The 71,404-nt window shown below is 40.9% G+C and overlaps 2 protein-coding genes and 1 long non-coding RNA gene across 7 annotated transcripts; 2 read left to right on the forward strand and 1 right to left on the reverse strand.

The window, feature by feature from the left end:
* The first annotated feature begins 6,117 nt into the window (after window positions 1-6,117).
* SMCO1 (single-pass membrane protein with coiled-coil domains 1) lies at window positions 6,118-11,116 on the forward strand. Its single transcript, XM_045812605.2, has 3 exons — window positions 6,118-6,292; window positions 9,392-9,541; window positions 9,966-11,116. The coding sequence occupies exons 1-3, from the start codon at window positions 6,252-6,254 to the stop codon at window positions 10,408-10,410; spliced, it is 636 nt and encodes a 211-aa protein (XP_045668561.1). The 5' UTR covers window positions 6,118-6,251; the 3' UTR covers window positions 10,411-11,116.
* LOC148110229 (uncharacterized) lies at window positions 10,882-14,323 on the reverse strand. Its single transcript, XR_015724178.1, has 3 exons — window positions 14,031-14,323; window positions 11,544-11,776; window positions 10,882-11,079 (listed from the first exon to the last, which is right to left on the reverse strand). It is a non-coding gene; the product is annotated as an uncharacterized LOC148110229 (long non-coding RNA).
* Window positions 14,324-14,480: 157 nt separating this feature from the next.
* Window positions 14,481-55,239, forward strand: RNF168 (ring finger protein 168). Of its 5 annotated transcripts, none has more exons than XM_045812606.2 (7): window positions 14,482-14,781; window positions 15,130-15,466; window positions 30,251-30,327; window positions 35,497-35,676; window positions 37,972-38,093; window positions 46,797-46,878; window positions 49,219-55,239. In XM_045812606.2, exons 2-7 carry the CDS (start codon window positions 15,166-15,168, stop codon window positions 50,167-50,169), a joined length of 1,713 nt encoding a protein of 570 aa, XP_045668562.1. In that variant the 5' UTR covers window positions 14,482-14,781; window positions 15,130-15,165; the 3' UTR covers window positions 50,170-55,239. The 5 variants fall into 5 exon arrangements, with proteins under 5 accessions (XP_045668566.1, XP_045668562.1, XP_045668563.1 ...); XM_045812607.2 differs by having other exon boundaries at window positions 14,482-14,722; XM_045812609.2 differs by having other exon boundaries at window positions 14,483-14,644.
* Window positions 55,240-71,404: the final 16,165 nt, after the last annotated feature.

Consider the following 71,404-nt stretch of genomic DNA (forward strand, 5'->3'; position numbering starts at 1 on the left):
AGCTCATGGAACTAAGAAGTTGTAAAACAAGAATTTGTGTCAATCTGATCAGAGCTCAAGGATAGTTTGGTCTGAAGGACACTAAAACCAGGTTTTATTTATTTTATTCATTCACTTGTTTATTTATTTATTTTGAATATTTTATTTATTTGAGAGAGAGAGAGTACAAGCAGGGGGAGCTGCAGGAAGAGGCAGAAGCAGGCTCTTGCTGAGCAGAAAGCCTGGGGCGGGGCTTGATCCCAGGACCCTGGGATCATGACCTGAGCAGAAGGCAGATGCCCAACCGACTGAGCCACCCAGGCGCCCCTAAACCAGATTTTGGAAACTCGAGTCTAGAAACGAAGGAGAAGGAAACAAACACAAGCAGGTTGTAAGCAAATGGAGTGATTGCCTAGCATCAGCTCTGTGGTCTGGATCTTGTTTTTATATGGTGACTGGGCCAGGTGCAAAGTTGAGTCTGGAGATGGAACTGATAAAATGTATACAATTCTCTTTATAGAATACAAGCTCAGACGTTATGCATGAATCCTTCCGTAGTCTGTATAAATTCACAAATGAACGAACTCTTTTCTCTGATGTTTTAGTGTAGGTAACTTAATCTCTAGCAAAAACTCCTGGATCTTTTCCCTGAGTTAGAAGCCTCTGAAAATAACATTACTCTATTAGTATCTGTCCTTTGAGTTCAGCACTGATAGTACTCAAAGTATCCAGTTGTTAGTACTTGATTCAGCTCTATAATAAACAGCCAAAACCTGCTGCTGCTTTAGAGGGTTGTTTTCAGATGTTTGTTTTAGCAGAGAAGAGTACTATTTATTTCTTGGCACCGCTGTTCAGCTTTTGAGCACAGCATTCTTTCAAAGGTCTATACCCTGCAACAGAGAGCAGGCAGGAATCCAGGCTACAGCTTTGTTATAAAAAGGTTTGCGGGAGAAAAAATTTGAAAAAGACACAACTGATTGAAAAAAGAAGGAAGGAAGGAAGGAAGGAAGGAAGGAAGGAAGGAAGGAAGGAAGGAAGGAAGGAAGGAAGGAAGGAAGTTAGGGAGGGAGGGAGGGAGGAAGGGAGGGAGGAAGGGAGGAAGGAAAGGAGAAACAGCTGATAAATATGCAAAGAACCCTTAAAACTCAACAGTAAGAAATAAACAAGCTGATTTTAAAAGGGCAAAACACCTGGACAGACCCTTCCCCAAAGAAGATACACAGATGGCAAGTAAGCCATGATGTTCAACATCACTTGTCATTGGGGAAATGCAAATTAAAAAGATAAGATACAACTGCACACATCTTCAATGGCCAAAATCCAAAACAGTGACAACACCAAATGCTGGCAAGGATGCAAAGCAACAAAAACTCTCATTGACTGCTGGTAGAAATGCAAAATGGTACAGCCACTTTGCAAGACAGTTTGGCAGTTTCTTACAACCATAAACATACTCTTACCATGCAATCCAGCAATCATGCTTCTTGGTACTTACTCAAATAAACTGAAAACCTACGCCCCCCCCCCCCAAAACCTGCACATGGATGTTTATAGCAGTTTCATTAATAATCGCCAAAATTTGGAAATACTCAAGATTCTTCCAGTAGGTATGTGAATAAAGAAACTGTGGCACATCCAGACAATGAAATATTATTCGGCACTAAAAAGAACTGAGTTATCAAGCCATGGAAAGACATGGAGGAAACTTAACACATAGTAGGAGTGAAAGAAGCCAATCTGAAAAGGCTACATACTGTAGGATTCCAGTGATATGACATTCTGAAAAAGGCAGAACTATGGAGGCCGTAAAATGATCAGTGGTTACCAGGGGCTGTGGGGTGGTGGGGGGCAGGAAGGAGAGGTGAATAGGCAGCACATAGAGGATTTTTAGGACAGTGAACTATCCTGTATGCTACTACAATGGTGGATACATGCTATTATACATTTGTCAAAACCCATTGAGTGGACCACACCAAGAGTGAACCCTAATGTAAACCATGCACTTTGGGTGATAATGATGAGTCAGTGTAGGCCCATCAGAAGTAGCTACTGTAACCGCTGTGATGTGGGAGGTCTACAGTGGGGAACTTGTGCCTGTCTGAGGGCGGGGGATACTTTCGGTACTTTCGGCTCTTCTGGCTGTGAACATAAAGCTGCTTTAAAAAATCAAGTTCAGGGGCGCCTGGGTGGCTCAGTCATTAAGCATCTGCCTTCAGCTCAGGTCATGATCCCAGGGTCCTGGGATCAAGCCCCGCATCGGGCTCCCTGCTCTGCTGGGAGCCTGCTTCTTCCTCTCCCACTCCCCCTGCTTGTGTTCCCTCTTTCACTGGATGTCTCTCTCTCTCTCTCTCTCTCTAATGAATAAATAAAATCTTAAAAAAAAATCAAGTTCACTAGTTAAAAAATAACTTGGAAAGCAATGACAGGGGACCGGGAGGGTCTGGAAGATGGTTCTGGCAAATGAGATCAGGAAATTACAAAAATTTGGACAAAAGGCAATCAGGCAATCAAGGATGGAGTGACCGGCAGCTATTGTTTAGGTCTACATGGACAAGAGGTAGTCAGTGGGGGGCGCCTGCGTGGCTCAGTCAGTTTAGCGTCTGCCTTCAGCTCCGGTCATGATCTCAGGGTCCTGGAATTGGGCTCCCTGCTCCTCAGGGAGTCTGCTTCTCCCTCTCCCTCTGGCCCTCCTCATCCCCTATCTGTGCTCTCTCTCTCGCTCTCTCTCTCAGATAAATAAAACTAATTTTTTTTAAGAGGTAGTCAGTGAAAGTGGGGAGAAGGGAACAAATACTGGATCTGGATAGGCAGGCAGCACCCTGCAGGAAACAGCACTGGTGGGGGGCGGGGGGCATTGGGAGGCTCTGACTCCACAGCAGAACTTTTTACTTTTTGCCTTGGGGGTGAGGTTCCACAATGCCTTATTCTGAGTGAGCAGGAGACAGAGATACCAGTTTAAATCAGAGTCTCCGCCACTCTCCCTTCTCTGTTTTGCTTCCTTGTCAAGATTCTAGCCACTAACCTACCCATAAGAAAACGAATGAAGGGCTTCCAAAAAGCCTCAGCAAAGAGGAACCTGATATGAAAAGTATCCTTCACTGAACTGTTCATTCCTTAATAGAAGCCCAAGAGGCACCTGGGGGGCTCAGTCGGTTAAGTGTCTGCCTTCAGCTCAGGTCAGGATCTCAAGGTCCTGGGATCAGGCCCCCGCATCATCGGGCTCCCTTCAGGGAGCCTGCTTCTCCCTCTCTCGCTCCCCCTGCTTCCGCTCTTTCTTTGTAGAGTAAATAAATAAAATCTTTTTTTTTTTTAAAGATTTTATTTATTTGACAGAGACAGAGACAGCCAGCGAGAGAGGGAACACAAGCAGGGGGAGTGGGAGAGGAAGAAGCAGGCTCATAGCAGAGGAGCCCGATGTGGGGCTCGATCCCAGAACGCCGGGATCACGCCCTGAGCCGAAGGCAGACGCCTAACCGCTGTGCCACCCAGGCGCCCCAATAAATAAAATCTTAAAAAAAAAAAAAAAAAAGAACGGAAGCCCAACTATGAAAGGCTTATCAACGAGGTGAAGTTCCTTCTTACAATAAGTACATGAGCAATGGAATTATTATTCTATGGGAGGTTAATTTGGTGACAGGTTTCTGGTTTGGGTTTTTTTTTTCCCCTTACCCCTTTACAATCTCCCTATGTCCCCCCACTCCCTACTGATGAGGGAGCAGAAGGCTGGTTGAAGATAGGGGACACCCCGCAACCTCCCCCCACCTCCTGGGTGGGACCTAGTGACATTCTTCAGGAATCTCCCAACTGTCTTAATGTTAATACCCTGCTAGAGGGGAAAACCACCTTAACCTGACAAAGGCAAGGTCTCCAGGTATCTTGTAGGTCGGTCCTCTTTAGCATATAAAAGTTGTTTTGATAACCCCCCTTTCTCCTTACCTCCCCCAACCCCATAGTATATAATCAGTCCTCCCTCACAACCCTGGTGCAGCAGCTCTTTCTGCCCACGGTCCTCTCCCCGTGCTGCAATAAAACCACCGTTTTGCACCAAAGATGTCTCTACAATTCTTTCTTGGTTGTTGGCTGCGGACCTTACCCCATCGAACCTCACCTATATTCCAAAACCACATCACCCACCCCTGGCAACCACTTTTCTACTTTCCGAGTTTGACTTTTTATTTAGATTCCACATGTAAGTGATACTCTGCAGTATTTGTTTTTCTCTGTTGGGCTTATTTCACGTACCATAATGCCATGAAAGTCTGCCCATGTTGACAGGAAAGTAGGATTTCCTTCTTTCTGGACAGTTAGGTTGTTTCCATATCTTGGCCATTGTGAGTAATGCTGCAAGGAACGTCAGAGTGCAGACACCTCTTCAACATCCTCTTTTAAAAAAAATATAGTCCCTGAAGTGGGATTGCTGGATCATATGATTTCCAGTTCTAAGTTTTTGAGGAACTTTCATACTACTTTCCATTGTGACAGGTTCTTTTCATCTCTCTGCTCTGCTGTCCTGGCTTGCTCTCTGAGGCTGGTTCCCCTCACCGTCATAAAAGGGTGACTGTTGCAGTACCAGGCGTTACATGAAGATTCAACAATATGAGGAATGAAGACAGACCATTTCTACTATGTGTTTTTTGTCACCAGAAAAACTTTCTTCCCTGTTACAAAAGGACAAAAATACAATTCCACTCATATGAGGACCTAGAGGACTTAAATTCATAGGGATGAAAAAGTGAAATGGTGGTTTCAGGGAGTGAGGAGAGGGCAGAATGTGGAGTTGGCATTTAATGGGTATAGAGTTTCAGCTGGGGAAGATGAGAATGTTCTGGAGAAGGCTGGTGGTGGTGGTTGGTTGGGCGACAGGGTAAATGTGCTTAATGCCATAGAACCCTCCACTTAAAAATGGTAAAAAGTGGTTAAATTTTTTTGGTGTTTTTTTGTCTTATTTATTCAGGGGCGCCTGGGTGGCTCAGTGGTTAAGCATCTGCCTTCAGCTCAGGTCATGATCCTGGGGTCCTGGGATGGAGCCCCGCGGCAGGCTCTCTGCTCAGCAGGGAGCTTGCTTCTCCCTCTCCCTTTGCAGCTCCCCCTGCTTGTGTGCTCTCTCTCTCTCTGGCAAATACATACATACATACATACATACTAAAATATTAAATGTTGTTATTTTTCTTTTCCTCACATGAATTTTTTGCATAAGGCATATCATTGTATCCTGACTACATCATGAACCTTGCTTTTGTGATTGTGCTCACATTACTCCAGTTTGTAATATCTTTCTCTGTCTTCTCTGATAATCAAAGACCTACATTTCCTTTAAACCTAAGCCCAAATTCTACCTTCAGTGTTAGCATTTCTCAATTATCTAAGCCTTTAGTGACTTACTCTCTCATCTGTGATTTTTATGGTCTGTACCTATTTGGTGCACAACATTTTATATACATTTTCTTTTTAAGTCTATGTCCTGTCTTCCCAATTAGGGTTTAAACACATTGAATTCAGGGATCCTGTTTTATGTCTGTTTTTATTTTCTTATTTATGTATTTATGCATGTATGTACGTATGTATGTATTTTGAGAGAGAGAGAGAGACAGCATGACAGAGAGAGGGAAAATCTTAAGCAGGCTCCACACCCAGTGCGGGGCTCAATCTCACAAGTTCATGACCTGAGCTGAAATCAAGAGCTGGACATTTAACTGACTGAGCCACCCAAGCGCCCCTGTCTGTTTTTATTTTCAATACCTAATCTAATACTAGAAACTCTCAATAAATATTTATTAGTTTCTAAGGGTGATTAGATTTTTAGCATTGATAAAATACATCATAAAAGGTCTGGGAATGTCTTTAAACCTAATTTAGATTATAATAGAATAATTAAGTTGTTAAAATTCGAGAGTAATATTTCCATCAAATTTAATCCATTTATATGTATATATTTGTATATCCATATATACATTTATTGAAATACACCTAGAGCCGCGATCACATCTGATTGTTTTGCTATGTTGATGTACTATGGCTTATTTTACAAAAGCAAATATTATAGTGCGTTCTAGGACACCTGTGCTCACACGATCAGTTCTTTGAAACTATATTTGGATGTACAAGCTATTAAAAGCTTCTTGGACTGAGTGACCTTTCAGGCAAAATTTAGATCAAATACTCATACTGCTGCTGCCTGTTGCTGAGAGGAAGACAGCAGAAAACCCTGGATTCGAACCTCCATTAGGTTTTTGTTTTCCTTGTTTTGTTTCCTTTCATTTTGCCTTAAGAAGATGAACAATGAAACCACATCCTTGAAGGAGGCAATGAAAAGGTTGCTAAGGGCTACAGGGAGGGAGCAAGCATTGTCTGCTTTTCTGGGAAGATGGGTAAGAGAAGAATAAAGAATAAAAATAGGCAAAGAACTATAGACAAGCTAATTAGAATTCTGTCTCTGTTTAAAGCGGTTTAAGTCTTCCAGGTTAAAAATATATATAAATTAATAATAAAAAATTACTCCCAGGTGAATTCCATTCAATTAATGCATGTGCTATATTCTAAGTATACAAAATAAGTAAAATATGGTTTCTGTCCTCAAGGAGCTCAAAGCCGAGAGGGATAACAGCAGTATTCAAAAAGACTTAGAATTTAATGTGATTGCCCTGATGATGATGATATTCCTAAAGGGCCATGAGAACATGAAGAAAGGATTTTATACTAGGAAAAGGAACCCTTCAGAGAGACATATTTAAGCTGAATCTTAAAGTGTGAGTAAAAGGTTATGTGAAAGAAAAATATGGGAAGGAATTCTGGGGTGGGGAAAAGTACCTGGAAGCCACAGAAGCCTGGAATCAGTCAGAGGCTAGATGTCTCACATGATTAGTGACTAAGATACGAGAGAACTGGCAGAAGATGGGAGCAAAGGGTTAAGGGCTTTATGTTTATCCTCCTAAGGATATCCAATTTGGCTCTAACTGTATCAATGGACAACATAGATAACCAGTTGAGTTACATGATCAGAATTATGTTTTAGAAGCATATTTCTAGGGACGTGTGGGTGGCTCGGTCGGTTCAGCGTCTGCCTTCGGCTCAGGTCATGATCCTAGGGTCCTACGATTGAGTCCCGCATTGGGCTCCTTTCTCAGTGGGGAGCCTGCTTCTCCCTCTGCCTGCAGCTCTCCTTGCTTGTGCTCTCTCTCTCTGACAAATAAATAAATTAAAAAAAAAATCTTTAAAAAAGAAAGACGCATATTTCTAGAGGATGAATTAGAGGTAGCAGAAATTGAAAGAAAGGATTCAGTTAGGCTACTGTAATCCTAGGTTAAAGTGAAAGATAGTTATTAACTGGTTTAGTGGTGATGGAGAGGAAGGGGTAGTTTAGAGGCAATAATGGAGAGGAAGGGGAAAAAAAAGGTAAAAATTATTCTGAGATTTCTAGTTCAAGCAATTGAATAGATGGTGATATCACTAAGCTGGGCAATTGTAATAGAAAACAGATTTGGATTTGCAGACATGTGGTTTAGGATTTATTTGGAATGGTGGGGGAATCCTTTTTGATGAGACGCTTCCAAAGAACTGTTAACAATTGTGAACTTCTATACTGACCGACCAGCTAGAGTTCCTCTCTTAGACTTCAAGCTAGAGATGACCTTTAAGTAATACAGTCTTAAAGGGGTCAAAGTTAATACAAACAGCATGCCAGATGACACTGTTTGACATGCAGACAGAAACTGCCGGCATATTAGGCCCTGCAGGCTTACACTCCTATAAACATTATACATTTCATAGCGGGCCTTATCTATATGTAAATAAAATATCCAAGGGGCCCCTGGGTAGCGCAGCCCTTAGGCGTCCGCCTTCGGCTCAGGGCGTGATCCCAGCGTTCTCGGATCAAGCCCCGCATCAGGCTCCTCCCCTGGGAGCCTGCTTCTTCCTCTCCCACTCCTCCTGCTTGTGTTCCCTCTCTCGCTGGCTGTGTATCTCTGTGAAATAAATAAAAAATCTTTAAAAAAAAATATCCAAAACAGTGAGAAAATGCCACCATAGTAATTTCTGATGATGGGGGAGGGGAATAGTTAGCAGGTTCAGTTTAGGACAGTTGAGTTTGACATCTCCCTCCAGGTGGAGATGCCCAAAACATAGTTAAACGTTACAGGTCTAGAGCTCAGGAGAAATGTGGTACCTGAAGCTGAATTAGCCTTGAGATAAAGTGAGGACCAAGAAGAAAAGATGGTCAAGAACAGAACCTGGGCAACTATAAGAGGATTCAGGTCACTGGGGACATAGAAGCTCAGGGAAGTGGTATGTGTATTTGTGTTCACTTCCTTCACGGAAAACAATTGTGGGGGCCTTCAGGCAAGTGAGCTGTGTGGTTGTTTCCAGTTCTCTGATTCAGTTTGACATAATTCTGGTGCCACAGCGCCCCCTGGTGAGTAAGGCTGTTCAGAGCTACCCAAAATGCCCTTGTTGGGTTGCACAGCTCAGCAACTCACTCGTATCACGGATGAGACGTGTTTAATTACTTCTGTCTAAGGCCTTTGCTAGGTATTAGGGGACAGATAAAGATGTCCCAGAAATAGTCTCTGATTCCCTCCCTCCAACAGCTTACAATTTCATTCATGAAATGCTAACTCTAAAAATTAGTGGAGGCAGTCCTTGTGAAAATTAAGTCAGCAAGGTGATCTCTAGGCAGAAAGGTTAGGGGATTCAAGCAAGCAGTGGAAAGTGAACTTATCCTTGAAGGTTGGATAGGATTTGGGCAGTCAGAATAGAGTAGAGAAAGGCACCTTATTAAATAGTGGTCCCAGCACTAGGAAGCTATGACATTAAGTCTCAATCTTTTGGAGGCTCAATTCCTTTATCTGTAAAGTTTACTAATTTTTTAGTAATCTCTACACCCATGTAGGGCTTGAACTCATGACCCTGAGATCAAGAGTCCCATGCTCTTCTGACTGAGCCAGCCAGGCACCCCTCAATTTCTTTACCTGTAAAATGATAAAAATCACTGCTTCACTTCTTATACTTATTGTGAGAATCAAAGTAATGCTTGTATTTAAAGTACTTTTTAAAAAAAAATAGGCTCCATGCCCAATGTGGGGCTTGAACTCAAGACCCTGAGATTGAGAGTTGCAGGCTCCACTGACTCAGCCAGCCAGGTGCCCCTAAAACACTTTCGAAAGTATAAAGTACGATACAAAATCAAGACATGGCAGATACTTCAAATAATCAGACAATTAAAAAGTTTGGCAATATAAGGAATTGGGAACTGGGGTGATGGCTGGAGAGAACAGCAAATAGCAACATCTGTTCATAATCTTAAATTTAAATAGCTACCCAAATTAATAGCGGTTATAAACAATGTATTAGAGCCTTATCTTAAGGCAAAACCTTTGTCCCTTGTCCTAAAGTCCCCCTTGATTCTTTTATCCTATAGAGTAGACCACAGACTCCAAGCCTTAGAAGCACAGTTTAAAGAACTGGACTTCACCAAGGATAGTCTGACCCAGAGATTTGAACAGCATAGCAAGGCTTTGGCAAGCCAGGCAGCCCAAGATGAGCTGTGGACGGCAGTCCTGGCACCCAAGTGAGTATCCAATGAGAAATCAGTGGAATTTTGTGACTTTGCGAGAGCTTGCAGTGGTCATTCTAAACTTGAATTTCAATGGATTGTGAAGAAATCATCTTTTTTAAGGTTAATTCATTCAAAAACGATTAATTTGGCACCTGTTTATACGCCGGCACTGCCATATACATCTCATCACAGTGTCTCTTGTTTGCCAATGTCTTACTAACACAGAGATGGGTGACGTAACTCCTCTGCTGTGGAGGAATTTGTGGTGTGAGTGGCCTGAGAACTAAGCTATCCCGTGTAGTGCAGGCCCTATTTCTAAAATATTTTCTAAAATCAACAGCTGGTTCTTCTAGTGGGTTTGTACCCTAGTAGAATTCATTCTATGTTTGCACATAAGGAGTTCTATGGATTAAGAAGCTCTCTACATCTTTTGTAGATTCACTCCAATGGAACTGAATATTTTATACAGCTACGTCATTGAAGTACTCATCTGCTTGCACACTCGTGTGCTTGAGAAGCTGCCAGACCTGGTGAGAGGGCTTCCCACCTTAGCCTCTGTCCTGAGACGGAAAGTCAAGAACCAGCGCATTAGGGTTGTGTGGGAGTCTGTTCTGGAGGAGTGTGGACTGCAAGAAGGAGATATCACAGCACTTTGTACCTTCTTTATTGCACACAGTAGCAAGGCAGAATACTATGGTGCTAAAGTGAGGAGGATGTGTATCAGGGACGTCCCTTTCCTGATCACTAACATGGTAAAGAATCAGGCTCTGCAGGATGGTTTGCTGAGGGCTGTTCAGGTCATTGAGAAGGGGAAAGCAGTGAGGGCCCCCGAAGAGCAAAAGTCATCCCTGAAAGAGCTGATACCATCAGTCAGAAACTAACTTTGACGACCAAGAGATTCTACTTCTGGTAGTTTATCTTGCAAATGGGGAAAAAAGATGTATGTGCAATTTATTACAGGCTTATTTTTACAGCAAAAGTGAGGGGAACTTTAAATAAAATATGATAAATTGATAGAATGGATACTTTCTGTGTAGCAATATAAGAAAATGAAAAAGCTTGACGGGGCTATCACCAAGATGTATTGTTTTAAAACATTTCCTATATATTGTTAAGTGGAAATAAAGGGCAAAAACAAATACACACACACACACACACACAAGCTAAAAAATATATCCATAAACTTCATAAGCTTCTTCCGAAGAGATACATTAGAAAGTAAGAACATTGGTTGTCTAAGAAAAAAAACAAAGAGGCTAGGGGTCAAAGGTAGGAGGAATTCTTTTTACTGTTAATCCGTTTTTTACATTTTTAATTTTGAACCATGTGAATGTACTATATACTAAAAGACAAAAAAAAAAAAAAACCCAATAAAAACACCAAATATAGGGGCGCCTGGGTGGCTCAGTTGTTAAGCATCTGCCTTCGGCTCAGGGCGTGATCCTGGCATTCTGGGATCGAGCCCCACATCGGGCTCCTCCGCTGGGAGCCTGCTTCTTCCTCTCCCACTCCCCTGCTTGTGTTCCCTCTCTCGCTGGCTGTCTCTGTCTCTGTCAAATGAATAAATAAAATCTTAAAAAAAAAAAACACCTAATATATATTATATGTTGTGCATTTTCTCTCTGGTACACTACCATAGTTATTTTACACTGGAAAGGGAACTCTTATACATTGACTATGTATTAAAATATTTATTGGGGCACCTGGCTGGCTCAGTTGATAGAGCATGTGATTCTTGATCTCGGAGCTGTAGGTTGGATATAGAAATTTCTATTGTATATAGAAATAACTTAAAAATCTTTTAAAAATTTTAAAAAATTTGTTGAATACCAAATGCCATGTACTAGGTGCTAGGAATAACAGAAACATTTAAAAATGTGGACCCTGTCTGCCAGGTAAAGGTTAAGTGCTTATGCTTTATTTCGGAGGTACAAATTCAGATTAACCAAAAAGAGGTAACACTCTGGAAGGAGTTAGGCAGAGGATTCAAAGTTAATACAATATGATGTGTTACCTTGCTGGCCCTTCTTTGAAAATGAGCCATGAGACACAGCAGCGTGCTTGGTAGATAAATGCACTCGGTCTTGGAGCATCTGGCTCGTGCAGTTGGTAGAGCATTCAACGCTTGATCTCAAGGTTGTAAGTTTGAGTCCCACGTTGGGTGTAGAGATTACTTAAAAATAAAATCTTGAAAAAAAAAAGCACTGTCTTGTCCTTCTCCAGACACACTGTTTGGGAAAACCATGCCTAGAAAGAAAGATGGAAAGGAAATTTCTCTGTCATGCTTACTTAGTCTACTGTTTTCAGTTGGCCAAAGTCTGTTCCATAGGGAGTGACCACCCCCCCAACATACTTCCAGGATGCATTATTTAAGCCCTGCAAGCAGCCGTGGGAAGCCAGTGCCTGCCTTGTTCAGTGCAGTGTTTTATTGGAGTCCAGAAGTGAAAGGAAGGGTCAGAGATTCTAGAAATGCAACTGGTCAGCTTCCGGCAGAGCAAGGGACTGTGGGTGCCAAAAGTAAACAAGGCCAAGGAAATCTGAGTAAACACATAAAATGCATCCATTACATAGACCTATCTACCTGAACATAGAAATCAAAATGCAAGAGTTAAATAATAAGACTACAATAAAAACCACTATCACTAGGCAATACATGATGGGGTGAGTTCAGAGGAAGGTTATCACTGTGTGACTGAGGAATACTTCCTGGAGGAAGCACAATGAATTGATCCTTCAAGTAGGCAAAACAACAAAGTAACTCATTAGGATGAATTAAGATTTTAAATTATGGCCTGAAAGCACAAGATTTGGTTGTCAGCCACGAGATCATAGTTGAATGCTTAATAGCGCCTGGGTGGCTCAGTTGGTTAAGGATCTGCCTTCAGCTCAGATCATGTTCCTAGGGTCCTAGGATAGAGTACCGACCGCATCAGGATCCTTGTTCAGTGGGGAGTCTGCTTCTCCCTCTCCCTGCCACTTTCTCTGCTGTGCTCTCTCTCTCTGACAAATAAATAAAAACCTTAAAAAAAAAAAAACCCACAAAACTCTTAACAGTGTAAGGATATACCTCAGTATCATAAAAACCATTTATGAAAAATCCACAGTGAGTATCATTCCCAATGGGGAAAAATTGAGAGCATTTCCCCTAAGGTCAGGGATAGGGCGGGGATGTCCACTATCATCACTGTTGTTCAACATAGTACTAGACGTCCTGGTCTCAGCAATCAGACAGCAAAAAGAAATAAAAGGCATCCGAATTGGCAAAGAAGTCAAACTCTCACTCTTTGCGGATGACATGGTGGAAAACCCAAAAGACTCCACCCCGAAATTGCTAGAAATCATACAGGAATTCAGTAAAGTGGCAGGATATAAAATCAATGCACGGAAATCAGTTGCATTCCACTAGAGGGTATCATGCTAAGCAAAATTAGTCAATCAGAGAGAGAATTATCAAATGATCTCTCTGATATGTGGAATTTAAGAAACAAGGCAGAGGATCATAGGGGAAGAGAGAAAAAAGTGAAATAAGACAAAACCAGAGAGGGAGACAAACCATAAGAGACTCTTAAATCTTAGGAAACAAACTGAGGGTTGCTGGAGGGGAGGGGGGTTGGGGGATGGGGTGGATCAGTGATGGACATTGGGGAGAGTATGTGTTGTAATGAGCACTCGGTGTGATATAAGACTGATGAATCACATACCTGTACCCCTGAAACAAATAATAATAATTTAAAAAAAGAATAAGATGGTAAAAAATTTTAAAAACATAAAGAAGAAATGAATGGATGGAAATTAAGATGGACACACTAATCCTTCAGCGAATCTTAACTTTAAACTGAACAAATGTTTCTCTTCCTCTTTCTTGAGGCCTCCCCCTCCCTTTCACTTGTTTTTCTGTAGAATCTTTTGTTCCAAGAACTGGGTACGGATGTTGACACTTAGTAACAAGACTTGGACGACCCATGGCCGTGCTAGTCATGAGACCACCTCGAAAACATAAGAAACGTGGGGGCAGCACGTACCAGATTCCTGTCTAAGCTGCCTAGATCCTGTAATTTCCTATGAAACTCCTCAGCCTTTTTCCCTGGCGGGGCTCGCAGTCTTGGAGGCATCAGCCTGCTGCAGCCTCCTTTGCCTGGCAGAGCAAGGAACTATCTTCCTTCTTCATACCCAAGCTCTTAGTCTTCGCCTTACCTATTTCGGCCCCAGAGCACAAGAGGTCAGTTTTGGACAGCACTTAGAAGGGAAGGCAATCCTAAAACCACCTATCTCTGAGCCTCAGACTTCAGAAGGGGTGGGTTGGAAAAGGCTGTGGCAGCGCGTGTTAAATTGTAGCAAGTTTGCGGATTCTCTGACCACATCCTTTCTTGGACATCAACCTAGGAAATGCTTTCCTAAGAACTCTAGAAAGCGACCTAAGAGGTTTGGTACAAGATAGCAGAAACTAAAAAGTAGTCTGAGGAGTAGAATTTTAAGAAGAGGGAAGGATTTTTAGGGGCACCTGGGTGGTGCAGTCGTTAAGCGTCTGCCAGCGTTCCCAGCTGTGCCAGCGTTCTGGGATGAGTCCCACATCAGGCTCCTCCGCTGTGAGCCTGCTTCTTCCTCTCCCACTCCCCCTGCTTGTGTTCCCTCTCTCGCTGGCTGTCTCTCTCTGTCAAATAAATAAATAAAATCTAAAAAAAAAAAAAAGGAAGAGGGAAGGATTTTTAAAATTTCTGGTCTTTAATTTGTCTTGAGGCTTCCCTTTTTCTGCCAGATACAAACCACACGACACTCAAGCGTTGCCGCAGCGGAAGGTACTGCAACTCAAGGGAAGGGCCTTTTGCCGCGCCCGGAGAGGGGCGGGGCCGGAGTGGCCCCGCTCATAGGACCGGAAGTCCCACCCCTCTGAACATCAGCTGTGTCGGCCTTTGGGCGGTTCTCTGGGTGGGAGGGGCCGTTTGGGTGGGCAGTTGTGACGTCACTAGTCCTTGTCGGGTTGCTACGGCACCACTGCTAAGATTAGGTATTTTGGGCTGACCGAAGAAAGGGGACTGTGGGCTCAGAGCTTCGGGAAACGGCCAAGGTGCACGAAAGCTGGAACGCGGGGGTTCGCGTGCTGCCGCCACGACAACGGTAAAACGGAAGTCCTGCTCCAGCTCAGCCCGGCGTCCGGGCGGAAACAGCGTTCTTCGCGGAGCTGAGGCCCCGAAGGTTCGGGCCTGGGCTGCCTGGGGCTTGGCTGCCGGGAGCTAAGGAAGCACCCTCAGCTGGTAAGAGGGAGGAGGGGAACTTGGCGCGAACCTCCTCTCGCGCGCGGGAGAGCTGAAGCGCACTGCCAGCCTTGCCGCAACGGCTGTGCTAATGTCTCGGAGCAGCCGAGGTCTCCCGACGGAAAGGTTCGTTTCCTTACCCGACATTTGTCTTAAACATGGACAAATACGCCGCCTTCCAGAGTAGTCCTGTTTCCCTAGATGGCAGAGCGCCTTTTTGCTTCAAGAAGTTATGTGATGCTCCCAGTCCTTGAATTCTGAAACGCTGCTGGGCATAATATTTAAACACAGAGGTGTTAATTTCCTTTCTCCGTAGTTGGGCCGGAAATAAGATTCTTTCTCTTTCAGGTATTGATGTTGAGTATGCCTTTTTAGCATATTAAAATGGCTGTACCCAAAAGCGCCATCCCCTCCTTGTCAGAATGCCAGTGCCGCATCTGTGTGGAAATCCTAATCGAGCCCGTAACACTGCCTTGTAACCACACGCTCTGTAAACCATGCTTCCAATCGACTGTCGAAAAGGCAAGTTTATGCTGTCCCTTCTGTCGCCGCCGGGTCTCTTCGTGGACCCGGTACCATACCCGAAGAAATTCTCTTGTCAACATGGAACTGTGGGAGATAATCCAAAAACACTATCCAAAGGAATGCAAGCTTAGAGTCTCTGGGCAGGAATCAGAGGAAATCGGTGAGTAAAACCCAGCGTGCGTGTTGTCTGAAAAACCAAAATCCTTTAAAAAGTGAATGACCACTAATCCATTTTCGAGAAGAATAAAAAGCCGATTAATATTTGTCTAAATTTTCCTCGGGGATTTGGGTTTTATGGGCCCCAAAATGTTGATTGAGGTCGATGGTAAGATTTTGTTCATTGTTAGAATGCCCAGGCTGTGTTCAGTTGTTTTGGGGGGGTTAAAAATGACAACAAAGAAACCCAGAAGAATGGCCCACATAGCGCCTTCAGTCATGTGAAAGGTATATAAATATTCACAGATGAGCAGTAGTCAGTCAGTAGAGCAACCCCAGAAGGACAGAAAGTACTGGATTCTTGTATTTCTTTTGCTTTCATTTATTTAACTTACTTGACTACAGCACTACATCTCCATTTATTTAAGTCTTCCCTGAAGCATGCAGTGAGCCTCAAATAGCGTTTAGTGACCAGGTCCTTCTAGTTCATTTATTCTTATTTAAAGCCCTCCACCCTGTAGACTTGACTCTAGCACACTTAGGTGATCTATAGGCCACGCAGTGTTTCTTGTCTAGGCTTTGAATATGGTGCCTGTGCTCTGGTGTACTTGCCTTTTTTGGGGAATTACTTATATTGTGCTAAATATGTATAACAAATCTGCCATTTTAATGATGTTTTCAGTAGTAGTTACACTTTATTAAAACTGCTTTATTGATATCTGCACATAGAATTGATATATTTAAAGTGTACAATTCACTGGTTTTGATATTTCACATCATTAGTTTTTTCAAAATTGTGGAAAAATATATATAGCATAAAATTTGCCATTTTAACCTTTTTAAGTGCAAAATTCAATGGCATTAGTTATATTCACAATGTACAACTATCATCACTGTGTTTCCAAAACTTTTTTAAAAAATATTTTATTTATTTGAGAGAGAGAGAGAGAGCACAAGCTGGTTGGGGCGGGGGAGAGGGAGAAGCAGACTCCCCGCTGAGCAGGGAGCCTGATGCAGGACTGCATCCCAGGACCTTGGGATCACGCCCTGAGCCGAAGGCAGACTCTTGACTGAGCCACGCAGGCGCCCCTGAAGGCAGACACTTAACTGACTGAGCCACCCAGGCGCCCCTCCAGAACTTTCTCATCACCCCAAATTCTTTAACCATTAGGTAGTGACTCTCCATTCTTCTCCTTTCCCACCCTTTCTTCCCAAGTTTCTGTCGACTTTGTGTCTATGAATTTGCTTGTTCTAGATTTGTCATACAAGTGTATTCATGCAGTATGTGATTTATGTGTCTGATTTCTTTCACTTGATGTTTCCAAGGTTATACACAGTTATAGTTTGTATCAGTCCTTCATTCCTTTGTAGAACTAAGTAATATTTATTTTATGGATTGTATTATATTTTGTTTATCTCTTCATCCGTTGGTGGACATTTGAGTTTCCATCTTTTGGCTATTTGAATAGTACTGATATAAATATTCATGTATAAGTATTTGAACATTTCCTGTTCTTTTGTGTATGTACCTAGGAGTAGAAGTGCTGGATCATATGGTCATTTTTTTTTTTTTAATAAAGGTAGAAAGGTTAATTTTTTTTTTTTTTAAAGATCTTATTTATTTGTCAGAGCACAAGCAGGGAGAGATGCAGGCAGAACAGGCAAAGCAGGCAGAGGGAGAAGCAGGCTTCCCACTGAGCAAGGAGCCTGATGTGGGACTGGATCCCAGCACTCCCGGATCCTGACCTGAGCTGAAAGCAGATGCTTAAGTGACTGAGCCACCCAGGCGTCCCTCGTATGGTAATTCTTTTTTTTTTTTTTTTAGAGATTTTATTTATTTATTTGACAGACAGCCAGCGAGAGAGGTAACACAAGCAGGGGGAGAGGGAGAGGAAGAAGCAGGGTCCTAGCGGAGTAGCCTGATGTGGGACTTGATCCCAGAACACCGGGATCACGCCCTGAGCGGAAGGCAGACGCTTAACGACTGCGCCAGCCAGGCGCCCCTCGTATGGTAATTCTGTGTTTAACTTTTTGAGGAACTGCTGAACTTTTCCACAGGGCTGTGCTATTCTGCTATCCCACCTGCAATGTATAATGGTTCCAGTTTCTCCACATCCTCACCAACACTTGCTATCTTCTGGTTTTTTTTGGTGTTATTTTTATTTTTTAAATAGCCATCCTCTAGGTGTGAAGTGGTATCTTAGTATCTGTGTCTTTTTAATTGTGGTAGAGTATATCACAAAATTTGCCATTTCCACCGTTTTTAAGTGTACAGTTCAGTGGCATTAAGTACAGTCACACCGATGTACAATCATCACCAACATCCATCTCCAGAACTCTTACATCTTCCCAAACTGAAACTTCATACCCATTCAATAGTAACTCCCCAGTTCCCTCTCCCCCCAGCCCTTTTAACCACCATCCTACTTCTTGTTTCTATGAATTTGACCACTTTAGATATATAAGTAAAATCATAGTATCTGTCCTTTTGTATCTGGGTTATTTCACTTAGATGTCTTCCAGGTTCATCCATATTGTAGCATGTGTTAGAATTTCATTCCTTTCTGGGGCACCTGGGTGGTTCAGTCGATTAAGCATCCAGCCCTTCATTTCAGCTCAGGTTTTGATCTCAGTATTGTGAGTTCGAGCCCCTCGTTGGGCTCCATGCCCAGTGTGGAGCCTGCTTTAAAAAAAAAAAAAAAAAAAAGAATTTCATTCCTTTCTGGGGCTGAATAATATTCCATTGACTGTATTTGCCACATTTTGTTTATTCATCAGTGGACACTTGGGTTACTTCTACCTTTTGGCTATTGTGAATAATGCTGCTATGAACAGTGGTGTACAAGTATTTTTTTGAGTTCCTGCTTCACCTCCTTTGAGTATGTACCCAGGAGGGAATTGCTGGATCATATGTTAATTCTATGGGGTTTTTTTTTTTTTTTGAGGGACTGCCATACTCTTCCATAGCCTGCACTCTTACATTCCCACCAGCAATGTGCAAGGACTGCATTTTTCCATATCCTTGTCAGCACTTATTATTTTCTTACTTTCTGGGGTTTGCTTGTTTGTTTTGTTTTTTTGTTTCTTTTAAATGGAGCCATCCCAATGGGTATGAGATACTATCTCATCGTAGTCTTGATTTGCATTTCTCTAATGACTAATGATGTTGAACATCTTTTTATGTGTTTTTTGTCCATTTGTATATCTTCTTTGGAGAAATGTTTATTCAAGTCTTTTTTTGCTCATTTTTTAATTGGGTTATTTGTTTTTTTGTTATTATTGAGTTGTATTCTAGATGTTAACTCCTTATCAGATATGATTTGCAAATACTTTCTCCCATACCATAGGTTGCCATTTCACTCTGCTGATGGTGTCCTTTGATGCACAGAAGTTTTTTAAGTTTGATGTAGTCCTATTTGTTTATTTTTGTTTTGTTGCTTGTGGTTTTGGTGTCATATCCAAGAAATCATTGCTAAATTTCAATGTCATAAAGCTTTTTCCCTGTTTTCTTCTAGGAACTTTATGGTTTTAGGTCTTATACTTAGGTCTTTAATCCGTATGGAGTTAATTTTTTAAATGTGGTATAGGGTAAGGGTCCATCTTCAATTTTTAAATGTGCATATCCAGTTTTCCCAGTGCATTGTTGATAAAATGTCTGTTTTAAAGTTTTTAAGTAGTAAATCTGATGTCTGGACCTCCTCAGAAATGGATTCTGTTAATTTATCTTGTTCTTTCGAATTGTCCATACTTTCTTGTTTCTTTTTATGCCTTGTGATTTTTTTTTTTGAGAAAATTGGACATTTGTGGGACATTTTGTTTTTTTGGTGTTTTTTTTTTTCATTTTTTTCCTCGTTTTTTTTAAAATAATTTTTTATTATGTTATGTTAGTCACCATACAGTATATCCTTAGGTTTTTTTTGTTTTTTTAAGATTTTATTTATTTATTCGACAGAGATAGAGACAGCCAGCGAGGGAGGGAACACAAGCAGGGGGAGTGGGAGAGGAAGAAGCAGGCTCATAGTGGAAGAGCCTGATGTGGGGCTCGATCCCATAACACCAGGATCACGCCCTGAGCCAAAGCAGACGCTTAACCGCTATGCCACCCAGGCGCCCCTATCCTTAGTTTTTGATGTAGCATTCCATGATTCATTATTTGTATATAACACCCAGTGCACCATGCAATATGTGCCCTCCTTAGTACCTGTCACCGGCCTATCCCAATCCCCCACTTCCCTTCCCCCAGAAATTGGAAGTTTGAATGTAGTGATGCTGGAAGTCAGATTCTTCCCTTTTCCCAGAGTTCACCATTTTTTTGATTGTTGAAGGCTGTTATACTCCATTTATTCACTAACTTTCCCAGACCGTTTTTGCAAAGACTATATGCCTGTTGCGTGTGGTCACCTGAGTCTCTTTGCCTTAGCTTGTGTTCAGTTAGTGTTTTGACAGATTCCTTGAATCTCAGGACCTAAAAAAACAACAAAAAGAAACAAAACAAAAAAGCACCTTTTTGTCTTGGAATGTTGGCTCAGTGCAGAGGTGGTCCTTCAAACCTTAGCCAGGCTTGCACTGAGCCTAGGGATCAGCCCAAGGTGAAAGTTTGGGGGTCTTGTCACGTGTTTTTGGAGCATGTGCCTTGCCCTCGGTATGCTCCACCCCCTACAGAATGGGAACCAGTGTCCTATTCTGACAACGTGGGTATCCTTCAAGACTGACACTACACTGAGGAGGAGGTGGGGCAAGAGTAAAAATGCCACAGAACTTTCCTACTATTTTGAAGTTGCCTTTTTCTTGATTCACCATTTTCTTGGTTGCTGTAAACCTTTAATTGTTTTTCAGAGTATGGACGATGTTGGCTCTGATAGTTTCTACTTGTTTTTTGATGTTTCTGTGGAGGGATGAGAGCTTGGAGCTTCCTGCTCTGCCATTTTGCTGACAGCAGTCCATCAGCCTTCTCTTAAGTGCTTACCACTAAAACTTGTGTTCTTTTTTTTTTTTTTTAATAAAGATTTTATGTATTTATTCTAGAGAGGGAGAGAAAACATGAGGGTTGGGGAGGGGCAGAAGGAGAGGGAGAAGCAGGGTTCCATCCCGGGATCCTGGGATCATGACCTGAGCCAAAGGCAGACACTTAACTGACTGAGCCACCCAGGTGCCCAGACTGGTGTTAGGCTTGGACTTCTCCACATTCTGTTCTAAATAAACCCATTTTCTTTGTGGGAGATCTTTGGAGCTCTCAGTTCTTACGGTCTGCCTCTTTCCCTGGGCTAAATCTGAGTCCGTGTTCTAGAGCTAGAGCCAGAGACAATGGCTTACCTCTCTCTTTATGAACAGGACAGTAGGCTGGCATAGTAGCCTCCAGTCTAATTGGCTTGCCAGCCCTAGAACCTTTGCCCCATGAATGAGCTGTGATGAGGGCAATAGGGGCCCTAGTATTCTCTACCTGCTGTGCCGGGGGTAACGCTTCCCTTCTGTGTGTTTGAAGTGGATGGAGGAAGGGACCCCACACTCTCTCAGGTCCACTTACCTGGAATTCAGTCTCTGCAGCTGGAAGGGATAAGACATGTTGGCAGTTTGTTCTCCCAGAGGGATGCTGTAGCTCTTTACCAGGAGCTGGGGAGACAGGAAGCCCTGGCTTGGCCACCCCACTTGGAGTGGAGCCTCCCTCTTGTTTAGCTGGGAGAAGGTTATGGCTCAAGTGCCAAAAATTCTCATTTTTCTTACTGAGCTTTAGTAAATTTGGGGGGAAATATTTCTTCATTTGATGTATGTTCCTAGGACAATTTCCAGGGATTTTTATTGGACTGATTATTTATACCTTTCTCCAGTTGTGGTGGTTTTGTTGAAGAACTGGTCTACAGATCTCTTCACTTTACTGTTCTGGAGGTTGATCCTCCTTGCTTTGTTTTTCACGTAAATTCTGTTGAAGTATAACATATATACAAAAGTGTACAAATCGGGCTCCTGGGTGGCTCAGTCAGTTAAGCGTCCAACTCTTGGTTTCAGCTCAGGTCATGATCTCAGGGTGGTGAGATGGAGCCTGCACGGGGCTCCTGCTGGGTGTGGAGACTGTTCGGGATTTTGTTTCTCCCTCTCCCCCTCTTTCCCCTGCCCAAGTGCACGTGCACATGATCCCGCACACTCTCTCCCCCCCTCTCCTCTCCCTCTCTCACAAAAAAAAAAAAAAAGTATACAAATTGTAAACCTGCAGTTCAGTGAATTTTTGAAGTGAAAATGTCTATATAACCAGCATTCAGGTCAAGACCCAGAACTTAAGCACAATTCCTGAGTTCTCTCTGTGGCCCAGTCTCTAGTCACTTACCATCCCTGTAACTACTGTCCTGATGTGTAGCACCGTAGATTGCTTTTACCAGTTCTGAACCTTTTAAAACATGGCATCTTGTATTTTGTGTCTAGCGTCTTTAGCTCGCTGTTATATTGGGGAATTGATCCATGATCTGTGTGATGTAGTTTGTTTTCATTGCTGTACAGTACTATGTTGTATGGATATTAAATAGTGAAAGAAATGAAAAATTTTATGTCCATTGATGTTGGGCATTTTGGGCTGTTATGAATAGTGCTGTAACATTTTCTTTCTTTCTTTTTTAAGATTTTATTTATTTGAGAGAGCATATGAGAGAGAGAGAGAGAGGGCGCGCGCATCCACACAAGCCGGGGGAGGGGTAGAGGGAGAAGCAGACTCCTTGCGGCCGGGGTGCCCGATGCAGGACTGGATCCTAGGACCCTGGGATCTTGACCTGAGCCAAAGGCAGGTGCTTAGCCAACCGAGCCACGCAGGCATCCTGACAGTATTTTATTTTATTTTTAAAGATTTTATTTATTTATTTGAAAGACAGAGCAAGAGAGCACAAGCAGGGGAACTTCAGAGGGAGAGGGAGAAGCAGGCTCCCCGCTGAGCAGTGAGCCTGATGCAGGGTTCAGTCCCAGAGTCCTGGGATCATGACCTGAGCCAAATGCAGACATTTAACCGAGTGAGCCACCCAGGTGCCCCGTGACAGTATTTTTTTATATTTGCTGTGTCACAGATCTTTCATCTATCTTATTTTTTCATTTATTTCACTTTCCCTTATTTGAGGGCTCAATGTTAGCTTATAAAACTCTTCTTTTAATGTAAATTTACATGCAGTGAAATACGCAAATCTTAATTGTACCTTCACTGAGTGTTCACATATGTATAACCTTTTGTAACATGAACTCTTATAAAAATACGGAATATTACCATCACCCTTGAAGGTACCCTCATGTCCTTTCCAGTTAATCTCTACCCCTATCCTCCATAAGTCAACCAGTGTTTTTATTTTTTCCCACCATAAATGAGTTTTGCCTTTTCCAGATCTTCATATACAGGGAATTCTATTAGTTTACTAGTGTTGACATAATAAAGTACCACAAACTAGGTGGTTTAACAGAAATTTATTTTCCCACAATTCTGGAGTCAGGAAGTCGAAAATCAAGGTGTCAGCAGGGACGTGTTCTCTCTCTCTCTTTTTTTTTTTAGTATTTTATTTATTTATTTGTCAGAGAGAGACAGCCAGAGAGAGGGGGAACACAGGCAGGGGGAGTGGGAGAGGAAGAAGCAGGCTCCCAGCAGAGGAGCCTGACATGGTGCTTAATCCCATAACGCCCGGATCACGCCTTGAGCCAAAGGCAGACGCTTAACGACTGAGCCACCCAGGCGCCCCTGGGGACATGTTCTCTTAAAGGCTCTAGAGGAGAATCTGTTCCATGCCTTTCTTTCTTTTTTTTTTTTTTCCTCTTTTTTCATGTCTTTCTCTTAGCTCATGGGTGTTGCTGATAGTTCATGGTATTCCTTGGCTTGCAGCTACATAACTCCAATCTCTGCCTCCATAGTCACATGGCATTCTCTCTCTGTGTCTGTCTTTATAGGACTCTCTGCACTCTGTATCTCTCTCCTCTTTTATAAGGACACCAGTGATACTGCATAAAGGGCCCACCCTACTGCAATATGAACTCAGTTATATCCACGGCAACCCTTTCCCAGTAAGGTCCCTTTCTTAGTACAGGTATTAGGACTTCAATGTATCTTTTTGGGGGACACAATTCAACCTATAATAGTAATTATGCAATGTATATACTTTCACGTAAGGTTCTTGTACTTAGTATAATGTTTGAGGTTCATCTTGTGGGTATTTATTTCTTTTTGTTTTTTAGTATCATCCTACTGGTTGACTATGTTATACTTCTTTTTTTTTAAGATTTTATTTTATTTATTTGACAGAGACAGCAAAAGAGGGAACACAAGCAAGGGGGAGTGTGGGAGGGAGAAGCAGGCTTCCTGCCGAGCAGGGAGCCCGATGTGGGGCTCAATCCCAGAACCCTGGGACCATGACCCCAGCCGAAGGCAGACGCTTAATGGCTGAGCCACCCAGGTGCCCTGACTATGTTATACTTTGTTGGCAGTTCTCCATTTCATGGTGCCTCAGCTGTTTCCAGGTTTGGGCTATTAGGAATAAAGTTGCTGTGAAGATTCTTGTAATAGTTTTGTTTTTTTGTGGTCATGTGTTCTCATTTTTTCTTGGGCAGATACTTAGGAGTGGAATTGCTCAGAGTAGGTATATGCTTGGTTGTGTAAGAAACTATGTACTATCATTTTCCAAAATGGTTGTATTATTTTCTAATCCCAGCAACAATGTTTGCAAATTCTGGTTTCTGCCCATCTTAGTTTGGGCTGCTGTAACAAAGTATATAGACTGGGGTGCCTTTAACATAGAAATATATTTTTTTCATAGTTCTGGAGGCTGGGAAGTCTAAGATTAAGATGCTGTTTGACTTAGCTCTTTGTGGATGTGCTCTTCCTGCTTATGTCTTCACCTGGTGGAAAGCTAGCTCACTCTCCGGCCTCTTCTAAAGGCACTAAAACCAGTCAGGAGGGCTCTACCCTTCTGACCTAATTACCTCCCCAAAGCTTCACCTCCAAATACTATAGGGTTGGATTAGGGTTTCAACATAGAATTGGAGAAATACCTTCAGTTCATTTACAACATGCTCAGCAACATTTGGTGTTATCTATTTAATTTTAACCATTCTGATAGATTTGTAGTCCTATCTCGTTGTAGTTCTAATTTGCATTTCCTGGTGACTGATGATGTTGAATCTCTTCTTATTGTTTATTGACCATTTATATATCTTCCATTATGAAGTGTCTGTCTGAATCTTTTGCTTCTTGAATTGTTTATCTTTGTGTTATTATTTTTTAAAGATTTTATTTATTTATTTATTGTGCTTATTTTCTTAATGGTGTCTTGATGAGCTGAAAACTTTTTTCAAGATTTTATTTCTTTTTTTAAATAATCTCTGCATCCAGCGTGGGGCTCAAACTCACAGCCTCAAGATCCAGACTCTGATACTCCACTGACTGAGCCACCCAGGTAGTCTGTTGAGCTGAAATTTTTAATTTTCACAAAGTCTAATTAATAAACTTACTTTTATGGTTATAACTTTCTGTGTCCTAAAAAACCTTATCCTCTGTAGTAATATTAAAATATTTCTGGGGCACCTAGGTGGCTCAGTCAGTTAAGAATCCACCTCTTGGTTTTGGCTCAGGTCATGATCTCATGGGTCATGGGATTGGGCCCCACATCAGGCTCTGCGCTCAACGCTCAACAGGGAATCTGCTCGGTATTCTCTCTCCCTCTGTCCACCCCTCCACCCCCACCCCCGCACACATCTGCACTTTCTCTCTCTCAAATAAATAAAGTATTTCTATGTTTTTTTCTAAAAGCTTTATAGTTTTAGCTTTTATTTTTAGGTTTATGATCCATTTCAAATTTTGTGAATATTGTGTGAGATAGGGGTTGAGGTTAATTTTTTTTTCTCATACAGATATCACTTATTCCTGTACCTTTGTTGAAATGACTTTTCTGTATAAGAAAAGTGGGTCTATTCTTTTCCATTGATTTGTTGATTTTAATGTTAAAATCATATTGTTGATTACTGTGGCTTTGTAGAAAGTCTTGAAGTCACATAGTAATAGCTCTCCAACTTTATTATCATTTTTCATGTTTGCTTTGGGTATTCTAGGTCCTTTCTGTTTTCATATAGATTTTTTCATCAACCTGTCCTTTTCTAGCAAAAGCATAATAGGGGTTGATTTGGGTTGTGTTGAATCTTTAGATCAATTTGGGGAGAATTGACATCATAACAACATAGAGCCTTTGTACCCATGAAAATAGCTCCATTCATTTAGGTCTTCAATTTCTCTCAGTAATATTTTATAGTTTTTCGGTGAGGATCAATTACACTTTGTTATATGGTGAATTGTGTTTTCTTAAAAAGATATGTTGAAGTCCTAGCCTCTAATACTTCAGAACTTACTTGGAAATAGAACCTTCACAGAGGTAGTCAAGTTTAGGTCATTAGTGTTATGGGCCCTAATCCATTATAACTGGTGTCCTCATTAAAAGGGGAAATTCGAACAGAGACAGACACACAAGAAAGGAGGATGATACAAAAACCCACAGTGAGAACACTTTATGAAGACCGAGGGTTGGAGTGATGCATCTACAAACGAATGAATACCAAAGATTGCTGGTAAACCACCAGAAACTGGGAAGAATCAAGGAACCCTATAGGCTTCAGAGGAAAATTAGATGAGCAAACTTAATTGGGGGAAGAAAACTTTATTTCCATGATGATGCAAGCAGAGTCAAATTGAGTGATGAAAGTAATTATTATAAACGACTTAATTGTTCGAGTTTGGTTTATTGTGATTTGGTTTTGGTCCAGTTTTGAACATTGAGTTCTTTGATGTACTTGGATTTTTCTTTCAGAATAAAATAAAGAGTATGAGGATAAAATTCCTGTAGTGAATCTTGGCTGCTCAGGAGGAACACTCACTGTAAGACAGCAATATTAAATACAGTGGGAAATTTTAATTTAATTTAATTCGGTTCTCTATTGATTTATATATTTGCAAATAATTTCTCCCAGTTTGTTGTTTGTTTTTAATTTTATGATGTTTGTCATCATATAGAACTATTAAAAAAAAATTTAACCAAGTAAATTTGAAGATCTAATTGACTTTATTAAACGATTCATGAATCAGGCAGCATCTCATCCATCAAGCAGTAGAGGGCTCCTCTGAGCTGCAGGAAAGGAAAGGCAGAGAAGAGTCATTTAAAAAATAATAGTAATGGGGTGCCTGAGCGGCTCAGTTGGTTGAGAGTCCAGCTTATGATTTTGAATCTGATCACAATCTTAGGGTCGTGGGATCGAGCCCCACATCAGGCTTGGCACTCAGTGTTGAGTCGACTAGAAATTCTGTTTGATATTCCCTCTGCACCTCCCCCCCACACCCGCTCTCTCTCACTCTTAAATAAAAACAAAACAGATATTTAAAATAAAAACCATAAATATTTAAAACATTTTAAAAATAAGGGGCGCCTGGGTGGCACAGCGGTTAAGCGTCTGCCTTCGGCTCAGGGCGTGATCCCGGCGTTATGGGATCGAGCCCCACATCAGGCTCCTCTGCTATGAGCCTGCTTCTTCCTCTCCCACTCCCCCTGCTTGTGTTCCCTCTCTCGCTGGCTGTCTCTATCTCTGTCGAATAAATAAATAAAATCTTAAAAAAAAATAAAATAAAAATAAAACATTTTAAAAATAAAAACAATTTATTAGCAAGGAATGCAATGTTTAGGCAAGGTCACTCTTCTAAGGGGGAAGGGGCCTCTTGGGGGATTGTCTATAGGAAGTTCCAGTTTGGGTGGTTAAAGGTTACATTTGAGGGGGTTGAAGCTGAAGTTAGGTTAGATATTAAATACTGGTTTACTGATGTGGGGCCTTATGTGTCTCCATAATAGCCCTGTGGTTTTCTTTTTTCTTTTCTTTTTTAATGTTTATTCCAAAGCCATTTTAAGTCTTTAAGTAAAACTCCAATGTGGCCACCCAAAACATTAACAATGGGTGATATCCAAGGTGGCTTTTGTTCTACAAAATGACCACAAAGAGCATGCTACTCTGAAGGGGAAGGAAACAAGCCGTCCTCCTGTGGCTTTCTTTTTAACAGAAGTTTTGATTGTTGTTGTTTTTATGATGGTAAAATGCATATAACAGAAAATTTACCATTTTAATCTTTTTTTTAAGATTTTATTCATTCATTCATTTATTTTAGAGAGCGAGCGAAATGGGAGAAAGGCAGAGGGAGGGGGAGAGAGATCTCTTCGCTGACTGTGGAGCCCCAGGCAGGGTTCAGCCTCATGATGCTGAGTTCATGACCTGAGCTGAAATCAGGAGTCAGGCCAAATTTGGCTTGCATCTTTTTTTGTAAATGAAGTATTATTGGAACGGAGGCACTCATCTATATCAATGGCTGGTTTTGTGCTTACAATGGCAGGAGTTGAGTCACTGCAACAAAGACTACATTGCCCGCAACGCATAAAATATTTATTATCTATCCCTTTATGGGAGAAATTTGCCACCCACTAAACTGTCACGTCTGGTATTGCACTACCTCTTACACGTACCCTATCCTCCTTTATTAGAAGTGCTGTACTTGAAGTGCTGCTGTCTCTCCTGTCTTCTTGGGCTTTGTTTCTAGCCCCTACTATTTTTTTCAGGAGCCTTACACTTCTCTCTCCTGTATTTCCCACTGTATTGCCTCAAATGAATCCTCAACAGGTAAAATAAGAATTTAGCATACTTCATTGCTACCTGTTGGAGTTATATTACTGTTTTTAGTTCTTCTGTGAATTTCCAAACTGCTGGTCTGCAAGCCATGTAAGGCCTACAGACATGTTTTCTGTGACCCATTCAGTGCCAACATTTAAAATTGGGAGATTTCACTTTAAAATACGGATTTCTGGATTGTTTTGAAAAAATCAGAAAATATGGCAAGGACAGACCTAAGTTTCCTGGTGGCAGCAGTCAGCTGGAGTTGTAATAGCTGCCCTGTAAACAAGCAGTTGTGTTCTCTTTTTCTAGATTTAACTTGAGATGATTTTTTCCCCTCTCTGTGGCTTAGTGTTTCTTTAATCCTGTAGATTCGTTTGAAATGTCTGATGATCCTTAGTTTTACTTTTCATGTTTAAAAATGAGGGCCTTCAAAAACATAAATGAATAAAAATAAAAACGAGAGCCTAGAATAACGCTCCTTGTACGTATATTGGCATTGGTGTCTGGCAGACATTGTTTGAGGTTATGCTTGGCCATTATGCTTTGCCACCTGAAGTGCCAGATTTTAGAAGGCTCTACTGGCTCTGTCCAGATAATTCAGTTTCTTTAAAAAATAACTTTTGAGGGGCCCCTGGGTGGCTCAGTGGGTTAAGCGTCTGACTCTTGGTTTTGGCTCAGGTCATGATCTCAGGGTTGTGGGATTCAGCCCCGGGTCAGGCTCCACACTCAAAGGGGAATCTGCTTCTCTCCTTCCCATCCCCTGCTCACGCAAGTGCTCTTGTGTTTTCCCTCAAATACATAAATAAATCTTTAAAAAATAACTTTTGGGTGTGCATATATGCACTTATACACACATCTAGGAAGAAATGCCTACCAGCCAAGTATTCTGATTTAACAGATCATGAACTTTTAATTCCCTGTCCCACACTTACTCATTGTGGTCTGTATTGTGCTTTGTGGTTTTGAGCCCGAGCTGCTCTTCTGGTATATGGGGCAGATCTCCCGCCTAACCTTCCTTTCTGAGGGTTGCGTTTTTCTTCATTCTGATGTATAAGTCATCTCTTTTATATGAGCTTCCCATTTTCTAGAAATTTGTTGAAGTTTCTTGTTTACTGATTGATCCTTAATCTCTTTGCTGTTGTAAGATTACTTTTTAAAAATTCCTTTAATACTGTTATTTTAATAGGTTCTAGAACAAGAGATAAGTATATGTATTCATTTGCCATTCTGAACCAGAAAACCTTGGACTGTCTTCCTTCCTTTCTTTGTTTCTTTGTTTTTTTCTTTCTGTCTTCCTTTCTTTTTCTCCCTTTCTCCCTTCCTTACTTCCTTTCTTTCTTTCTTTTCTTCAAAGTAATCTGTACACCCAACATGGGACTCAAACTCACGACCCCAGGGCACCTGGGTGGCTCAGTCAGTTAAGTGTCTGTCTTTGTCTCAGGTCATGATCCCAGGGTCCTGGGATTGAGTCCTGCATTGGGTTTCCTGCTCCTCAGGGACTCTCTTTCTCCCTCTGCATCTCTCTCTGTCTCTCATGAATAGATAAATAAAATCTTAAAAACAAAGCAAGAAAACTCATGACCCCAACATCAAGAGTTACCTGCTCCACTGACTAAGCCAGCCAGGCACCCCTGGACTTTCTTTTAAAATGGAATCCCAGGCGTGCCTGGGTGGCTCAGCTGGTTAAGCGTCTGCCTTGGACTCAGGTCATGATCCCAGAGTTGTGGGATAGAGCCGCGTGTTAAGTTCCCTGCTCAGGGAAGAGTCATCTTCTCCTTCTCCTTCTGCCCCTCCCCCCATTCGTCCACTCTCTCTCTTTCTCTCTCTCTCTCAAATAAATCTTCAAAAAATAAAGTAGATTTTCATAGGGGCTCATGGCTGGCTCAGTCAGTAGAACGTGCAACTCTTGATCTTGGGGTTGTAGGTTTAAATTGTTGGGTGTAGAGTTTACTTAAAAATAAAATCTTTAGGAAAAAAAATAAAATGGCACTCCATAGAGAAGATATTGCTCTAGCTATTAATAATTGTACATTCATTCTAATTTCACATTTTCATATTAATATAGGTTTATGAAAGACCAAAGCAAGCCATAAAATTCTGTGTTGCCTATAATATTCTTTTCTTTCTTGATCTGAAACAGTTGATGACTGTCAGCCAGTTCGCTTATTAAGTAAACCCGGGGAATTGAGAAGAGAATATGAAGAGGAGATAAGCAAGGTAGGTACTAAGTTACTCTCTTTTGGGAAGATTCTCTTTTGTTTTTGGTTTCAGATTCTGCATACAGTTTTGTGTTTGTTTAAAAAAAGGTTTATTTTTTTTTTTTTAGAGAGAGTGTGTGTGTGTGTGCTGCGGTGGGGGGAGAGGCAGAGGGAGAGGGAGAGAGAGGCTCTGAAGCAGGCTTCATGCTCAGTACTGAGTGTGGTGCCCCATGAAGGGCTTGATCCCGTAATCCTCAGATCATGACCTGAGCCAAAATCCAGAGTCAGACATTTAACTGACTGAGCCACTTAGGTGTCCCATATATGTCTGTATAAATAATATATATTGAAATATAGATAATTTTAATGTCCTTTACAAAGGCTGTTTTTTACATGTGTTCGCAATAGTTACTAGCTTTATATATAATTGGTGCTCTTATGTGATAGTGATTTTTTAAATTTTCCCTTCCCGTCTTTATTAATTTCTTTGTATATTTTTTGAATGTGTGGAATATTAACATGCACCCAAAAGTAAAAATAACACAAAAAGTTATTCTCAGAGAGGATACTCCCTGCTGTATGTTATCCACCCTGTGTCTACCACACTGTAGATAACCAGTTTTATTGCTGTGTAGTTTATCCTTCCTTTGGTGTTTTTTTTGAAAGATAAACATATATATATATACACACGCACTCTTGTTTATTAAATATTGCATACTATATATTCTTTTGAACTTTGCTTTTTTTACTTGGTAATAGCCCCTGGAAATCATATTACTCAAGAGAGAGTAAGATAGTTCCAGTATTTTCTAATTACAAATAATACTGCAATACTGTGCATATATATTTTAATATTATTAGAAGTATGTTTTCACAGTAAATATCTAGACGTGAGATTGCCAGGTTTTGGGTAAATGATATATAGATTTGTTATAACTGCCAAATTCTCCTTCACAGGGGTACCATTTTGCATTTCCAGTGAGAATGCCTGTTTCAAAACACCCTTGCCAATAGAGTACTGTTAGGCTTTTGAATTTTTGCTAATCTGTTGGGTGTGAAATGGTATTGGCATTGTTTTTCTTTTTAAGAAAATACTTTTTTGTTGGGGTGCCTGGGTGGCTCAATCCGTTAAGCCTCTGCCTTCGGCTCAGGTCATGATCCCAGGTTCCTGGGATCTAGCCCTGCATCAGGCTCCCTGCTCCGTGGGGAGTCTGCTTTTCCCTCTGCCACTCCCCCTGCTTGTGCTCTCTTTCTCTCTGTCAAATAAATAAATCTTAAAAAAAAAAAGTTTATTGAGGTAGAATTATCTATAGTAAATTTCAAAATAGGAAAATTTACTAATTTTAGGTATACAGTTTGATAACTTTGCTTAACCCAAGGTCACAAAAGTTTCTTCTAGAAGAACTTTAGTTCTTTAGTTCTAGAAGAACTTTAGTTCTTACCTTTAGATTTATGATCCATTCAGTTAGTTTTTGAGTATGACATGGGGTAGGGGTTGAAGTTGTTTTTTTTTTTCTCATACAAATATTCCCTTATTCTACCCCCATGTATTGTAACGAGCATCTTTCCTCCAGTAAATAGTCTGTGAACCTTTTAGAATATCAGGTGACCCTAAGTGTGGGTCAGTTTCCTCCATAGGTGTTAGATTATATTAGCTCCAGGCTTAAAGCCAGGAGGAGCAGTTTGTCTGATTATGTTCACTCTCCGATTCCTTTGGTAGTTGCTTTTTTTTTTTTTTTTAAGATTTTATTTATTTATTCGACAGAGATAGAGACAGCCAGCGAGAGAGGGAACACAAGCAGGGGGAGTGGGAGAGGAAGAAGCAGGCTCATAGCGGAAGAGCCTGATGTGGGGCTCGATCCCAGAACGCCGGGATCACGCCCTGAGCCGAAGGCAGACGCTTAACCGCTGTGCCACCCAGGCGCCCCCCTTTGGTAGTTGCTTATTGTATAATGTCCAGGTTTTAAAATTGTTTGTTTTAAAATTGTTTTCTATTGGAAGATCCCTTCCACCAGTGTTTTACTCCATCATTACTGGAAGCTGGAAGTCCTATCTCTGTGTAGATTTACTTGGTATTTCTCTTATGAGGAAAATTATATTTTCATATAATTAAGGGACATTTTTATAATTGGGGGGTGAACTGTCCTTGTTTTTTGCCAGTTTTTCTACATCATTTTTGTCTTCTCAATTGTTAAAACTACCAACTGGTTATTATTTCTGTATATGAATGTAATTGAGTTCTGCATATTAATTTTATATCTTGCTAACTTGTGACTTTTTCATTGAGTTAGTTTTTGTGATAGTGATTCTTAAGCATTTAATTATGAAAGTTTTTTTCATTTCCCTGAAGCTTTGAGCTTAAAGGATGGAAAAAGGGTAGTAGATTATGGGCGTCTTACTCCATTGGGGCTGCTATACCAAAAATACCATGAACTGAGTGGCTTAAACAAAAAAAAACATTTATTTCTCACAGTTCTGAACTGGGAAGAACAAGACTGAGGCACAGGCAGATCTGCTGTTGGATGAGGGCCTGCTTCCTGGCTTGTAGACAGCTGCCTATTCGTTCTGTCCTCACGTGGCAGAGAAAGAGATTATTTCTCTCATGTTTCTTATTTGTAAGGGTGCTAATTCCCTTCATAAGGGCTTCACCCTTATAACCCAGTTACCTCCTAAAGGCCCTTACCTCCATATATTGTCATGTAGGGGATTAGGGTTTCAGCATAAGAATTTTGGGGGACACAAATAATGAGTTTAGATGAGGTGAGTATGAAGGGCTAATTGTGAAGAACCTAATGGGAAAAGAGGGGACTAATGCTTACAGAAGAGCCTCTGAACTTCAGTAATACTTGGAGAGCGCTAATATTTTTACTACCATCCTGCTTAGTGTAGAACAGTGTTGTCTAATAGAAATAGGATGTGAGCCCATTTATAATTAAAATTTTTCTAGTATCCACATTTTTTAGAGATTTTTTAAAAAACAGGTGAAATTAATTTTAACGTATATTTTATTCAACACAAATATTTCATGTGATCTAAAATACGTGTAATCAGTATAGAACATATTAACTATGTAAAATGATATGCATTAACTATATAATAATATATCAGATTATACATAATTAAGTTTTTAAGTATAAACATCTAAGGATTTTACATTATTTTTTCTTACTTGGTCTTCAAAACCTTTTGTGTATTTTATACTTGTACTACATTTGGATTTGGACTAGTCACATTTTAACTACTCAGTAGGCACCTGTTGCTAGTGGCTACTGTATTGGACCATGTACATTCCAGAAAAACTAAAATAATAATAACAATGGTTAACTTAATTGTGAACGTATGGCCGAGTAGTGTCCTTAAGTAAGGGTTTTATTTTATTTTATTTTTTTAAAGATTTATTTATTTGAGAGAGAGAGAGCATGAGCAGGAGGTGGAGAGAGAGAGAGAATCTCAAGCAGACTTCGCACTGAGCTTGGAGGCCGACATGAGGCTCAGTCCCTCAATCCTGAGATCACGACTTGAGCTGAAACCAAGAGCTGGATGCTTAACTGACTGTGCCACCCAGGTGCCCCCTTAAGTAAGAGTTTTAAAGGAATAATTTAGTCCTTACGACAATGTAGTGAGAACAGGTTCTGTAAAGATGCTTTTGACCAGAAGTAAAAGAAAACCTAACTTAAACTACCTTAAATAAGAACATTGTAGTTAACTGGAATTCCAGAGGTGGTCGGGCTTCAGGGTTGGTTTCATTCGGAGTTCTAGCTCCATTTCTGTCAGGTACTTTACTTCCGGCTAATAGCAAAATGGCTGCACAGTTTTGAACCTCAGGTGCATATATAACATGCAGAGGAAGAAGCAGCAGTCTTTTCCTATGACTTTCTTTTAAGAGCAAGAAAACTTACTCTTTAACAGACTTTCCCTTATGTCTCCTACACTTGAATTAGATCAAGGACTTATTCTTGAGTCAAGTCCTTTGGATTTCTAGAATGGTTCTTGTATTATTTCTTTCAGGAAGTATAGTTTAAATGACCACAAGCATGGCCTTAAGTCTTAGAATTTGAGTTGGAGTCTCCACTCTGCCACTTAATGATCTAAGAAAGTTACTTGCTTTTCTATGTTTGTTTCCTCATTTGTAAATCACATAATCGCCTTTGTGGTTGCTTCTTCAGGCAGCCACTCCACTCCTGCCCACTATGCCTGAGGGATTCTTCCTAACTTCAGGGTTAGACCCTGATTAGTCTCAATTTTTATCATTCCATCCCCTTTGCTAGGTTTTGGTTAAGAAATCTAGGCTTAAATTAGTTAGCACATAGCATTCAGTTAACCAAGGAAAAGTATTAACTAGAGACATTTCCACAAATACTGTAACAGTGTAGTTGAGAGTGTGATAGGACTGAGGTGAGGAAGGATGGGGGTTTGATCAAGATGTCATTGGGCTGACTGGGGAAGGTTTCCTTGAAGAGACATCTTGAACTGTTCTGCAGGAATTTGCCTTCAGATTTGTACTCCATTTGAATCATTTTAATTCCTGCCAATTTGTTCTTTTTTATTACTTTTTTTTTTTTTAAGATTTTATTTATTTATTCAACAGAGATAGAGGCAGCCGGCGAGAGAGGGAACAGGGGGAGTGGGAGAGGAAGAAGCAGGCTCATAGCGGAGGAGCCTGATGTGGGGCTCGATCCCAGAACGCCGGGATCACACCCTGAGCCGAAGGCAGATGCTTAACCGCTGTGCCATCCAGGCGCCCCTTTTTTTTATTACTTTTACCATTCTTCTTAAGAAATATTGCAAGTGTAGGGGTGCCTGGGTGGCTCAGTTGGTTAAGTGTCTGCCTTTGGCTCAGGTCATAATCTCCAGGTTCCGGGATCAAGCCCCATATCAGGGTCCTGCTTAGCAGGGAGTATTTCTCTCTCTCTCTCCCTCTCCCCACCGCTCATTCTCTCTCTCAAGTAAATGAATAAAATCTTAAAAAAAAGAACTATTGCAAGTATAGGGGCACCTGGGTGGCTCAGTTGGGTAAGTGTCTGACTCTTGATCTCAGCCTTGATCTCAGCTCAGGGTCATGAGTTCAGGCCCTGTGTTGGGGTCCATACTGGTCATGCAGCCTGCTTAAAAAAAAAAAAAGAAAGGAATGTTGCAAGTATATTAAAAAGTTCAGAGTCTGAAGTGTTCTTCATTAATCATGTTTAAGGTGGAGGCAGAGCGACGAGCCAGTGAGGAAGAAGAAAACAAAGCCAGTGAAGAATACATACAGAGATTACTAGCAGAGGAGGAAGAGGAGGAAAAACAACAGGCAGAAAAAAGGCGAAGAGAGATGGAAGAACAGCTGAGAAGTGATGAAGAACTAGCAAGAAAGCTAAGCATTAATATTGTAAGTTTTAGGAGAGAATTTTGAAGTATTAATGTTCCTTTTGACTCTCTGGTTTTCTTTTGCTTGCTTGCTTGCTTGCTTTTTTTTAAAGGATTTACTTATTTTAGAATGAGAGAGCACAAGTGGGAGGGGCAGAGGGAGAGATAATCTCAAGCAGACGCCACCCTGAGTGCAGAACCCGACTCAGGGCTCCATCTCACAACTGTGAGATCACAACCTGAGCTGAAACCAAGAATTGGCCGCGTAACCAACTGCGCTATTCAGGCGTCCCGACTGTGTGGTTTTCAAAGATCTGAGGAAATGATCACTATGACTAGAAGCAATTTCTGACATATTTGCTCTACTTAAAAAGAATTTTTTTTTGCGGGGCGCCTGGGTGGCTCAGTCGTTAAGGGTCTGCCTTCAGCTCAGGGCATGATCCTGGCGTTATGGGATCAAGCCCTGCATCAGGCTTCTCCACTGGGAGCCTGCTTCTTCCTCTCCCACTCCCCCTGCTTGTGTTCCCTCTCTCGCTGGCTGTCTCCCTCTCTGTCAGATAACTAAAATCTTAAAAAAAAATTTTTTTTTTTACATATTATTACACTTTTTGCTTGTTTTTACATATTTGCTCCCATTGAAGTATATGTAAAAAAATTTTTTAATATGTTAGTAAATTCAGAGTATGTAGGAAAGCTATTTACAGTGAAAGCTTCCTCTCTCCCCTTCCACCTCTGTATTCTCATTCCTGTTCTGTTACATTAGTCTCTTTCCCCAAGGTTTAGCACTATTAATAGTTTCTCATTTTTTTTATTCACCTGAAAAGAATGTATCAATCACACTGGTTTTTTGTTCCATTTTTTCACTTGATATGTCTTAAAGATTGTTCCTGGAAATACATATGGTTTTATCTCATTCTTTTTAAGAGTGGTATAATATTCCATTGTATGGATGCAAATCACTTTTTGCAAGTGAAGCACATTAAATTTTTAAGTAATACACTAGACCTGGATTTTATTATCTTGCTGTAGTTAAATTACTACATGAATAGAAGAAGGGATGATAAAACCATGCTTTTAAGACTTGAGAGTACAGTGGGACCCAGTGATTTGAAAGAATTTGGCAGAATCACCTGGGGTTCTTTTAAAATACAAATTCCCGTACCTGTTCTAAGCCTACTGCATCAGATTCTCTGGAGATGGGATTTAGGAAATACCATTCCCAGAGACATCTAGGGAAGCCTGGTATGCATTCATGTTTGAGAACCTCTGAAAACAATTCTCTACTTTTAAACAACAAATATCTTAAAATACACTTACCAAAACAAAATATATCCAGAATTGGGATTTTTTTTTTTTGAGAGGCCTAGGATTCGTAATAGTGTACCTAAGTTGTAGATTATATACCTCCCCCTTTTTTTAGAGGGGGAGGTGGGTCAGAGGGAGAGGAGAGAGAGCGAGAATCCCAAGCAGGCTCCATGCCCAGCAAAGAGCCTAACATGGGCCTTGATCCCACAACCTTGAACTCAGACCTCAGCCAAAGTCAAGAGTCAGAAGCTTAACCAACTGAGCCACCCAGGCACCCCTGCCCTTCTTAATATATTTCTTCTTTTTAAAATTTTAGTAGAATAGTTTTGAAAAGGTACAGTCAGGAAATTAAAAGACATTTGTCAATAAAAAAACAAATGACATAGGTAAGAAAATACATCAAAGAGGAGAATTTGGGGTAATCTTTACCTGTCAAGAGTCTTGTTCTAAATCTTGTTTTTAGCAGGGATTATAAGAGTAGATCTATTGATATTTTAGAAGAATTCTGGGTTTACATGAGAAAGTTTGGTGGTCCAGGGCCAAGTGTCTACCACCACGAAGTATATTAATTTTTCCAGTAGTGTAGTGAGAAGCTTATGAGACTGGGATAGTAGGTAAATATTTATGATATTGGTATGCTCTTAAATCCCTAAATTAAATTATTTTTACATAAAATTACCTTTTATTCCGGGTATATCCGCAACTCTTTGGAATTTTCCCCTATAGATTAAGGTAGTTACATGAAGCCATTCATTAGAAAAATGATTTTAGTATCATGCTCTTTGTGTTTTATAATGCAGAGTAAAAATGTAATTAATGTAGACCAACTTGGATGAGCATAATCCTATTTATACTAATTTTTGCATGGTCGGTGTTATTCAAAGGATGTGTAGAATTTAAATGAGAGTATAATTCCTGAAAAATTCTGTTGTGGATTCTGAATTAGTCAAAATAATAGCTTATTTTATTATAATTTTTAAAAATAATGTCTGTTATGCTTTTTCTGTTGAAGAACAATTTCTGTGATGGAAGTGTCTTGGCTTCTCCCTTGAATTCCAGGAAATCTGATACAGTCACAACCAAGTCTCAAAAGAAAAGTAAGAACAAACAAACAAACACTGGAGATATTCATAAGTAAGTGAGCATGATTATTTATTTATTTATTTATTTATTTAGAGAGGGAGAGAGCGAGAGACAGAGCTCGTGTGCATGGACAGGGGGTTGGGGAGGGCCAGAGCGAGAGGGAGAGAGAGAATCTTCAGCAGGCTTCATGCCCAGAGCGGAACCCAATGTGAGGCTCGTCGTTACAACACTGAGAGCATGACCCGAGCCAAAATCAAGAGTCAGATGCTTAACTGACTGAGCCACCCAGGTGCCCCATCAGTTATTTATTGATCACTTACTGTATGCTGGTGTTTTGCTCATATAGTCTGCTGATTGTTAAAATTTTGTCCATGAATTTTGCATAAAAACTCTCCAGATGGTCTGAGATGGTCTGAGATTGATGTAAAGTGAAAATAAGGGTGCTACTCACATAGCTTAGATGCCTGGTTAGCATGAAGAGAGATGTGAAGTCTTGTCTTGTTTTGTTTTGTTTTGTTTTGTTTTAAGAGGAAGGGGGAGAGAGTGGGGAAGGGGAGGCAGGGGGAGAGGGAGAGAATCCCAAGCAGGCTCCACACCCAGCGTGGATCCCCTGACGCAGGGCTTAATCTCACAACCCTGAGATCATGGCCTGAGCCAAAATCAAGAGTCAGATGCTTAACTGACTGAACCACTGAGGTGTCCCTGAAGTCTTTTTTTATCTTGATGCCTCAGGATTTTCATGTTCCCATTTTCTCGGAATTAACCAGTTGGATTCCTTTTTCTCTTGGCTTAGATTCAAATAAGAAAAGCTAGTCCCATATAAGGTCATCCTCACTGAACTTGGCATCTAGGTCATTCCCCCACCCTCTTTTTCTCAGTTAATGCACTATATTTCTTCTCTGCTATACAGAAAGCATGAGTCAGGTAGTCAGTAGTGATTTAGTAGTGGAGTAGATTAGTCTTCTTACAACACCCCTCCAGGAGCAGGTAGAGTTGATGATTTTACTAGGTTATAAGCTTTCCCATAGTAATTAACAATTGGAAAAGTTTAAGAACCACGATCTGGAGTTTAAAAATAGGGGCATCTGGCTGGCTCAGTTGGTAGGTCATGCAGCTCTTAATCTCAGGGTCATGAGTTCACGTCCCATGTTGGGTGTGGAACCTATTTTAAAAAATAAATTAATAAACATACGTAAGGGCTTTTGGCTCAATTGAGTAAATATGTGCAGGTAATTTACCTCCTTCCAAAACTCATAGAGATTTTCATTTTGGAGCAGGGAGATGGGAGATTTGGTGGGCAGGTAAATGAGATTGCTATCAAAAGAGAAAAATAGATGTCTCAATGTCAATATAGTTAATGCTGATAATATGCAAAGTAGAAAAGAGAAAAACCATTAAGAGTAAAGCAGATATATTTTATATTGATGTACTGTTGTTCTGCTCAAAGGATATAACTGTCACGAATCTTCATGTACCTAAATAAATACTTTGAAATATATACAGGGGCGCCTGGGTGGCACAGCGGTTAAGCGTCTGCCTTCGGCTCAGGGAGTGATCCTGCTGTTATGGGATCGAGCCCCACATCAGGCTCCTCCGCTATGAGCCTGCTTCTTCCTCTCCCACTCCCCCTGCTTGTGTTCCCTCTCTCGCTGGCTGTCTCTGTCTCTGTCGAATAAATAAATAAAAATCTTAAAAAAAAAATGAAATATATACAGACAAACATTTACTAGAAATACAGAAATGGACAGATGAATTTAAAAGCAGAAATTGAGAAACTAGTAGATTAAAGTTAAAGCAAAGTTAAAAACAGATAAGGTGTAATCTCTGGAATATATAAAGAATTCTTATGTGACTTAAGACGAACAATCCAATTTCAAAATGAGCAAAGGACATGAATAGACATTTCTCCAATGATGTATATAGGGCCAATAAGCACATGAAAAGATGTCCAGTATCATTAGTCATTAAGGAAATGCAAATCAAAACCACAATTAGCTACCACCTCACATCCACTAGGATGTCTGTAATCCAAAAAGAGGAAAATAACAAATGTTGGCAAAGATTGGAGAAATTGGAATCTTGTACGATTACTGGTGGGAATGTAAAATGGTGCAATCTGATAGTTCCTCAGAAAGTTAAACAGAATTACCATGGGACCCAGCAGTCCCACTCCTACCTATCTACTCAAAAGAATTGAAAACAGGAATTCAAACAAGTATTTGTATATAGATTTTGTGTCAGCACTTCAGATAGCTGAAAGATAGACAAACACAAGTGTCCGTTTGAAGGATTAATGAATAAACAAAATGTGGTATAATCCATACAACAGAATATTACTCAACTCTAGGAAGGAGTGACATACTGATATATGCTATCACATAAATGAGCCTCAGAAACATGCTAAGTGAAAGCCAGACAAAAAGGGTTGCCTTCTATACCATTTTATGTGCAATAGCTAGAGTAGGGAAACCTATAAAGACAGAAAGCAGGTTAGTAGTTGCCGGTGGCCGGGGAGAAGTGGGAATGGGGAGTTACTGCTTAACATAACGCATGGTTTCCTTTGGGGGTGATGAAAATGTTTTGAAACTAAATAGAGGTAATGGTTTTACAACTTCATGAATATATTAAAATGCCACTGAATTGTACATTTTAAAATTGTTAATTTTGTGTTATATGGATTTCATCTCTAATTTTATGTTATATGGATTTCATCTCAAATTTAAAATGATTGACAAAAAGACTACTCAAGTGTCTGAAAATAAAGAAAAACTGCTAAGTCAGTCATTGGTTAAAGAAATTTTGATAGAAATAATAGAACTGAAAGTATTATACATCGAAACTTTTGAGAGGTGGCTACAGTGGTATTTAGAAAACCTTAAATGCCGTATCAGAAAAAGGGGGAAAAGGGGGCTGAAAATAAATAAATAATTTAAATAAATTTAAAATAATTTTTCTTGTTCTTTCTCTTTCTTCTTTCTTTCTTTTCCCCTCCCTCCCTTCCTCCCTTCCTCCCTTCCTTTCTCTGGTGGAAGGAGAAAGCACAAGTGCACAAGGAGAGGGAAAGGGAGGGTAAAGAATCCCAAGCAGACTCCACCCTGAGTGCAAAGCCCGATGAGAGGCTCTGTCTCAGGATCCTGAGATCATGACCTGAGCTGAAACCAAGAGTCTGACACTTAACTGACTAAACTACTCAGGTGCCACAAGAATATATTTAAGATGACAATTCCAGGAATACATTGCTGGCTTAATATTAGACAATTATATAATGTTAACCTATTAACTATTAACTTATTAACTGTTTAAATATCAAAAGCATGGGAGTGATAATTCTTAATAAAGTGGGAATAGGAAGAAACTTAACCTGTTAAAGGATATCTACTAGGAAATTTATACCAGATATCATACTTTATGGTAGAAAATTGAAGTCATTCCCATTTAGAACAGGAAAACACAAGGGTGGCCTGCTATTTACCACTTCTGTTCAATGTTGTACTAGAGATTTTAGTCTGCACAGTAAGACAATAAAAGGAAACAAATGATACAAGCTTGAAAAAGAAACCATTGTTATTAGATGTGGAATATAGAAAATACATTGAAAATCTGAGAGTTCAGAGATACATTTTTAAAATCAATGAGTTTACCAGGTTTGGTGGATATAAACTCTGTACAAAAAGTCTGTTGGAAATGAAACTTTAAGATTCAGTTTATTATAGCATTAGAAAATAAAAAGTCCTTAGGGGCGCCTGGGTGGCACAGCGGTTAAGCGTCTGCCTTCGGCTCAGGGCGTGATCCCAGCATTATGGGATCGAGCCCCACATCAGGCTCCTCTGCTGTGAGCCTGCTTCTTCCTCTCCCACTCCCCCTGCTTGTGTTCCCTCTCTCGCTGGCTGTCTCTATCTCTGTCAAATAAATAAATAAAATCTTAAAAAGAAAAGAAAAGAAAAAGTCCTTAGAAATAAATTTACTGCAAAATCTATAAGACCTTGTGGAGAATATTATAAAATTTTATCATATTAAAGAAATGTGCAGGATTCGTGGATTGGAAGATATCTAATATTACAGTAATGCTTAACGTCACATCTCCCCAAACTGATCAACAGATTCAGTGCGATTGAAATCACAATCCTAACCTTTTTTTAAATTTGACATACTGACTTAAAAATTTATATGGAAGAGAAAGGGCTTTCAGATACCACCAGAGAGATAAAATGTGTGGTGGAGAGTTGGATACTTTAAAATAAGTAAGTATATGTGATGTTTGCACAGGGATAGATAAACAAAATGATTGAGGCAATGTAATAGTTTAGAAGTACAGCAATTTATGCAGCCTTCATGAGGGCTTTGGTGTTTATAAAATATGTCCACAAATTCCTTGATAACTCCTCCCTTAAACAGACAGAGCCCAATTCTCCACCCCTTGAATATGGGCTGGACTTAAGTATACAAATAGAATTACCTGAAGGGACACTGTACACTTTGGGGACTAAGTTCTAAAAGGCACTCTGACTTTTCTCTTTCGGTTTACTTGCTCCGGAAAATTTAGCTGCCCTGTTGTGAGCAGCCCTATGGAGAGGCCCACGTGGTAAGGAACTGGGGCCTTCTGCCAACAGCCAGTAAAGAAGTGGGACCTCCAGAATAACCTTTGTGAGTGAGCCTTCTTGGAAAGTGATCCTCTAGCCCCAGTCAAGCCTTTAGATAACTGACCAATATCTTCACTAGACCCTAAAGAGGGATCCTAGGCTGGAACCACCCAGCTAAGCTGCTCTGGGATTCCTGACTCTCAGTAACTGTGAGATAATGTTTGTTGTTTTAAGCCACTAAGTTTTGGGGTACTTTGGGTAACCAGTACGGTAGTCATCATTGCTCATCAGTGGGAAAAGGATGAATTTGTCAATAAATGCTGCTGGGACAATTGATATATAAGGAAAAAATGAGCTTGGATGTCTACTCATACTATATATAAAAATTAAGGTGAATGAAAGATCTTATTAAAAAGACAAACTATACTGGGGCATCTGGGTGGCTCAGTCAGTTAAGCAGCTGCCTTCGGCCTCAGGTCATGATCCTAGGGTCCTGGGATCGAGCCCCGGGTCGGGCTTCTCGCTCTCCCTCTCTCTCTCTCTGTCAAATAAATAAATAAACTCTTTGAAAAATAAATAGTAAAAGACAAACTATAAAACTTTAGAAAAATAAAGGAGATTATCTTTGGGGAAGGATTTTTTTTTTTTTTAGAAGATTTTATTTGTCAGAGAGCAAGCGTGTGTACAAGCAGGGGGAGCAGCAGGCAGAGGGAGAAGCAGGCTCCCCACTGAGCAAGGAGCCTGTTGTGGAATGGGATCCCAGGACCCTGGATCATGATCTGAGCTAAAGGCAGACACTTAACCGACTGAGCCACCGAGGTGTGGGGGGAAGGATATTTTAAGGAGCAAAACATAATTAGATTATAAGATTTAAAATGTTCTTATCAGGACGTCTGGGTTTATCAGTCCCACATCTGGCTCCTTGCTCAGCGGAGAGCCTGCTTCTCCCTCTTCCTGCCACTATCCCTGCTTGTCTCTCTCTCCCTGATAAATAAATAAATGAAATTAAAAAAAAAAAAACTTCCTTTAAAAAAATGTTTTTATCAGAATACCTCTAGAGGATAAAATGATGATCTTTTATCTTTAAGAAGGTATTTTAACTTGGGGCACCTGGGTTATTCAGTAGGTTAAGCATCTGACTCTTGATCTCAACTCAGGTCTTGATCTCATGAGTGAGTTCAGGCCCATGTTGGGCTCTATGATGGGTGTGGAGCCTACTTCAAAAAAAAAGAAGAAATTTTAACTTATTTAACTGAAAAAAGGTAACGTACTATTAAAGAAATACCCACCTCTGAGTAAGAAAAAGATCAGTAGAAAAATAGGTAAAAAATTTTGACTTCATAGAAAACAAAACCTGAAAGTTAATATATATTTGAAAAGATATTGAACCTTATTAGTGATTAAGGAAACACAAATTAAAATCACAGTGAGGTAGCATTTCACACTTATCCTATTGGAAAAATTAAGTTTTCTGTCATTATTAAGTGTCCTAGACAATAAGGAGCACTTACATGTTTGGTGGAAGTGTTAAAATGTTGATACTCTAGGGCTCTGGGGTGTAGATGCCAAAGAAGCCCCAGAAGATATCAGGAATGTTCCCAGCAGTGCTATTCATAATAGCAAAGAGCAGAAGCACCCAGATATCCCCAAGTAGAACTGAATACTGTCCAGCAGTCAAAGTGAATCTAGCTGAGGGTAGCATACAGGAATCATGAAAATGGATGAAGAAAAAAGTTGTAGAGTACATGTACTATGATTCCGTTATGTGTGAAGGTCAAAATCATGCGGCACTAAGCAATACATGTTGAGGGATTCAAATGTGTGGTAAAACTGTTTTTAAAAGTAAGAAATAAAAAACTCAGGATAGTCACTGACTCTGAGGTGGGGGACAAAGAGGAGGCCCCATAAAGGATTTTAAAATCAATGATCCTCCCCCCCCACACTTAAACCAGGTGATAAATACAAGGAATTTTATGATAATATAAAGATTTAAAACTTGTAGAAATTGTAACATACATATATTAAAGTGCACTAATCTTAAGTGTAGTTTTGGTGAATTTTTACCTATGTATAAACCATCCTCCAGATTAAGCTACAGAATATTTCCAAAAGGTTCAATGGTGCCTTTTCCCAGTCAGTATCCCCCCCTCCAACCACGATGTATTGTGATTCTTACATATGTTTTGCAGCTATTCTCTTGTAAACTATTTGTTTTCATGAGTTAGGCCTATATATACTCTCTTAGATCTTTAAGACATAAGTGCAAAAAAGGAAATCACAGAAGAATATGATTGTTTTAAAAAAGAGAGAGTGTGTAGGAGTGCCTGGGTGGCACAGTCGTTAAGCGTCTGCCTTCGGCTCAGGGCGTGATCCTGGCGTTCCGGGATCGAGCCCCACATCAGGTTCCTCCGCTGGGAGCCTGCTTCTTCCTCTCCCGCTCCCCCTGCTTGTGTTCCCTCTCTCGCTGGCTGTCTCTATCTCTCAAATAAATAAATAAAATCTTAAAAAGAAAAAAAGATAGTGTGTATGTATAGAAATCATACTTTTAAAAAAATTGGTTACATGTGAAGAAGGAAATAGGCATGGAAAGGGATGGTGGCGTTTATGTTCTTATTTCTATTTACTTGTTTAGAATGAGCATGTATTCATACATTACCCAGTTATCACAAAGAATATTCAGGACAGTTCATAAATCTTTCCTGATTATGTTGAATAAATATCTGGTCACGTTTTGTTCTCTGCTTGTGGATTTCAAAAAAAACAAAAACTATTATGCTGTAGTAATTCTATTTTGGTAACAGTATCCAACCTTGGCAAAAGGGATTTTCTGGCTTTGAAAGAAAATATGTGAGACTAGGTGTGCCTAGGTGGCTCAGTCGGTTAAGCGTCCGACTCTTGATTTGACTCAGGTCATGATCTCAGGGTTGTGGGATTGAGCCACTTGTTCCACAGGCCGGGCTCCATGCTGGGCGTGGAGCCTGCTTAAGATTCTCTCTCTCCCTCTGCCTCTGCCCCTCCCCTCACGTGCACACATGTGTGTGCGTGCATGCTCTCTCTCAAATAAATAAATAAATAAATAAATAAATAAATAAATAAATAAGACTAAACTTGGGCTCCTGTTTTCTCTTATCAATTGAAAAGGTAGTTCTCATACTTACAAGTTTGCAGAGTAAGTATTTAGATTGATTCAACTAAATATGTGGTTTAGATACTCTAATCTATAAGGGGTATTATTTGTTCTTTGTTCTTTATATGACATCTTTGTCTAGATTTTATTATTGTTCCACATACTACTCATTGGTACTTTGGACACAGTGGAACTTAGGGTTTTACTTATTAGTTGCAATCAGATATTTTTCTCTTGTTCTCTTTAATTTTAAAAACAACAGCTAGATACTCCTTGAAAATCACCCGAAGTTACCACCACTTGAAGACAGCCAACTTTTTAGGAGATCTCTGCCATTTTTAAGCATAGTTATATATGTGTTTGGATTTTTTACAGTTTTTTAAGTGTACCTACCATCTCATAACCTGTCCTTTTATTCCCATTTTTTTATAACATTTTTCATCATATTGCAAACTTCCATGTTTTCAGTGGTAAACAGCCTAGTAAAGATGCTTAGAAGTTTAGAGGTGCTCTTACACTGATGTATTGATGTATTTGTAGTTCTCTAGGCAGGTAGTTGATACGGAATGTGTATCTAGCAAAGTCTCTATACCAGAGTGGTAGAGAATCTAATCATGAGTGCTTTCCCAATGGTAGACATTAAAACTGTAGAAAACAGCTAGAATTCCTGGCATTGAAAAGAAACATCTCCTTTCTCCTGATTTAAAATGTCATTTCCATTACTTTTGGAAAGACTTTATAGTCTTGCGTTATTTCAGTGCTTATCTACCTTTGAATTTTTTTTGAGAAGTAAGTAGATTTGACTTTTACTTCCTTTTCTGCTGTTTTTCACTAAAATATCAATACTCAGCCTTTTAAGTTTTGGGCTGGAATTAGGCCAGAATACCTGAGACAAGGAGATAGAATACACTCTTTCTGATCAATCAGCCAAGCAGCAGACCAGACAACCTTCACGTAAATAGCTAATCTGGCTTATTATAATTGGTTACATGCCACTTGTCTGTCAAACCATTCAAACTTTGGTAAACTTTTTTTTTTTTTTTTAAGGTATTTGTCCCCCAAATCTCAGTTTGGGTCAGCATCACAGCTTGAAATTGTACAAGAAAGCAGGAAGAACTCCATGTCGAAGGTATGTGGACGCTCAAGATGTTCTTAGTACAGCAAGTTTACTAATGCGATCGATTGCTAATACTTACAGTTTCCTGACTTTTTATTTTTAATCACTGTAGTATATGGAATACCCTTTCTTAGTCATCTTAGGCTCACCAAGAGTAGAAATCAACAAACTTCTTCTCTAAAGGGCCAGATAGTAAATATCTTTGTGGCCCTGCGGTCTCTGTCACAACTATTCAACTATGTTGTTTTCGTGTGAAAGCATCCAGACAATATGTAAACAAATACGCTTCTCTTTGACCAAGTAAAACTATTTATAAAATCAAGCAGCAGGCTGAATTTGGTTTATGGGCCATGCTTTGTGGATCCCTGGCTTAGACAATCAAACTCGCAAAACCGAATAGTCTACCCCCGGTACCAGCTTCAGTTTAAGTGAAAATTAGAGGATGAGAAACAGCATGCAAGTAGGGAAGCATCAGGCATGTCTGTGCAGCAGGAGTCTTCACTGTAGGGCTTCTAAGTGACAGCCTGGAAATGAGACAATGCAGGAACTGTGGAAACCACCCTGGCTTAGAAGCCCTGTGCCCCATAAGAGTCAGTTATTTATTGTAACAACCCATGGGTGTAGCTTCCAGGGGTCCTGGGAGGGAACACGCCAGGTCAGAAGAGTTATAAGTCCCTTACAGAAGCCAAGATTTGGTTTCCTATTGGGTGCTTACAGATCACTCATAGTTCTCTTATTATAGATGGAATTCACTGGTGAGGTCATTTTTACCATAAGCTGTGTGGCCTAGTAACACAGGTGACATTGCACCTTTATCGGGTTTCCAGGAAAATGGAACTAGGAAATGTGAGCTGACACCAAGGTTGATTTCCTACAAAGAAGTTTTGTTAACTCTTTATTTACTAAGAGGTTTTAAAACTCAGCTGGGTAGTTTAAAACCTATCATTTAATTGGTGTTTACCATGTGCCAGATTACGTATTATTTTCTTCAGTCTCCATCACAAGCACCAACTCTGTAAGGTAGGTATTCATTCTTGTGCCCATTTTACAGTTAAGAGTTAACTAAGGCGCACGTAGATAAGAGACTTGTACAGGGTCCCTTAAGTAGAGATGCTAGGGGGGAGGATTCAAGTCCAGGTGGTCTGGCTCATACTAGAACTGAGGATGGAAGAGGCCTTGTAGGGTGGGGGTGTTTGTCCTACCCTGGTGTTCATTTTCATAGCAAAACGAGTTAAGTAACCTGGAATTTATCCAGTCCAGACCGATCTGGTTCATAAGAAATGCTATAAGGAATAATAAAGGCAAATCGAAGTAGGTAAAAGAACAGATTTAAGGTCTCTAACAACAAGGAGTAATTTTTGTTCTGAGGCACATTTTCACCAAAGCCTTTCTTAAGGCTTTTCTATGGTCAAAACTAATCCTAGGTCTTTACTTACCTAAGACCTGTAAGTGAAAAGAAAAATATACTGGCAAAGGCAAGGGTTCTTTTCTTTTTTTTTTTAATTTTCCTCTTCTTTTTCTTTCCTTCCTTCCTTTCTTTTTTTCTCTTTCTTTCTTTTCTTTTTTTTTTTTTTTAAAAAACAAGTGTCTTTAACCTAAGGTCTAGGTCTGTGGTTAGAATCTAGAGAGTACATATGAACTTCAATGGAGGAAAAGATTGAGCTTTACTTTTACCTAACCTGTCACTCCTTTAATTACGAATGTAGACATCAAACCATAATACTGTTAGCAAAAGCTGTGCCCTTGGTCATCAGTGGAAAGCACAGGTTTTTATCATGTTACATTTGTGGCAGGTTTCTTGAAATATTGTTACTCATCCCTTCTTCGGTATTAGACATCCCCCCTAGATCTTACTATTTAATGTATTAATAGATGCAATAGATGCACATTACATCAGGAATGACAACATTTTAATAATTGTGTTGCAGTATAAATTATTCCCTTTGTAATCCTATGTACTTATTTTTATATTTTAAAGTATTCAGAAGAGGTCTGTGTCACCAAAATGCTGAAAGGTAGAGAGTCCATGGCACAAAAAGGGGCTAAAACCTCTGGGCTAAAGGAAGTTCATAAGGTGAAAGAGAGGTCAGGTCCTGGTGCCAGTTTGTTGGCCATACACAGAATCTAGTTTGTGGGTTTTAATCTGTAGGTTTTCATGGGAGTGAAAATGAAGGAATGCCTTAATCTAAATTGGCACACACGATAAAAATACTATTCAGAATTAATATGTGTTATTCGTAGTGATGCTAACTATCTTACAGCGAAAACTCAGAGTATCACAATAATTAGACTTCTCTGTTATGACTTGATGTTTTTCCCATGGCTCACCCGGTCTTTTTCTGTTTTCTACAGGAAACTGATAGTAGTGTTGTAAAGAGCCTTACGTGGCAAGATACAGAAATCGAGGAAGATATGCCAACACTTTCTCCACAAATATGCACGGAAATTCAAGAACAAGGAGAAAAGTCTTCAGAGTCACCGATGCCCCAGTTACGTGCCAGCGGTAGAGAGTGGTGCCTTGAAGGAAAAGTCAAAATGAGACCGACCAATCATGATAAAGAGTTATGTGTCCTAAATCATGAGGGACCTGAAGCCAGAGTTCCCTGCTCTGGAGAAGCTGCAGTTAAGCCTTGTGGCAAAACAGAGAGTGGGTGCACTCTATCAGGTATGACACAGGTAATTGGGAGTAATGCAGGTGAGACAAAAAATGAAGAGTCTTGCCTACCGATCAGTAAAGATGTTTCCAAAAGAAAAAACCCGGACTCTTTGTCTGAAGCAGTCAGGGATCCATGTGTTTCTGCAAAAAGAAGGAAAATGTTCCCCGAAGCTTCCTCAGACCAAGAAGAAACAGAAATCAGCTTTACCCAAAAACTGATAGATTTGGAACGCTTACTTTTTGAGAGACATAAACAAGAAGAACAGGATAGGTTGTTAGCGTTAGAGCTTCAGAAAGAAGTAGATAAAGAACAAAAGAAGCCAAACCGGCAAAAAGGATCCCCGGATGAGTATCATTTACGTCCTACATCTTCACCTCCAGACAAGTTGCTAAATAGACAGAGGAAGAATTCCAAAGACAGGAGCTTCAAAAGACAGACTGATGTAGAGCATTCAAAATCTCGGAGAGGCTCAAAAAATGAAAATTGGCAGCCGTCTTTTAAGATCCAGTTGAAACATTCAGTTAATGGGAGAAAGATGCCAAATTCTTCTAGAGATAATTGTGATGTATCTAAAAGTGCTCATTCCCTACAGCCTAGTAAGTCACAGAAAAGTATTTTTCAGATGTTTCAGAGATATACAAAGTAATGCATGGGGAGAAGGAGTGTTTTATAATGTAGTGAAGCTGGATTATGAAGCTCTCTTTTCTATCATAGACTCTTCATAATGGTCACACTCATTGTCTATAAAGGACTGTGTGATTACAAGGGAGGAATATGCAAATGTGTTTCTGCCAAACTCAGTGGTAAGCAGGAGTCCCAACCCTTTGCTTTTTTAATAACTGTGATGTACTAAGTTTGACAATCCTTATGGATATAAAAATGCCTTGGCGAACTCCCAAGAAATCTTCAAGTGCCATTCTGTTTCCCAAAAATGCATGTTTTATGGCCTTTGCTTCCCTTCTTGTCCTGACTAGTAATCAAAGCAAGATAATACTATACCGGGTAGTTAGGAACCCAGGCGGGGTAAGTTTTCTTGCTACTTTGCCATGTATTTGCAGAGCACTTGAAATGCATCTTCCATAACACTAAAGTAATGTAGTTTTCATCTCCACTTCAATTATTTTAACTATTATAGCATTTTCTTCTATTTAAAATGGTTTATGATCAATGTGAAATCAGAAAAATCAGAGTTTCCTGGAAAATTAGGGATTAGTTGACAGGAAACTAGGCTCTTGATGCAAAAGGAGTGAAGAGTTGGGGTGTGGCTCAGTGGGACAGATTGACAGTTTGGAAGTGTTGGAACTAAGAGAATAATCAGAAACTGGGCCTGGGATGGAGTAGCAGGTGAAGTTTGGTAGAGGGTTCTCCCATCTCTCTTTGCTAAATGACATGGAAAACACTGGGGTTTTATAGCTTTTCACACCATTGTATCTGGTGTCAAATTCAAAATCAATTGCTAAATTGCCTGAAATTTAGGGATTTCACATTTCAATTAATCTGCTATTCCAGGAAAAAAAAAATGGGACTTTACTGCAGGAGAGTTAAATATCATAATATCTTTTGTTGTGGGACCTGAGACATAACCATGTGTTACATTACCATTTGTATCGATGTTGACTTTTGTATGTGTTTATGGACAGAAAAAGAAAGTCTGATGCTTGGGTTTTGCCGTCTTACCCCTGAAAGTTAAATCAGAAGGCAGTGATTTCATTTTGTGAAATTTAACTTAGAGACTATTAACCTTTTTTCATTAGTATGAACAACTTTAAGCAAATAGGAGTTTTAACAGCATTTCTGCTGTTCTCTAGTTGTCCATCCTTTTACAGTAAAAATAAAACATCCTAGAGCTAATTGTAGCTTAAATTTGTCAATATTCTTGTACATTACTAAGATTTTTTTACTCCAAATTTTGTAACTGAAATTCTGTTAATCTTTGCACACTTACTGGCATCTATTTCAATATTGATTGGGTAATAATGGGTAAAATTCTGATGCTAATTTAAAATTTAGTTTGCCCTTTCTCAAAAAAAAAATAAAGCGATTGCCCTCTGGGAAATGATTGTGCTGAAATGAAGTCTAGTCAGAAACTAACCAAATTTCTCCAGAATACACTAAAATCTGTCTTCTCATCAAACCAATATTTTTCTAAGAGCAATTTCATGTCACATCTTAGGGTAGACACTGTTGGAACTCCTCAAAAGTTGTATAATTAAATTTTCCCAGAATAGTCCATGACCAAAAAGGGGAAAAAAATAGTGTGACACATACAGGATTTATACATTTAACCACTTAATTGTCTGTGAAGAAGTCTTCCTGACCTTAAGATAAATTTTAATTTCTCTATTAGTTTTTCTGATAGTCCTACTTTATATGCCTTTTCATCAGAAACTAATAAATGTTTGTATCAGTCACTAGAGTGTATTGCTACTTTTTCCACTCATTTTTGTGGAGGGATAAGAGAGTGTTTAACTTCTCAGGGAGCACCATAACTGTGCAGAGGTTGAGAATCTGAAAATTAAAATAATAAAAATTAAAATGGACTATCATATGTATTTTACCACAATTAAAAAATAAAAATTAGCTACATAAAAATAGGAAGTTCTGCATAACAAAAACTACTACCATAATGGAAAATTGGAAGACTTGGCAAACGGCAGGAGGGGTGGGGGGGAGTAGATGCAATTCATCACAAAGAGCCCATTTCCTTTATACAAAGTATCTGCCGATACATTATGAAAATGACTAATAACTCAAAAGGAAAATGAGAAATGTTCCCAAGAAACATAGTTCCCAGGAAAGGAAATACAGATGTCTTTTAAATATGTGAAAAGATGCATAATGTCACTTATACTAATGTTTATACATTTTTCTACCCTTCATATTAGTTAAGACAAACATGCTTTTTTGTTTTGCTTTTGTGTATTTGTGTTTAAATCTTGGCAAGAGTGTGGGGAAATAGGCACTTATCTGTTGGTTGGTATCAAGAGAAAATTTAAAATCCCAATTCCGAATTTGGCAATTCTATCTCTAGGAATTTCCTAAAGCTGTCTTTACATGTGTGTAGAATGACATGTACAGAATATTTTTGTATGGCACTGTTTATAGTAATAATCTTAGAAACAACCTTAATGTCGCATCAATAGATAATAAATGATGGTACGATGAAATACTATATAGCAATTAACAACAAAACCACTTTACTGATATGAAAAGATATATACATGTATTTGCATAAAATCTAGAAAGAGAAGCAATAAATGTTGCCAACAGGGAGAGAAACCGTGTGGCTGGGAGATAGGAGTGGAAGCATGACTTTTCACTCTGTTCTTTTCTACTTTCTGAATTTTCAGTCATACTGAATGTATCATCTAGTCAAAATTTAAATGTTTTTAAAATGTTGCAAGATAGGAGCACCTGGGTGGCTCAGTCAGAAGAGCATGGGATTCTTGATCTCAGGGTTGTGAGTTTGAGCACCATGTTGAATATTAGAGATTACTAAAAAAATAAACTTAAAAAAATATATTGCAAGATGGGGCACCTGGGTGGCTCAGCCGTTAAGCGTCTGCCTTTGGCTCAGGTCATGATGCCGGGGTCCTGGGATCGAGCCATGCACCAGGCTCCCTGCTCGGTGGGAAGCCTGCTTCTCCCTTTCCCACTCCCTTGCTTGTGTTCCCTCTCTCGCTGTCTCTCTCTGTCAAATAAATAAATAAAATCTTTAATATATATATATATATTTTTTTTTGCAAGATAAAGGGAGCTTATTAATCTCAGCCTGCACCACTCTGAAGGGTATTTTTTGCCTTTACATTTTAAAAATCATAATTCAGGAAGATTTTTTTCAGTGTGGGAAAAAAATATAGCATTGTGAGTCGATTTGAATCTATTTAGCTTTCAGGTACTATTTTTAAATTACTTGAAAAGCAAGACTTAACGCTTTTCCAGGTAGCACTGCAGCAGGACTACATTCCTGCTGAGAGCAATGAGAAGAGCCAAATAGAAATGTAAAATTGCCAGGGCACTTGGGTGGCTCAGTCTGTTAAGCGTCTGCGTTCAGCTCGGGTCATGATCTCAGGGTCCTGGGATTGAGCCCCGCGTCAGGCTCACTGCTCAGCAGCAAGTCGTCTTCTCCCTCTCCTTCTGTGATCTCTCTCGCTTTAAAAGGGGAAAAAAAAAAGCAAAATTGCCTACCGAAAAGCATCAGGGAGCTACTGAAACAATGAAGACTAAATTCAGGGCTGAGATTTGAGAGAAGAGAGACTTTTGAGAAGTGAACAGATACTTGCAACCAAAAAGTGGTTTTACTGGTAAAACTGGCAGAGCTCTAGGTCTTCTGATGAAGCTGGAATAACAGTATTGAAGACTTGAGGGTCATCAAACACAAGGCCAATTTTCCCGTCAAGGTAATTGCAGAGTTTTGAAACTGCTCAGGGCAGAGACTAAAAGGCTTGAAAACCTCTGAAAAGCAGAGAGTTGTCATCAGGCTCACGCTGCTGAGATAAAAGCATTCATGACCTACCCAGGGAGGGAGCCTGTTGGACACATCAGGACCTCAACCACAAGCCCTAGCAAGGGGTCTGTTAAGTACATCCCAGGGGCCAAATCTGCATGCTGCCTGTTTTTGCAGGGCTTGTGGGCTAAGAACGGTTTTTGTTTGGTTTTTAAGTAGGCTCCAGATCCAGCGTGGAGCCCAGTGCTGGGCTTGAACTCAAGACCCCAAACCTGAGCTGAGATCAAGAGTTGAACACTCGGGGCGCCTGGGTGGCCCAGCGGTTAAGCGTCTGCCTTCGGCTCAGGGCATGATCCCGGCGTTATGGGATCGAGCCCCACATCAGGCTCCTCCGCTATGAGCCTGCTTCTTCCTCTCCCACTCCCCCTGCTTGTGTTCCCTCTCTCGCTGGCTGTCTCTATCTCTATTGAATAAATAAATAAAATCTTTAAAAAAAAAAAAAGAGTTGAACACTTAATGGACTGAACTACTCAGGCGCCCCTTCTTAATTTGGTCTCTGCTTGTATGACCTTAGGTGAACTCCTTACCTTTCATTACCTCACTTCCTTAATTTGTAAATGGGAACCCTAATGCAACCAACCTAGTTGCTATCAAGAGGTAACCACCTGGCACAGGCCCTGATTCAAAAAAATAACCGGAGTAAGTGATGGTTCCTCCCCTCTGGCTCTTCTCTGACCTCACTACTCCACCAGTCCCACTTCCGGAAGAGTCTCATTTCATCCAGTGACTTCGTGCTCCCATAAATCTCCAAATGTGGCATCCAATAAGCTGCAGTTATCTTGTCTACCGATGAAGACTCCACTCCTCTCTGCCAGGCGTGTCTGCAGCTCCCTGCATCGCAAGAGACCCCTGCCTATAAGTCCCCCAGGTCACAAGAGTCCTTGGCCCCAAAGGAAACGCATTCTTAGAAATCCTAAGTGGCTTCCGCAAATCCCTATACTAGTACACAGCTGGTGTGTATGAACGTGTGTGACACACTAAGAACTCTGAGGTTAAAGAGGTGGGAGTTGGGGGCACCTGGGTAGTGCAGTCGTTAAGCGTCTGCCTTCGGCTCAGGGCGTGATCCCAGTGTTCTGGGATCAAGTCCCGCATCAGGCTCCTCCGCTGAGAGCCTGCTTCTTCCTCTCCCACTCCCCCTGCTTGTGTTCCCTCTCTCGATGGCTGTCTCTCTGTCAAATAAATAAATAAAATCTTAAAAAAAAAAAAAAAGACTGTCTAAAAAAAAAAAAAAGAGGTGGGAGTTGAGCCGCTACTGTATGTTTACACATTTCTTATTCCTGCATAAAGATCTTAATAAACAATCATGACTTTAAATTTTGAGTCCGATTTTTTTTTCCCTAGAATATTTTGCCTTGTCTTGGCAGGACTTGGAGCAACCTTGAGTTCAACTGAGGGGAGACTCTACATTTTACTTTACATTTCTCTTCAACCTGGCTTTCGTAGTTCCAGGTTGCCACAATCAGGCTCTGTCCCTGGAACTAGTTCAATTCAGAAGGCTTTCTGTCAGCTGGGGATCACACACTGAGTCTCCATTTTTGTATAATTCCTCCCATCTCTTAAGTCCCATAAGAAGTTTGGGTGTCTGCCTTTTACTGCAGGTTAGACTGACAACAGACTTTCCTGAGTCCCAGGATGAGGATGAGAACCTCACTCCTTGCTCAGTTTATATTAGACAAGTGTAGTGTATTGATCAGGGTCCAGTTAAGAAAACAAAAAACATAATATTTCAACAGAGGGTATAGAGTGTGGGGAATTGGTTAGACAGGTGTTAGAACAAAAGGGAAGGAACACTGAGATAACCCAAAGGTAACTGCAGGAAGTGGCTACTGCCCTCAAAGCTGGGAAACGGAAGAGTTTGGGTTACTAGAATGGGAGGGTGGACTGCGGAGTTGGCGTTCAGACCTTTGAGGAAGAAACTTCTTAGGTGCTGCTGGTGCTCTGAAAGGGTCCAGTGACTAGTTCCAGGGTCTAGTTCAGAAAAGTTGAAGGAATTTGGAAACTGGAGTCAACTGCCACTGCTGGGCTAACACGGACAGGAACAGCAAAAAACAAGACACCCTTTTCTTCTTCCTCTTAGTGCTGCTTATAATTAGAACAGAGGAGGAAGCTTGCTGGTGGAGTTGCCAGGGAAGAGTCTGGGAAGGTGTCTTTTATAGTACTGCAGAGTTTGGAGCGGAGAGAGGAGAGGATGGGGGAACCACACCAGAGATGATTTCCTTCAATGGATTCTGGGCCTAAGATGTCTTGAAATTTCTAAGGCAAAACCACGGAAAGCTCTTATCCTAACAAGATGAAGTAATACGTGAGGAAAAAAGATGCTTAAACACAAATGTGCAGAAGTAAACCTTCGTTAAGATCTATGGAAATGAACTGTGGCAAACCTTCCCAACTGTTCAGTTTCTATGGCCCCCATGATGTCTGAGTGTCCTCATCTCCATCAGAGTTGATCATTCAGGGTAAGTTTTGTGCATGCCACCCCACACAGACTAACCTCAACTTAAGCCACCGTTGTCCTGACTCCCTGCCAGCTTCCCAGTTCCTCACCTACAGGGATGCCAAGAACCCCTCTCTAAAATTTCTTGTATGGAAAATTAAGGCCTCCGGCATCATCACTAAATTCTCAGAGCTCCTAGGAGTGTATTTCTGGGTACATCTCAGAGGTAATAGTGTTAGAACCACCTGGATAAAATTTAAAGGAGGGCATTTGAGTAATTGAAGTAGATCATTATGAAGGAACTCTCCAGAGTAAACCTAGATTAAAAAAAAATCAGATGGCAGAGAAATTGTATAATTTTAGCAAGAGGCGCAAAGAGAATACTGGATCAATTTGGTTTTAACGTGTGAGAGAATTGTTCCACTTCCAAAGAGCTAGAAGTGCTGTAATTTATACAACTGTATTCTAAATTTACTGAATTAAAAACAGTGTTCAAAACCTCAGGATTTCAAGAATGATTGCGTGTTTGCAAAAGCATCTTGTAAACAACAAAAAAATTTACTTGATTCCTTCTATTGGCAAATGCTTAGCAAACTGCTTAAAGCTTTTATTTGCATAAAGCTAAAAATTACATTATCTGCCTTATTTTTAGAAGAAATTTTTGGGGGGGTGCTGATAAGAACAGGTCACAAACCAAAAAGTAAATAAGTGGCCTAATTACCTAAGTCTTTGGGGGAGGGAGAGAAGTAGCAATTTTAATGCTGCATAATAGCAAAGATTAAAAAAAGAGGGAGAGAACTGAACCCAACCATGCCTCTTTTCTTTGTCTTAATAAAAAAAAATCTTTGCATATCATGTATTTTTCTGTAACATTTATTCTAAGATTGGTGGCTTTTGCATTAAATTTTTTTTATTTTTTAAAAGATTTTATTTACTTATTTGACAGAGAGAGACAGCCAGCGAGAGAGGGAACACAAGCAGGGGGAGTGGGAGAGGAAGAAGCAGGCTCCTAGCAGAGAAGCCTGATGTGGGGCTCGATCCCAGAACGCTGGGATCACTCCCTGAGCTGAAGGCAGACGCTTAACAACTGCGCCACCCAGGTGCTCCTATTTTTTTATTTTTTAAAAAGGTTTGATTAGAGAGTGAGCAAGAGAGAGCACAAGCGGGGGGGGGGGGGGGGAGGGCATAGGCAGAGGGAGAAGCAGACTCCCCACTGAGCAGGGAACCCGACTTGGGGCTTGATCCCTGAGCCAAAGGCTGACGCTTAACTGAGCCACCCAGGCACCTCATTAAATTGTCTTTAAATGTCAAAAAGTTATTTTGGTGGGGGAAGAGAAAAAAAGTAATTTTGTCATTTTGTCTTAATTTTATGGAATGTGGTTTGTGTTTTTCTCCAGTCTTGAGAGCAGTTACTATAGACGATACGTTGAATGAGGTTGAGGTGAGTTTTTTTATTTTAATGTTCTAAGAACAGTATTTATTTTTTCTGTTTGCATTCTTATTTTTCTATTGATTTGCTGATTTCGAGGGGCTCTTTATGTATTGGGAAGATTGGCCCTTTCTTTGTAATAAGTTATAAAAAAATTTCCCAACGGGAATAAAAGAGTGCCCACACTCTGAGAAAATGATTGATTGTTCTCTAGCCATGGTAACAAGTAACGTTACCAGAACAGGTTCTAAGCCTGTCTAATCAATCAGTGACAGCTTGATTCATTGAACACACTCTGAAATCCAACCAGTGACAGCCTTCCGCTTTCAAAGTCAGCTAATCATCGGTGGTCTGCTGCCAGTAAACAGTTCCCAACACAATCAGTACTATCGCGATTCCCTATGTGCGACTGATCTGCTGCCAGTAAACAGTTCCCAACACAATCAGTACTATCGCGCTTCCCTATGTGCGACTGACCGTTTGCTTTGTGAAATGCTGATCACCTAGTCTCCAACATAGCTGTCCATTTCTTAAGTAAAAAACTTAGATTTGAGGTTATTGCGTGTTAATCTTTTATTTTGACGCCAATTTTCATTTGACTTTAGTAGGCTTTTTTTTGCCATGCTGAAATGTATCTTTATATAATTTAATTTTTCAATCAATTAAGAAAACAAATATTGATTATTTTGTTAAAAGGGTTTTCTCCACAGCTATAAAGGCGTTACCCTTCCTACCCTCCCCCCCAAATGTGTGCGTGTCTGTGTGTATATGTTTTGCATTTCAGTGTGTGACTCATTTGATGTTTAACCCAGTGTAGGGAGTAAGTATGGTCCAACTTTTTCTCTCCATTGTTTATCCAGTTTTCCATCACCATTTTTTAAAGTTTGTTTATTTATTTATTTAGTAATCTCTACCCCCAGTGTGGGCCTCACACACCGGATCCTGAAATCAAGAGTTGCATGCTCTTCGGACTGAGCCACCAGGCACACTCCTGTCACGTTTTTTTAAAAACCCCATTATTGCCCCTGATCTGAGATGGCTACTTACCACATGCTAAACATATTAGGGCCTATATCTGGATTTCCCATTCTGTTTCACTGGTACGCTATCCATCCGTGTGTTGATAGCACACTGTTTTCACTACTGAAGTTGTTTTTTTTTTAAGATTTTGTTTATTTATTTGACAGAGGCAGCGGGAGAGGGAACACAAGCAGGGGGAGTGGGAGAGGGAGAAGCGGGCTTCCCGCTGAGCAGGGAGCTTGATGTGGCTGGATCCCAGAACGCTGGGATCATGACCTGAGCCGAAGGCAGATGCTTCACGACTGAGCCACTCAGGTGCCCCTAACTACTGAAGTTTTATGATACAGCAAGTCACCCCTCATTGCTCTTTTTTTCTCACAATATCCTGGCTATTCTTATTATTTTCCATATAAACTAGAGTCCCATTCTGTTTCTGGCAGTCTCTTGCCTCTGCTTCCCTTCCTTCAATGCTGGTAGCTGCTATCAAGGGATACTGCCTCCGCTTTCTAAAGGGATTCCCTCTCAAACTCGCCACCACTAGACTGTAATTTTCTCAACTTTCCTCTCTGTCTGCCTCTCCTGCCTCCTCCTGCCTCCCCCTGCAATAAGCTTTTGCCTGGCCCTGTTTGTTCCCAGATCTGCACACAGGAGCTCCTCCGCCCACAGCGGCCCTCCCCTTCTGAAAATGAACACTTGCTGATGTTTTTTGGAGATCTGCCACCTCTAGGACCCCTCGGCATTTCCCCTTCTTGCCCAATGGCCCTCTCCAGATCCACTACCCCTTCTTAGCTCCCAGGTTGGCTGTGCTGGCAAAGACTGTTCGCAGCCACACTGGGGAAACTCACATAGCAAGGAAGCGTGAGTGGCCTCTAGGTGCTGAGGACAGCCTCTAACCAACAGCCAGCAAAAACTGAAGTTCTCTGTATTACAGAGAAGCTGCAAGGACTGTGTGGGGCCAACAACCCCACAAGCAGGGAAGTAGATCCTGCTGCCCCCAGCGGAGCCTCCAAATGAGAACCCAGCCCGCACCAACACCTGGACTGCGGCTTGTGAGACCCCAGGTAGAAAATGCAGCCAAGCGGGGCCCAGCTTCTGACTGTGTAATAATGTATGCGCTGTTGTTTCAAGACACTGCGGGTACATTGTTAGGCATCAGTAGTTAACCCGTTTAGATCACATGGGCTGAGAAACTGCTGAGTTTGAGATGGCCTCTCCTCCGCATTTGCCACCCCCCCAAACACCTTCCCCCAAGAGGTCTTGCTCCTTTTTCGTTAAATGCACTTATCAGTATAACACCTTTTCTGATTGCCCCCCCAAGGTTCCACTTTCCACTCTTGTCCCAGGAAGGCCCCAAGGGGATAACCTGTAAGGGCCTCGCTTACCCTCTGACTTCTAGTTGACCTGTACTTAGCAGGAAGTAGGAGGGAGCGGAGGGGATGATGGGAGTGCTTACCCCCTCAGCCCTCTGCGGCATCGCCCTAGTCCGGCTGCCTGGCTGCACCTCCCCACTGAGTCACAGCTCCTGTAAGGAAGCGCTCACCACACAGCCTCTCTTTCCTGGGTCTGCGAACTGCTTCCTCCTCTCCACCCCTCTGATCTGGGAGTGGTAACAGCTCTCTGGCATTGCTACAAGGAACCATCTTGTGCTTTCCCCACACCATGCCCACGCCTTTATAAATAATCCCTCTTCTCAAATTATCTAGTTTTAACTGAGCCATCTATCTCTTGCCAGGTCCCTGAGTGGTACTGTTAACTAGACTAGGAAACATACCAGTCACTGAAAATCATGGAAGTGTTCCATATCTTACAAACTCATCGAACAGCACACTTAAAATGTATGCATTTTTTTGCATGTAAATCATAGCTCAATTTTAATTAATTAATATCTCAATTTTTAAAAAATTGGTCCATGAAATCTGTAACCCATGCCTGCTGGTTCCTATGGGTCACTCGATGACACTTTGCATAGTTCCCCTATGGCAAGACACCCCTGCCTACATGCTCCCCTGTGTCTCAAGAGACCTCTGAACCACAGAGGAAAATAGTTAACAGGAAAAAAAAAAATCTTTGTGGCTTCCTCAAGTTATTATACTAGTTCCACATATTTTTCTTAATAAAGGTACATTTTTTTAAAGCTTGTAATTTTAAGGTAATAAGAAAGTTGAACCTGACCTGTTTCTCTGTCCTGTCTGCAGATCTTAGTAAATGACAGTTTCACTTTACATTTGTCATCTATTGCTTCTAGTCTCTCCGCCACCCCAGAGGACACCTATTCACATGTACTATTTTTTTTAAAGATTTATTTATTTATTTATTTATTTATTTATTTATTTTAGGGTGCCTGGGTGGCTCAGTCAGTTAAGCGTCTGCCTTCGGCTCAGGTCATGATCACAGGGTCCTGGGATTGAGCCCCACGTTGGGCTCTCTGCTCAGCGGGGAGCCTGCTTCTCCCTCTGCTTGTGTGCGCTCAAATGTATCTATTTTTTAGAGGAGAGAGAGTGTGCAAGCGTGGGTGGGGGAAGGGCAATGGGAGAGAATCTCCAGCTGACTCCCCGCAAAGCCTACGTACAGAGCCCTTCTAGGAGCCCGTCTCAGGACCCTGGGATCACAACCTGAGCCGATACAAAGAGTCGTATGCTTAACTGACTGAGCCACCCAGGCGCCCTATTCACATGCACAATTATGTGACTACTTATTGTGTCCAAAATATTTTTTATTCATTTCAATGACACGTTTTCAGCTATTTATTTTTATTTTTTAAAAGATTTTATTTATTTATTTGACAGAGAGAGAGACAGCGGCGAGAGAGGGAACACAGCAGGGGGAGTGGGAGAGGAAGAAGCAGGCTCCCAGTGGAGCAGGGAGCCCTATGCGGGGCTCGATCCCAGGACCCTGGGATCACGCCCTGAGCTGAAGGTAGACACTTAATGACTGAGCCACCCAGGTGCCCCAAATTTTCAGCTATTTAATGACAAGTTAAAATTCAGGGGCAACTGGGTGGTTCAGTGAGTTAAGCATCCGACTCTTGCACTGAACTCAGGTATTGATCTCAGGGTCATGAATTCAAGCCCCGTGTTGGCCACCATGCTGGGCATGGAGCCTACTTAAAGAAAAAAAAAAATTTAGCACTTTTCAGGAAATGCTGTTGAAGAGAGACCTTGCCTGGCATAATCCCAGCATCCATTCTCCCCCTCAAGTCACTCTCTCCAGAATTGTCTTTGCTTTTCAAAACACCTTTTCCATTTATGCCTCCTATGGTACTGGGGCTCTAGGTGAGGAGGGATGTAGGAGCAGTATCAAGAAAGACATCATGTGATCTTTGGATGTATTGGTCTTTATTATAACTTGGACATTGGTCAAGGACAGCACTACTAATAGCTCATACTTTGGATTCTAAAGGTAAAAATGTTAAATTCAGAAGCTTCCTCCAACCTCACTATAAAAAAATTAGCTTATTGGGGTGGCTTGCTGGCTCAGTTGGTAGAGCATTTGACTCTTGATCTCGGGGCCATGGGTTCAAGCCTCACAGCAGGTGTAGAGCTTACTTAAAAATAAATAAAATTTAAAAATTAAATTATCATTATATGTTAAAAAAAAAAAGTCCCCGTTACAGGCATCAAATGTCTGAGTTTCAGATTATGATGCTCTTATGAGTCACACTCAGGAGTCGAACTTACTCTATTATTAACCTTGGTAAAACGTGTGCCAACTCCTGGAGCTATCCCATTTCATTCATCACCTCTACATTACATCTTGTCTGGGGACAATTCTAGGGTTTCAAGTAATCAGAACTGAAATATGACTGCCTAAATGTATGAGATGATATTTCTAAGAGTTCACATTTATTGAAAACTAACTACGGGCTAGGTACTGTGCCATGTGCTTAGCATCTCATCTAATCCTTTCAACACTTCTATGAGGTAGATACCATTATTACACCTGTTTTACAGATGAAGGAACCTGAAACTTAGAGAGATTGAGTAATTTGCCCAAGGTCAGAGAAAAGAATGAGGCAGAGGAAGGATTTGAACCGAGGACTCCTTGACTTTAGAGACTGGACTCTGACTCTATTCTGTTGAGAAAGGGGATAAGTGAAGATCCAGTTTCGAAGGAAAAAAGGAAGGGATTGTGTGCAGTTCTAGACACCTAATAAGGTGATGGTATGCCCCATTTTGCAGAGGAAGAACTTGAGACCGTCGCGGTTGACACTTCCCAAGGGGATGCTGATAGTAAGTGGAAAAAGTCAGAATTTATATCCAGATCAGAGTCTAAAGCCCAGTTCTTTCAAGGAAAATGTGCTGCCTTGCTGTTTTTGCGTGCGTGCGTGCGTGCGTGTGTGTGTGTGTTTTAAGCAGGCTCCACGCTCAGCACCGAGCACAATGTGGGGCTTGACGACCTGAGCTGAGACCAAGAGTCAGCTGCTCAACAGACTGAGCCACGTGAGCCGCCCAGGGGCCCCAGATGTGCTGCCTTGTTAAATATAAATGATATAAAATAAATATAAGGATTTAATGTACTTACATAACACCTGAAATGTATAAATCACATTTATTTCTGGTACTTAGGGCTGAGGCTATGGTAGGATTTCCTGTCCTACAAAGGAAAACCAGGATGGGCCTGGGCAGGCCTGAGGACACCCTGACCGGCTACCAGGGAAAAACACACTGCAGAGGGGAGAGAGGGAGGGAGGGCCAGAGAGAGAGGAGAAAATCAGCAGGTATGGTACCTTGGAGGCTAAGAGTGAGGCTTTTCTGAGAAGGAGGAGTAAGCAAATGGCAAATTCCACTGAAAATCAGTTGAGATAAAAGCCGATACACATCTATAGGAATTAGCACCTGGGAGGTCTTAGGTGACCCCAGTGAGCGGAGTGGGTGCAGCGTGAGCACAATTCCGCATGGAGTGGTTCTGAAGTGAGTAGGAGGGGAGAAAAAAGGAGGTGGTTGTAGGGACAACAACGTAGGGAAGTTTCATTTCGAAAGGAGGTGGGGAGTGATTAGCGTGTAGCTATGGTGGGAAGGGGAGGACCGCTGGGCATATGTAAGGGCCAGTAGAGAGGTTCGTTGAGAAGGAACATGGTCCTATACACACGTAGGCAAAAGAAGGGAGAGATCTGGAGCAGGAGGATGATGGCTTTTCTGTCGTGTGAGGGGACGGGACGAGAAAAGCGACACGGACATATCTGCGGGTGAGTGGCCCCGGGTCGATGGAGTTCTTGCCTGATGGCTCTGGTTTTCAGGGTCTCGGTTGGGAGTGAGCAGGGAAGATGGCTGCACAAGATCTGAGGAGGCAGAGCGTAGTAGGGACATGCCATCCTCTCCTGGAACTCCCTTTGCTTTACCTGCCTCTTACTCCAGCCACTGCTGCAGCACCTGGTTCAGCCTGGGCTCCCAACTGTTCCGTGGGCTGCCGTCACGCAGCACCCGGCCACCACGCACCACTGTGCCAGTGCCCAGTCTGCGATGCGATCTGACCCTCCGAAGTGCGCCTATTACTGTCTCCCGGACGCTGGCAGGAGCCCCGAGACTGCTGGGTCAGAGAAGAAGGGCCTCGTTATTCACGGTACGGCAGGCAGCATGGGCATCGGTTTTGGGTCTGTCCTCCTTGCCAAGGAGCCAAGATAGCAGCAATACTCAGTAAACTTGTTCCTGAACATCTATGAGAATCTCCTTGGGAGACATTTTGAAGGGGCTGAGATCCTGCATGAACAAGTGAAGGGGGACCCGGCTAAGTGCTAATGTGACCGCATTTGCACCCACAGGCTGATAAGGCCTGGAGCCTTCAGGTTCCACTTCCGGATGCCGGTCCATAGTTTATGGTGCAGTGACAAGAATAGAGTTCTAGAATCAGATAGATGTGGATTCATATTTACCTTCCAGCTGGGAAGTCCTAACTTCTCTGAGTGTTTCCTCAAATGCGAAACAGACAATAAACCCTTCCTCACAGAGTTTCTGAGAAGCTGCAGTGACACGGTGTATGTATGGCAGGACCCGTTTTTGAGCTATTGACCACTATTGTACTTGGTCCTTGCGTTATTTGGGTCACATGTAGTCATCGAGGCTATTTGACATTCATTTGTTCAGGAAAAGTTCACCTAGGAAAAAAGTAGAGGAAAAAGAAGGTAGTTGCAGGCTTTGAGTCTCAAAATCTAGCCCCCAGAGAGAACGCAACACAAGAACAATAGATTTGTAAGAATACCTAATGCTGAGTGAGGGAGATCAGAATATGCCACCCCAAAATAGGCCACTTAGTATAAAGATTGTTTTAAGCTGAAGACATTTGAGATTTAACAAAAACTGCAGAAAAATAGACTTCTCAGAGCTTTCTGATGTGACTAAAAGCAGCAACGTCTAGGAAATAAGGCTGCCACAAATCCCTCTTCAGGGAAGATTTACTCCCAGAAGGGAAAACAAGAACAAAACCTACCCCAAATTCCTTCTCCAGGAATTTTATGGCCCTGAAAGAGACAGAAAGACCACTCATAAAGGTATAGACAAGCATCATTTCAACTTTCTTTTTTTTTTCTTTTTAAGATTTTATTTATTTATGTGACAGAGAGACAGCCAGCGAGAGAGGGAACACAAGCAGTGGGAGTGGGAGAGGAAGAAGCAGGCTCCCAGCAGAGGAGCCCGATGTGGGGCTCGATCCCAGAACGCTGGGATCACGCCCTGAGCCGAAGGCAGACGCTTAACGACTGCGCCACCCAGGCGCCCCTAAAAAAAATTTTTTTTTAAAGATTTTATTTATTTGAGAGAGACACAGAGCGAGAACAAGCTGGGGGGAGGAGCAGAGGGACAAGCAGACTCCCTGCTGAGCAGGGAGCCCGTTGCTGGACTCAATCCCAGGACCCTGGGATCAGGACCTGAGCTGAAGGCAGCCACTTAACCAACTGAGTCATCCAGGTGTCCTTATAAGAGGGAGTTCTTATGTTGTGGAATCTAATTTGGGATAAATACTCAGGTCCCATCATCATGAAGTTCAGGGACTTTGGATGAGAAGTCATTTCCTGCGATTGTGTCCTATAACACAATCATGACCAATGAGAAAAACACCAACATCTGCTGGGGGTTTCTGGGATAGTTTTTGCTTTGCCCTTCCCTTCCCTCCTGCCTCAAACATAGACGCGATGTCGGAGCTGCAAAAGCTATCTTGCAAATATGAAAAAAAGGCCAAGGGTTATCAGCCCTGTCTCCACCAAACCAGTACCAGCCTGCCTGCTTCTGGACATCTTGCTGTGTAAAAGAAACAACTCCCTATTACTCATGGCACTGGTGTTCAAGTTTTCTGCTATTGACAGCCAAAACCATCCCTAATTAATGCCGAGAAAAAGTAGGAAGCAGGAAAAAGAAAGGAGTCAATTCTTGGCTTCTGAATTTCCATACCTGGGCCTCGGGGTGGTAAATAAAAACAAAAATAAGGGGCACCCGGGCGGCTCAGTGGGCTAAGTGTCTGCCTCTGGCTCAGGTCATGATCCCAGGGTCCTGAGATCCAGCCCTACCTCGGGCTCCCTGCTCAGTGGGAAGTCTGCTTCTCTGTCTCCCTCTGCTGCTCCCCCTGCTTGTGCTCTCTTGAGCGTGCACTCTCTCTCTTTTAAATAAATAAATAAAAATCTTAAAAAAAAAAAAAGAAAACCCTCAGGGCATGGACTATAGATCTGGGAGATTAACTGATGATTAGTTAACCAGGCTACTCTATCTCTGGACTACAGGAGGATCCCCTGGTCTGGAAATAATAAAAATTAAATGGAGTAAAAAAAAATAAAATTATGTTTTTTGTTCTATAAGTTTGTGCACTAAGATTTATACTTGCTATACGGTAGCTCTCATTTAACTAAAAATGTTATTCCTTTCTTACCCTTTGATGTCTTACTCTCACTCTAAACAGTACTTGTGGTCATTTTCTCTGAAAATTCACTTTTCTTCTAGACTTCTTGATGGAAACCACCATTCTTTCTTCTCCTAGGCTTGAAGGTTTGAGGTTGCCCTTCGCTTTTCTCTGTTATTCATAGCTCATATCTGATCTGCTATTTCTTGACTTTTCTCTTTTCTCTCCACCTCCTCCAACTCTCTCTCCCTCTCTCTCCTTCTCCCTCTTTTCCACTCTCTCCCCTCCTTTCTCCACCTGCCTCCCTCTCTCCCTTCCTCTCTTCTACCTCCACTTCCCTTCCTCTTTCCCTCTTGAAGTCTTCCCGTACTGGCACTGTGGATGTCTTTACATGAACTCCTCACCACGATAGAGTTGCTGCTCCCCCAAAGCTGGTCTGTGGAGAGAGGTATTTGGATAGACTGTCTTGCAGAAAACAACTAAAAATCCTGGATACTATTTTAAAATAAAACTTCTTAAAACCACTGAAGAGGTGACAAAAGATTGGAAGGAATTGTTGGGCCAATCTCAAAGAGTATGTAGAATCTCAGAAAGGAAAAGGAACGGTGACGTCTCCTTTCTTTGAGGGTATACGCCAACTCTGGTCCATTTGAGCTACAATTTTCACAGCCCCTTGGGGTGTGGAATAAAGAGGTCAAAGGACAGGGCCATGCAAGGGGGGGAGTTGCATTCGTTGGCTAGGACTACCATAACAAAATACCCCAGGCTGGGGAGCTTAACCAACGTAAATTTATTGTCTCACAGTCCTGGAGACAGGAAATCAAAGGTCAAGGTGTTGGCAGGTTTGGTTTAATTCTGAGGCTTCTGTACTTCGCTTGCAGATGGGGCTGTCTTTTCCCTGTGCCCTCCCATGGTCTTTCCTCTGTGCGTTGGCATCCCTGGTGTCTCCTTTTGTGTCCACATTTCCTCTTCATATAGAAAACCAGTCAGATTGGATTATGACCCACTCTAACAGTCTCGTTTAATTTAATCGCCTCTTTAAAGGCCCTATCTCCAAATGCAGTCACATTCCGAAGTACTATAAAGGTCAGAACTTCAACATATGAACTGGGCCAGGAGGTGGAAACAAGTCGGCCCATAAAAGGAGTATACTATGAAACATTCCCCGTAACAGTAGGCCCCCTCTTGTAAGAGAGAGAGACCCAGAAATAGATACACTTTCTACCTCCTGTCACCACGGGGCTGCATGGAAACGTGCCTTGGAGATAGGTAATGGAGAGTGGGGGCTGTCTATGAGAACGTGTAGCCCCAGACCAGCTCTCACATGTTGATTTGTGGCCAAAATTCATATCACTTGTGTGATTCAGGAAGCCTCAAAATTGGGGCACCTGGGTGGCTCAGGTCATGATCTCAGGGTCCTGGGATTGAGTCCCCCACTGGGCTCCTTGCTCATTGTGGAATCTGCTTCTTCCTTTCTCTCTGCCCCTCAGCCCACTTGTGCTCTCTCTCTCTCTCTCTCAAATAAATAAATAACATCTTGAAGAAAGAAAAAAAAGAAAGCCTCAAAGTTACATTTAACTTAAATCGGTCCCAGTACAGTAAAATGGTTGGCAGGAACAAAGGTAAATCTCCTTGAGAGAAACATGCCTTCACCTTGTACCTCCAAGAATTCCCATAAATACTTTTGCAAAAACTAAGCACCTCCCAGTAAAAAACAAAACAAAACAAAAAAACTAAGCATACACACAGAAACCCAGGCACCATGTATGAAAAGCAGTATAAACCAGACAGAATGAATAGATACTGAGTTATCAGACATGGATTAAAAAATAGCTATGATCACTATGTTTAAAGAAATTAGATACTAGCTTAAAAGAATCTTCAAGAAACAAGAATTGTTTTTTAAAAAAAAATGACTAACCAGATTTGAAATATAAATAGGACTTATAGAAATGAAAAAATATAGTAATTAAATTTTCTCAACTATTTCAGGTGCCTGGCTGGCTCGGTTGGTAGAGCATGACTCTTGATCTCAGGGTCATGAGTTTGAGCCCCACATTTGGTGTAGAGATTACAAAAAAATAATAATGATAAATTTAAAAAATTTAAAAAATTTTTTCTCAGCTATTTCGTACAAGTTTTGAAATACAGAAAAGTTGAAAAAAGAGTGTAATGAACACCTACAATTACTACTTAGATCCAATAATTGTTAGCATTTTATCATAGCTATTTTATATATTTTTTAAAATGCTGAATCATTTAAAAGTAAGTTGCAGGCATCATATTTTACCCCCAACCATATTAGAATGCATTTCTGAGAAAGAACACTTTTTATAATTACGATGTTGTCACATCTAAGAAAATTAATAATTTCCTAATGTCACCTTGTATTGATTCCATATTAAAATTTTCAGTTTGCCCAAAGAAGTCCTTTATAGCTGTTTTTTGTTTTTTTGTTTTTTTACATCTAGGATCCAATCGAGGAATTGCATTTGGTTGTAATGTCTCTTTATTCTCTTTTCATCTAGAACAATCCCCTGCCTTCCTCCTGCCTGCCCCCACCCCATGACATTGTATTTTTGAAGAGATCAGGACACCTGTCTTGTGAATGTCCATATTCTGGATTTGTCTGAGTGCTTCCTCGTAGTGCCTAACTTTTTTCTTCTTTTCTTTTTAAAGTAGGCTCCATGCCCAATACGGAGCTTGAACTCATGGCCCTGAGATCAAGAGTCAGATGCGCTACCAACTAAGCCAGCCAGGAACGCCTGTCACTTTTTTCTTGATTTTCCTATATTTTTTTGTAGTCTGGAAATTAGGTCTAGAAGCTCGATTAGATTCAGGGTAATAATTTTGCCAAAAATATGTCCTAAGCGATGCTGTGTAACACATTACAATAGGAATACAAAGTATCAAGTGTCTCACTTTTATTTAGTTCATATTAAGTATGATCACTTGGTTAAAGTGATGATTCCCAGACCTTCCTCAAACTGAAATTTAAAAATCCGTGGACAGTTTATCAGATTCTTATAAAGTCAAACATACGTTCACCATACAACCCAGCAATTCTATACCTAGGTATTTTCCCAAGAGAAGTGAAAAACGTTATATTCACGCAACAACTTATACACGAGTTTGCAGCAGTTTTATTCATAACTGCCCCTAACTGGAAACAACCCAAGAGACCTTCAACTGATGAATGGATAAGCAGACTGTGGTACATCCTTACTATGAAATTTTACTCAGCAATAGAAAGGAATGAAATACTGACACAGCAGCAACATGCATGACTCTTAAATACATAATGCTAAGTGCAAGAAGCCAGACTCAAAAGGGTATATCCTGTGTCATTTCATTTATAGAACATTCTGGAAATAGTAAAAACCATAGGAATAGAAAACTCCAACCCTACACCAACATACCAATTTTTAAGTCTCATATTAGAAGATAGAAGTTTCCAGTGATCAACATACTCTGACACCACTTTCCTGGTAATCAAGAAGCCCGGAGACAGGTTAATTATCACTCAGACGGTTCTAGAATCAGAGCATAGGGGAAGTGGAGGAATATTTCATTGTGCTCAGAGTGAAGCTTTATGAATGGAGCAGATTCTGATTGCCTAATTAACATCATTCCCCTCCCTCTTTCTTCCTAAAAGCACCAGACTTTAAGGAGGCATCCACCTTCCTCCACAACACCATATGCTTTACTAAACCAGTTATGTTTATCTCACATCCCTTGGCAGGGACGGCTTTAGGAACAAAACTGTGGCTCAATTCAGACTGATAAATTTTGAAGGAAAGCCTCCCAAGGGACTTCTAGAAAATGTTTCTCGGAAGAAAAAAAAAAAAAGACTTGTTAGAAGAGATAAAGTGAGTAGTTCCTTCTCTGGATGTTGTCGTGTATGAATATGATGCTTGGAACTGCTGTTGCTATCTTGCTTTCAGTATAGGACAAAGCTCAGCCAGATGAGGGGAAGTCAAGACAGAAGCGGGGCTGGAGCCCTGTGCTACTGGGACAGAGAACGTGCCCTAACTTTTCTTATTATTTAAGCCAGCTGAGTTGGGGTCTTCTGAAAATGCCTTAATGCCTGTCTCACAATAATATACCTTTTTGATAGCAGTAATACTGGGTCCACCTGAAAGACACCGAAAAAAAAAAATAACCGAAATATTTTGACTGTTCGGGTTTCCTTTTTGTAGTTACTGTGCACCCCACTTCTCAGCATTTTTGTCAGCTCATTTTTGTTTGGGTTTAGATTCCAGCCTCACCGCTTACATTTCAGACATTTGTAATTTTAATGTCGTCAAATTGATCCCTTTTTTCCCTTTATGATTTGTGATTTTATATCTTCTTTAAGAAATCTTTCCCTTCCCTAATCAGGACTTTCGTGATCCGCTTGAAGGCTTTCCTGCAATCGCTTTGCGTTCCTCGTGAATGGCGCCCCCTGGAGCACCAAGTGTGCATGGCATCACCTCGTTAAGTTGTATGAAACCGTTCTACTTCAAGCCGTTCCCATAGGCCCCTGTATTCTCTTCCGCAGGTTGTAAAGTTTCGCTCTTCTTAATTAAATCTTTAATAAATCTATAACTTATTTTTGTATCTTATATGGAGTTGGGAACCAATTTTATTTGGTTCCGTGGTCATGGATTGGTTAGTCTATCCTTTCCTTC

The sequence above is a fragment of the Ursus americanus genome, chromosome 4 (assembly GCF_024610735.1).
Source record: "Ursus americanus isolate L20-20 chromosome 4, mUrsAme1.1.p, whole genome shotgun sequence".
Classification (NCBI taxonomy): Eukaryota; Metazoa; Chordata; class Mammalia; order Carnivora; family Ursidae; genus Ursus; species Ursus americanus.

Bases quoted from the DNA above. Each gene is read 5' to 3' on its own strand.
- RNF168 (XM_087861542.1), top strand. From the start codon at position 15,166: ATGGCTGTACCCAAAAGCGCCATCCCCTCCTTGTCAGAATGCCAGTGC. The intron at 30,328-35,496 runs GTAGGTACTAAG...ATCATGTTTAAG, and splicing joins ATGAAGAGGAGATAAGCAAG to GTGGAGGCAGAGCGACGAGC. The intron at 46,879-49,218 runs GTATGTGGACGC...TGTTTTCTACAG, and splicing joins GGAAGAACTCCATGTCGAAG to GAAACTGATAGTAGTGTTGT.
- SMCO1 (XM_045812605.2), top strand. From the start codon at position 6,252: ATGAACAATGAAACCACATCCTTGAAGGAGGCAATGAAAAG. The intron at 6,293-9,391 runs GTTGCTAAGGGC...TTTATCCTATAG, and splicing joins TTGAAGGAGGCAATGAAAAG to AGTAGACCACAGACTCCAAG. The intron at 9,542-9,965 runs GTGAGTATCCAA...CATCTTTTGTAG, and splicing joins ACGGCAGTCCTGGCACCCAA to ATTCACTCCAATGGAACTGA.